The sequence below is a fragment of the Musca domestica genome, unplaced genomic scaffold (genome assembly GCF_030504385.1).
Source record: "Musca domestica strain aabys unplaced genomic scaffold, Musca_domestica.polishedcontigs.V.1.1 174, whole genome shotgun sequence".
Taxonomy (NCBI): domain Eukaryota; kingdom Metazoa; phylum Arthropoda; class Insecta; order Diptera; family Muscidae; genus Musca; species Musca domestica.
The window spans coordinates 1,031,246-1,103,334 of NW_026712233.1; the positions used below are offsets into that span (position 1 = coordinate 1,031,246).

General features: G+C 35.4%; 1 protein-coding gene across 1 annotated transcript; it reads left to right on the forward strand.

Annotated features, from left to right (window-relative positions):
• Window positions 1–27,009: 27,009 nt before the first annotated feature.
• LOC105262002 (protein wingless-like) lies at window positions 27,010–43,366 on the forward strand. Its single transcript, XM_059120772.1, has 5 exons — window positions 27,010–28,069; window positions 30,952–31,214; window positions 37,509–37,810; window positions 40,807–41,219; window positions 42,688–43,366. The coding sequence occupies exons 1-5, from the start codon at window positions 27,951–27,953 to the stop codon at window positions 42,992–42,994; spliced, it is 1,404 nt and encodes a 467-aa protein (XP_058976755.1). The 5' UTR covers window positions 27,010–27,950; the 3' UTR covers window positions 42,995–43,366.
• The last annotated feature ends 28,723 nt before the right edge of the window (window positions 43,367–72,089 follow it).

The following is a 72,089-nucleotide window of genomic DNA, read 5'->3' on the forward strand; positions in this document are numbered from 1 at the left end:
TTGTATCTTCTGAGGATATCCAAAAGATGTTGACAAACTTATTTTTTGTATTTCTGCTGTTCGGCATATTTTTCGTCTCATGAATGCCAAATTCTACAGGATTGCCCATATTCGACGGACCCATCTGGCAACGCCATAACTTTTGACAGAGATGTCACATCGCTTAATGACATACCGCGTTTGAAGCGTCAGTCCAAGCAGATTTTTACCATGATCCAATACACTCCACGCAAGCGCTCTGAAATAGTTGAAATTTACATTCAAAAGAAGAAGGAGTCAATTGTGAAAAAAAAATTTGAGAAGTGCGCCTTCTAAGAACACCATTAAGCGTTTATACGAAAAATTTTCGACTGGTAAGGCTCTTTCTAATCCGAAGAGGCCATATAAAAGTCGACCAAGGCGATCGGCCGAGAATATCGCTGCCGTACGAGCCAGTGTTGAGAGGTCCCCAAGAACATCCCAAAAACGCCGTTCTCAGCAGTTGGGCATGGCTCGGTCCACTGTACAACGGATTATTCGCATTGATTTCCATTTGTTCTCGTACAAAATTCAATTGACGCAAAGAATGTTGGCTGCGGACAAGCCTCGTCGATTGGAAGGTCCGTCGAATATGGGCAACCCTGTATATCAGGATATGCTCTAAGCATCTCCTAAATTTCCTGTTGATAAAAGCTAACTCTTGCCAATATTTTTTTTTCGATTCGTTAGGTATTAGTAGCAATCGGTAACTCCATTAAGAGCCTCTCCATTTACATGAAAATAATACTTCCGGTTGGTTAGTAAAATATGCCACTAAAACATCCCTACGTGCCCAATATTCTGATTAGTAACGACCAATCCAATGATAACTTTATGGTTGCCGAATTAGGGGATTTAATAAGTCAACATTAAATATCCCATAGAAAAGTAAACTAACATTAACCACAACCACTCCGAACATCGTCGTCATCATCAGCACCATATAAGCACTGATTAAAATATGTGTAATTTTAAGAGCGTATGTGTGTGTGTGTGTGTGGGAGATTATGTTAACACTTTCATAATTTCTTGTTCAAATTTCCCAACACTTACATAAAAATTGGAAAATTATGATCACGATCTGTTTGTTGTCAACAATGGCTGTTGTTGTTGTCCGCATTGCTTGTTTGTTTTTGTCCAAGTCAAAAATTGACTTGACTTTTTCCAAATTACCCAATTCCCGCAATGAAAACAAATGAAAAACCATTTAAATTTTTATTCCTCTAAAGAAAACATTCGATCGGCTGGAGAAAAAGTCAGGCTCAACACAAACACACTTGAGTGGGAAAACACCTCATTTACATCTGTGATGAGTGGAAATCCTTTGGTACAAACACACACGGAGATATTTGGAAAAACACACAACCATACTTGCAGGCTTATGAAAATGTTCTTCGCAAGGAGACCATGGCACTGGCCTGGATATGCAAACACACATGTCACCACAGATTGATATTTTTATATAAATCCCATTGGCATGGTGCCGCTGCCTGATTCCCATTCAGTATTTTACGTGCGAGTGCCGGACCGTTTAGGCGGTATCCGAAGTCAATGATGATGACGACTTTATTTATTCAACACTTTCGGATTAATAAATTGTCTAAACAAACAACCTGTACAACAACCATCCAGCCAACCAACCGCCGACCAGCCAATAAGCTAGCTAATGCCTGTGTTTTAGCTGTAGTTGTTGTTAATGGTAATGCTGCTGCTGTTGTTGTTGACGGTGATGATGATGATGATGACGACAAAATAAAAAATCATTTAAAAATAAATAAAGGAGAAACCACACCAAAGTCAGCCACGCAAAAGATTATTGGAAAACAAAAATAATAAAAATAATGAAAATGAAAATATTGACAGCGACTGACTGACATTCTCTTCTCGTGCGTGTGTGTGTGTGTTTCCTTTGCGTGTGAGTTGTTTGATTTTCCTTCAGTACACTGCTGCTCCTCTGCAACGGACGCTACAACGACATGTCAATGAAGGCAATTCACAAGGCGGCTGTTGTAAAAGAAACGATGACGTCGTCGTCGTCGTCGTCGGCTCCTTTGCCCCGACTAGCGCTTGAATGAAAATCGTTTTCTCAAGATTGCATTTTTCCCAACCGAAGAATTCTGTCGGAGGAAAGTGTTTTGTTATTATACGATTTTCCCTAAAGTGTTTGTGACATGTGCAGTAAAATGTTGCGACATGAACAAAGTGGGAAAGCACAGTGTTTTGGAAGGGAATTTGGGGGTGTTTCGTTAATTCTAGCAAGACTGTGGGGTTTTATGGTAACGTTTAACATTCTTTATTGAACGTCAGAGTACGATAATGGATCACTTAAAAATTATCAGAATTTATTAAAAAACAAGTAAAAAGAAAGGCTATAGTCGTGCGGGGCCGACCATGTGATACCCTACAACACTACAATATATTAGAAACCCCCTTATGTCCAAATACATTTTGGAAGATTTCACTTTTGAAATTATGTCACGGAGCACTGCCCACATATTACCCTTAGCATTTTGACCAGGAATATTTGCCCAATATTTACGCACTTCATCGTGCTGTTAGTTGTTGTGGTCAATTTTACAGCTAAATATAATCCAATGGTCATCCAAAATGCTAGACTTCTTCGCTATCCTTAACTCTCTTCTCAGGCGTGTCGATTGTCTTCAATTGTGTGACCAGGATTTTTTTTTCGGTTTTTGGTTCATTTGAACCCCTTAATATTTTACGATCATCTCCAAGAGGCCCCTCTGTATCTCCACATTTAGACTCATGTATATGATTTGCTTGTCTACGATATTTGGCTATATTCCTCAACGAAATCAGCATAAAAAAGCCTGAAGTTCGCCTTTTGAGTATTTCGGATATCGCCTGTAAGTAATGCTGGTATGTTTCCACACAAAATTAGTGGTCCATTGTACCCGCTGTTCTAAACTCTAACTTTATCCTCTGGTTTCTATTTGTGACCTTTATAACGGCTGCAAAATCAGGAAAATTTTTAGTTGTTGGTCCATTTCAACACCTAATATCTTTGAAAACAATAGCCTAAGCCTAAAACTAGCCTTGCGAAAATTTCCGTGAGGATCGGATAATAATTGCTATCTGTATATAATAACCCCAACCTGTGTTGTAAAGTGAATAAATATTACAAAATATACACTTCAAAATTATAAGTCAAATATGTCAAAAAAAAAAAAAAATTATAAGTCAAAAAAAAATCGCATGCGATAAAAAATATGAAAAAATAAAAAAATGTCACAAAATACTACAAAATCTATATTAACATCATTATTGGCATATTTTTCTGCGATTTTTTTAGATTTTATTCTTTTATGCCAGGAGGGCATTCAGAATTGACAAAATTTTCAAAATCGGTCCAGCCATTCTTGAGATATAAGCATTTTAGCTAACATCTCCTTCCTTTGTTTATACACATTTTATATATTTCGCTATATGTATCCGATATATTTACTATCGGCATCTACGTAACGGTCAGAATTGACCTGTTCGTCTATTTTTGATTTCGCCGGGATTAAAAATATTCGCGGTTCAATAGCAAATTTGACTTTTATTTAACACAAATGTTGTAGCCTATTTCGCCCAGTAAATATTACCCGATGACCACCAAAATTGGATGGCTTCTGCCCAGCCCTAAGATCAAGAGTCATACTAACTTTCGGGTCGATTGATCTATAATTGCGACGTGTAGAGCAACTGCAAATTAGTTTTTGGTCCATTTCAACCCCAAAATATTATGCGATCATCTCCAAAAGAAATAGGGTTCTATTCTGACCCTAGCCCCACCTCCATTCTAAATTTCGTGAAGATCGGACCATAATTACGACCTGTAGAGTGATTACAAATTAACATGGACAGACGGATGGACGGACATACATAGCTAGATCGAGTCAGCTCGGCGAGATAGGAAGATCCATATATACTTTCCTATGTGGGAAACCAATATTTCGAGGTGTTACATAATTTTTGGCCCAATCAAACTTATAATACCCCCAACACATAGTGTTGTAGGGTATAAATAGGATCTTTGAAAAACGGATACAATCGTGTATTTCTAAGAGATCATTATAGCAAAAATTCAGTATCTTTTTAGGGCCTCCAGAGTATACCATCGGAGTTTTCAAAAACCCCTCACCAGAACCATAATCGTGCAAATCTTAAAGAACCATCGATTTTTTCAAGGTCCACCAGACGAATGACGAAGGAGTTTTTATCGGACCGCCATAGCAAAATCCGTGATTTGTTTAAGGACCAACATCAGAATTGAAAATGTTTTCATCATAAATTGTTAGCACTACTTTCTGACGATCGACCAAACATGAAGACGTCCAAGAATTTGTAGAGACTTCGTGACCGTAATATACCTCGACTGATGCAAACTCCCCTTTAACGTCTCCTTTAATAGACCTAGCACCCCCAATTTCGGACATCACCAATCCAAAAACTGTTTATGAGACTTGCTAGTCAATATGATACATAAAGTTAGTCAAATTATTAGGTCGCAATATCTACAGGCGTGCTGCAGAGGCTACAGAGGATATATATCATGTGATACGTCCATCGTCCATCCATTGCCTCATCGAAATAACGGTTTTAGACCCTAGTTCTTTTTGGACCAAATCCATTTCAGGGCATTTGTAGGCGATTTAGGGGTGTCCTTAACTCTCGAAGGAAGTATTCGTTTTTGTTTGTACATCGTATTATCATTATTATATATTAAGGCAGGATCGTGTGTACAGATGGGATATATCGGACCACTCCTTCTGATTTTCAATTTGAACATTTTTTTAATTTGGATCATCCCAATATTTCTATCCATATCTCATATATAAAGAATGATATAGCCGAAATCTGACACCTTGTAATAGATATATCAGACTTAGGACAGATACGAAGTGGACAATATTAGCCCACACCTTCGGAGTGGCCTACTTTGTGGAGGTTTAACATATTCAACAACCAAGTCAAAATATATACGAAAATTGGATGAGGGTGAAATGAAGAAACTACAACAAATTTCAGACTGCTGTCATTTATAAGCCACTCGTCCGACAGCTGTTAAAATTATTCTAGTGAAAGATTGGATTTATTGTTTACAAGCGTAAAAAAGCATTTTGGTGAGAATTCAAGCGTCATAATGTGATTTCTTTATATTTGGCTGGAAAACCACAAGTGGCTATCGTAAGAGCACTCCAGAATTTAAATGTAAATAAATATTCTGTGTCTCGTAGCATCGATCGTTACCGTGATACAAGTAGCAGAGTCCGACGTCAAGGAAGTGGTCGGAAGAAAACAGCAACATCAGCAGACCCGCGTCGCAGTGGCCGCAAAATGACTCGTGAGTCGAACATATCGCAATATTCCATTCGGCAAATATTGAAAAATAAGCTCGACAGAAAGCCATTTAAATTCCAAAATGTTCAAGAACTTACACCACAACAGAAAGAAAATAGATGCAAAAGAGCTAAAGAGTTATTTCGCTTGGCCGAAAGTGGTGAACTGCCGAATTTGCTTTTCTTCGATGAGAAAACATTCGTTGTCCAGCAGTTTGTAAACAAATAAAATGATCGTGTGTACTTGCCAAAGAGGTCAGCTGAAAATGTGTTCCTTCGGTTGGCCACCAGAACTCAAGCGTCGGCCATGGTGATGGTGTGGGCCAGAATAACAGCCGACGGTCGCTCTCCGCTCGTATTAATCGACCGTGGCATTAGAATAAATGCCGAATATTATTGCGAAAATATTCTGGAGGGTGTATTAAAGCCTTGGACACGCAAACATTTTGTCCGCAGACCTTGGAGGTTCCTCGCTTCATTTACAGCACACAATGACCACCAAAATATCAGGATACCAATCCGTTGAAGTATTGTGTCTGAAGTATTTTGCAAAACAAGGTTGGCACTAAAAAATACCAAAGTGTGGATCACCTCAAGCAAGCGCTTCGCCAGGAATGGGCCAAAATACCGTAGGGCAACATTCGGGCAGAGTGTAACGGTTTCACTGGCCGTTTAAAGGCCATAATTCTTGCCAAAGGTGACCAATTCGAAAAAATCTAAACTTATTCTAAAATTTTTTGCTATTTCCGACATTTTTGGCTTTCATTCAATAAAATTTAAAAAAAAATGTAAAATTTATGGCGTTTGACTTTGTTCTATTTCTTTATCTCACCTGTTTTTTGAATTCCTGGCGTTTAGGTAAAATTTAGACTTTGAAGTCTTCTAGGACCTACAGTAGAATTTTATGCAAATAATTTTTTGGAATATTTTGACTAGTTAAAAGGGAGTTGTTAACCTATTTTGAAAACGGACCAAAAAAGGTTAAATGTTTTGACCAAAATATACCTCGTATGCCAAAAACAATATAAACCTAAAATGCATGGATTCCGAGGAATCTTAATCTTAATAAAAATAATACAAATCGTGACTAGACCGTTATAAAATATGGCCTTAAACCCTAACAATACCAGCACCGACAACCACATCAAATCCACTTCCCTTTTCACATCAAAACTAGACACCACCCTTCCCCACGTCATGTCACTGTGCAACGAACTGCAGTACCGTGATGTGTGTGTGTGTGCACTACACTGCACTGGATTTAGTCAATATTTAGGTAATGGTGGCGGTGTTAATCAGCTTGTGTTATTTTCGATGATTGTTAAATGCAATAAAAAATATTACTTAATTATTGTGCCAGACTATGGGCAAGTTGGGAGGTGAATAAATGATTCCCAATATCTGACGCCCAAGTCGGGATTTTCAACTTAACTCTGTGATCTTTTCACTTTCGATAGCACATTTTTGGGGGGTCTGTTTAGCAGCAAATCTGTTTTTTGGGTAAAATGCATAATTGAAACATATCCGGAATTTGTAAATTTCACAATTTTATGGAGTGCCAAAATCGGGGGCATTGCAACATAACCACACACGAGTGGCCGATCGTGGTGTGTGGGTGGTGCATTGCATTACATAATTTAATCATGTTCATTATGCAGAGGATATTGTAATTCACATTTTCCCCCCAGGCATAGCATCTCAGACGTTGCATCTGAGTTATGGTCATCATAAACTAACTGGCGCCTGAAATTATAGTTAATTCCAAATGCTTTCTAAATTTTAGGGGATTTTTCTAATTTACACATCTGCCTAATTGTTGTGACGCTCGGACGGGGTAAGGGGAAGGGAGGGAGAAACAAATTTGTTTAAAGCCTTTCAGGCATGCATATGTTAACACTGCTGTATCTAGGCCATGGTCTGTCATTGTTGCCCAACACCTTTGCATGACGGCTGATGTCCAGGGCGCAGGCGTATGGAAGCGCGTACCAGAATGGCTTACAAGGCATATTACATGAGGCCATCTGTCCTTTATTTTTCGAATGTGACATGGTTATTTTCTCTGTGCGTACCGGTTTCACTTCGTCATGCAGTATGGCATTTTTTTTTTTTGTCATTTAATCAATGAGTTCATCATCAGCCAATCGATGCTGTTGATGCAGTTGTTAATAGCCGCAATTATGTTACAAATTGTTGCTGTTGTAACACATTGTCGCACATTGACTAATGTGTTTTTTGTTATTGCTGATGCTGTTTGTCCTGTGTAAGCCTCTTAAAATTCTCAGAAATCAAAACACACATTTTCTCTCTCTCTCCCTCTCTCAGGCTTATGCTCAGAGAGCGCAACGCCGTGAGTATTGAAATATTATGCCAATCTCACGTTTGTGAGAAGAGTGTGAAAAGGTTTTCACCATTGTCCTGCCGAACAATAGCGTGCAGGACAATAGCTCAAGGACTTTTTTCGGCCAGCTCTAGATTGTGGCTAAAAAATCGAGAGATTAATTAACCATGAAAATTGCCATTAATATGTAGTTTATACAAATTCTGGGAAATATTTTGTAAGCCACACAACAGACCGACACAACAAACGCCGCATCCGACAAAAAGGAACGAACGTTCACGGACCGGACCACACACACAAAAACCCATTCATGGATCGATCCGTGGGATATGGCGTGGAATTAATTACACCTTTCAGCGGCATCTGATTGCGGTTTCTTGAAGACAAATGAATTTGGAATCGAAGGTGTTCTCAATTTGTCAGAAGTGGTGGCCACTTGACAAGGTGGTGGTGGTGGCGATGATGTCCTGCTGCGAGGATGTTTGATTTCGTTGTGAAGCTCTTAATTTATACTCTCAGATTTTGGTGGGAATATATTTGTTAGGTTTCAATTAAGTTGGAGAAGGATATTTTATAATTAGCCCCGTAAGGGGTTTCCAGTTTATTAAGACATTTTTTCTCCAGGAGACATTCAAAAAGTCTACCATTAGAAGCACTTCTTTCTACAGAAGGATTTCTACAAATTGGAGACACATATATGGTCATCCGATTATGGAATACATATAACATAGAAGGCCTATCCAAAAAGGCCAGCGAAAATTCCACTATTCATAGAAGGTCTGTGAAGAGATTTCTCGCCATAAAAGGCTGGGCAAGATCTCTTATACTCTGTAGCAATGTGACAGGACAGCAGTCCCGAGAAAAGTTTGAAAGCTCCTCTCTCTAATAGTCTTCAATCTCCAAGAGGTCTCCTACCCAAAACAGATCTCTAGAAGGTATCCTATCTATACAAGATCGGTGAATAGAATTTTATATCCTGAAAAAAAAAACAAAATCAGGTATACAAGCCGAAGGTCTTTGATGGTTTTTCTATCCACAGAAGACATTTTAAAGGTCTTCTATATTCTAGAGAGGTCTTTGGAAGTCATTCTAACTGCAGATGACTTGTGCAAACGCGGTGTTTAACACCCAAATCCCGATTAGATATTCGGATCGATGTGCAGTTGTATTCTCAACAGGGTGGTGTGACTCATAGACCAGCCAAGAGGGAAGTGAGGCCCATATAGCTGATCTTCCAACACGTACCTTCGGCATAGATCTAGAACTCTATGGAGAGCTATCACTCTCTAAGAAAACTCTAGGTAATTCTAAGGAGCTCTGGCCAACATATCGTATCGCGAACCCTGTCATCGTTACAGTGGTCAAATCATGTGAAACCCTCTTGACATCTGTAGAAGATCTCTGAAAGGTCTGTGGAAAGGTCTTCTATATTTAAGATCTCTAAAATGCGTTTTCTCCCTGATGACCTGTGGAAGATCTGTGAGACTCCTATCCATAAAATGCGTCTGAATTGGAAGTTCTTTCATCCAGGAAGACATTTGAAGGACTTCCATCCAGAGAATATCAGTGAAGAGTTCGATATCCATTGAAGACCTGTGAAGGCCTTCTATTCAGAAAATAAAAATGTCTTCTATCTATAAATTACCTCTGAGAGGTTTTTTTCCAGGAAGAACTTTTAGAAGGACTTCTTTATACAGAACGCCAGTGAAAGAACTTTCGCCCACAGAGGACCTGTGGAAAATATGTTCTCCATTGGAGATCTAGTTTTCTGCTCAAAGAAGTTTTGCTAAAGGTTTCCCATCTACAGAAGAAATGTGACGTTGTCGAAGAAGACCTCAAAAAAGAGGTCTTGGGCCTGATTGACTGACAACGATTCATAAAAAATCGGCTGAAGCTTAAATATTGAAATTTATGATGAAGGTATGTATGGTTCCGAAGGTGTCAGATAAGACTGGGTGTTTTGAAATTCGTACTAGAATGGTACGAAAAGTAGTTAAAAGTACTTAATATAGTATATACTACTACTGCCCTCAAAGGACCTGTGAAAAATCAGCTTTCCATTGGAGGTAATCTACAGAAGAAATTTGATGTGATCGAAGAGGACCTCAAAAAAGAGGTCCTGGGCCCGATTGACTGACAACGGCTGAAGCTTAAATCTTGAAAATTATGGTGAAGGTCTCTATGGTTCCGAAGGTGTCAGATAAGGCTGGGTGTTTTGAAATTCGTACTAGAATGGTACGGAAAGTAGTAGAAGGTACTAAATATAGTAGCCTTTGTAATTGACAAATGTCGTCTATCTACAGAATGCCGGTGAAAAGACTACTACCCTCAAAAGGCCTGTGAAAAATCAGCTTTCCATTGGAGGTCTGTACCGCGTCTTCTGCTAATAGAAGTTCAGCTAAAGTTTTTCCATCTAAAGAAGAAATGTGAAAAGGCTTCTAACTATGGAAGACATGTAAAAAAATCTTTTATGCAGAAGACCTGCAAAAAAGGGCCTAAAAGTTGGTAAAGAAATTAATTGACTGACTAAAGGACTTATCAACGCTCAGCTGAAACGGCTGAAGCTAGAATCTTGAAATTTTGTGTGAAGGTCACTCTTGGTTCAAAGTTGTCAGATAAGACTGGGTTTTTGGAAATTCGTATTTATAGAAGATTCTAGAAGCTACATCTAAGACGTCCCGAAGGTATTTATTCTCTGAGAGGTATTTTATGTATCGCAGACCTTTGAAAGGTATTCTATACTAGGACACATCCAGAAAATAATTTATTTGCGTAAGTTCCTCATACATGGGAGGCCCTGAAATAGGACCTGTTTTATGTCTGGGTTTTCCGTCTTATAATAGAGCATAAATTTCTCAACTATCCCTAATAAAGCTCATTATTTCCTCATAATCACCATAAATTCCACAGATTTACCTGTTCTAAAGTCAAAATTTCCAAACCAAAAAATAAGGTGTTTAAAATCCCATGTTTAGTTGGGAAAATACCCAAATTAAACGCAGGTTTTCAAAAACCGCATCTCTATGTATGCAAAATTCCTATTATCGATTTACCAAAAAAAAGGTGGGAGCATAAAAGTTACCTCCCCTCCTTCTCCAAGTCCAGCACAACCAGAACACAATGCAGAAAGGAAAACAAACAAGCAAAACTAATTCGGTTCACATGGTTAATGATTTTGTTGCATGGAAAAGTCAAACTCATTATGACAAATAATCTGGTGATAACGTCAACTGAAAGCGTAACTAACACTGCTCACCCGTCCCTATCAGAGGCGTATCATCATTGAACCTTTTACGGCCGCTGTTGCCGATTTTCGCCCGAAAAACAACAAAAGGCCAAATCAATGGCTCAATCGAAATTTATATGGTCAGCAATTATGTGAAATCATTGGCAACGTGTGCTACTTTATGTCCCTACTGCAAGCGGCCAGGCAGGGCGCACACACAGTTGAATGCTGAACACAGAATACCCAAACACACTGTGGCACAGACAATTCATGTCTCTTTCAAATCACCCACCTATCTCTCTTGGCGGTAGAGAGATAGGACATCTCATCTCCTTTTCTTCCATATTCTATTCAAATATTTTGCCAAAAAACTGACCAGCCAACAAAACAAGCAGCAGACGAGCTAGGCCCAGCCAACAAACATTTTGGGCATAGATAGCGTGAAGAAACGGGTTTACCGGGCAAATGTGCAACATTTGCATCAAAATGTCAACGTTCATTACTGCTGACGTTGTTGTTGCTCCTCGTTCGTTACGCTGACCCACGATTGCTACGCTCAGGGGTCAACGAGAAAGGTGTCCTGTGTAGAGGTCATAAATGTCACAGGGTGTTAAAATTGCTTCCAAATAACTCGCCAGACGAGAGTGAATATTCTATGGCAATTTGTTGGCTCTGCCATTCCACAAAAACAACAAACAACGCTCATAGATAGAGATGAGCTGCAGTGCGAAGTTAGTGAACGAGTAAAGGATGGAATATCCCTTGTCGTTGTCAAATGCTAATATGCCGTGCAAAAACTCATCCAGTTCCGCTGTTGGGGTGTCTAATATGCATTCCATTGTTGCTGGTTGACTTGCTTGCAGCCTAACTTCGCTTGCTCTGTCTGTTTAGAATTTGATTCGAACGTATTCTACAACAATGTGTAGATCCTTACACAGTGGTTTACAGGAAATAATGCTCGAGTAATTTATGACAAATTTGACCATCCCGAAAAAATCTATACTCTTTCGTGGAGATATGACAATTAACACGTATGTGAGGCATGAGCTACTCAACGAAAAAGCTACATTTACAGGAATAGCTACATTCAGTATTTCTTAGTAATTACAAACTTTTTAGGTAGAATGAGTTTTATATGGATCTAAGGTTTCCTGTAGGCCCCCTAAAAAGGTGCGTCCCGTTATTCAGTATTTTGACGATTAACGTCACACTTTTTTAACGTATTGTTGTTGCCGTGATACTGGTAGCTTATCCCGACGTCATGAAATTGAACGGAAGAAACAGCAACATCAGCAGAAATGGTTCGAAAAGTAAAGAAGCGACTTGAACGAAAATGGCTCGTGAGCTGAACATATCGCAATATTTCATTCGGCAATTATTGAAGAATGGACTCGGGATAAAGCCATTGAAATTCCAAAAAGTGCAGGAACTTACACCGCCACAGAAAGAAAATAGACTCGAAAGAGCTAAAGAGTTGCTTCGCTTGGCCGAAAGTGGTGAACTGCCGAATTTGGTTTTGTCCAATGAGAAAACCTTCGTTGTCCAGCATATGGTAAATAAACAAAATGATCGTGTTTACTTGCCAAAGAGGTCAGCTGAAAATGTGCACCTTCGGTTGGCCAACAGAACTCAAGCGCCGGTCATGGTGATAATGTGGACCGCCATAACAGCCGATGGTCGCTCTCCGCTCGTATTAATCGACCGCGGCATCAGAATAAAAGCCGAAAATATTCTGGAAGGTGTATTAAAGCCTTGGGCATGCAAACAATTTGGCCGCAGACCGTGGACATTCCAACAGGAGTCAGCACCATCTCACTTAGCACGCGCCTCCCAAGAATGGTTACAAAATAAGGTTCCTCGCTTCATTTTCAGCGCACAGTGGCCACCGAAATCTTCGTATACCAATCCGTTGGACCATTGTGTCTGGAGTATTTTGCAAACAAGGTTGGCACTAAAAAATACCAAAGTATGGATACCGCAGAGCAACATTCGGGCAGCGTGTGACGGTTTCATTGGCCGTTTTAAGGCCATAATTCGTGCCAAAGGTGACCAATTCTAACAAATCTAAACTAATTCTAGAATTTAATGCTATTTCCGACATTTTTTCTTTCATTCAATAAAATTTTAAAAAAAATTGTAAAAATGATGGCTTTTGACTTAGATGTAGTTTTTGTATCTCACCCTGTATATATCGTCTTAGAAAGAGGTAAAGGATCATCAGATTTTGCCCCTACTTTGAAAATCCTAATATTTTTTATTAGTTCTAGATCAGGTGTAAAAATAGACAATATCGGTCCACACCATGAAGTACCTCATCGAATGTGAGGTGTGCTATAAATGTGAAATAAGTGTCCGATTGTCTTCAATTAATACACATTCTATTATTTTTACCACCAAAAAATCCTTTCTACCTCCTTAGCCATCTCCATTCTCCAAATTCTTTACTTGCTGGGAACACGAATATCAAAATTCAGTTCAATTCCTACACTCTATACCACGTTCAGTACCATTTAGTTATTTTCGTCCACTCATTGTACGCGTTGCCAGAAAGACCTAATTATCTCATTCGTAAACACTTATATTTGACCCAATACAGAATTTCTATCTTCCACCTGTATCCGTTCACCTGTTTTACCATTTCTTACTATAGGTTCACTTTAGTACGCATTTCGAATATTTGGCATACTTCCCAACCTGGCAACCTTTTCAGGTCTATTCGTTAAAAATATCGTTTTGCCGAATTATTACCTTTCAGAACTTACATTTACACTTAAAGTTGGAATTTCTAAAAACCCCTTTGGTGCTACACTACACCAGTGAGTCTTCATTCCAAATTTCTGAATTCGAACTCTAACCGTCCGCGGGCTACATATGGTACCATATTCAGTGTCTTTCGTACCCTTCCAATACGAATTTTTGAAATGTTACTAAATGTTCTTCTTCCGGTAGAGGATTTCTCTCGAAAGTGTTTTTTTCTTTTGAAAGCCTCTCGAAGCTTCTATTTCTTTAGAGGGTATCTTGACTTCTAAAAGATACACTGTCTTGAGGGAATTTTTTCCAAGGTATTTATTTTGCTGAAAGGTCTTCATTGAACACCTCTCGAACTACTTATCTATAGAAAGTATTATTCTTATAAATATAATATAGAAGCATATAGAAGCTTGCAATTAGTTTTTTTTAGTAAAATCTAAAATAGGTAGTTATGCTTATAGAAAATTATTTTTGGAAATAATCAAATTTCCAAAAATTAACAGTCTTTGAATGATTGTTGTAGGGTGTGTTAAACTCCACTGAGAGCGATTACGTAAACCTATTCAAAGAAATTTAAACGTTACAATAGAAAAAAATATTGCTGAAAACTGGTCCATCCAATAAATTTCCACAATCTCCGTAGGTTTTAATATTATTTTCATTTTCTCAACTTGTCTTTCTTTCTGAAACTTTTTCTTATATAATGGATATCTTCTGGATATCAGTGTCATGTATCTTTCCTAATAAAATCATTCTTATCTTTCCTTCTTAAAACCACTGTGCACCCACGTAGCCAATGGAAACCCCTAACAACATTTTCCAACTTGTGCTGCTCATTATTTGAGCAATCATTGCACATTTTCCAGAATATTAGCCCAACAAGGTGTCCATGCTTAGTTTGCGCACACGATACCTACTTTCAACTTTTCAATAGAGGAGTCCTACGAATCTTCTAATTTGCTGCTCGCTCTCTTGCACGGTATCTGTCTGCTTCTCCAAAGACAATAGAGCAAATTCGAATGATCATCTTGAAAGTGTGCAAAAGATGATCGGTCGCTCGCTCGTTCGTTCGAACGTCGTTCGCTCAACTCAACTAAAGAAAAATCGCAGTTGTCATGTATAGTTGGTGTTGTTGTAAAAAGACGATAGTCATTACGAGCTCTAGCTAGCTACGACGTTCGTTCATCATCATCTTCAATTTGTATGCATGGGCAGTGGAGAGAGCAAGAGCTTAGGTATACGATCCGATACGATCTTTAGTAGATATTTTCACGGTTTATTTTCACAATTTGTATTTGTTTGGTTTCTTTCGTTTTTGGCAGCATTGTAGCGAAAATTTTAAATTTCGCGCTGTGCGTTACAAATCTTAAAGTGTAGCTGCTGCCCTTTATTTCGGTTTGTTGTTGGGATTTGTAGTAGATTTTATTTTTAAGTAATATCTGTAGTATATGAATATGGGAACGTATTCGATTTGTTAAAATGTCAGAGAGAAATTTGAATTTTAAAATCTAAATGGGAAAATTACTGTTATAAGATTGGGAAAGATGTCGTTGAGAAAATACGATTTTTATACCATCCACCATAACATGGAGGATATATTAACTTTGTCATTCCGTTTGGAACACCTCGAAATACTCATGCCAGACCCAACAAAGTATATATATTCTTGATCAGCGTAAAATTCTAAGACGATTTTGCCATGTCTGTCTGTCTGTCTATTGTAATCATGTCATTTCATCATCCTTCGAACAAATTGAGATAGAGCTAAAATTTTGCACACTTGTATATTTTGCCAGTAGACAGGTTAAGTTCGTAAATGGGCCATGTAGGTCCAAGTTATCATATAGCCCCCATATAACGGTACCTCCGGATATTCGGTATTTTGATGATTTTAGCGACATTATTCACCGGAATTGTTTCAAATTTGATATTTGAAGTTCGAAAGGGATACTACAACCTAAGACAGAAAATTGTCTGTGCAGGTCCACGTCTTCATATAGCCCCCATATAACGGTACCCCCCGATATTCGGCATTTTGATGATTTTAGCGACATTATTTAACGGAATCATTCCAAATTTGGTATTTGAAGTTCGTAATAGATACTGCAGCATAAAACAGAAAATGGGCCATGTAGGTCCACGTCTTCGTATAGCCCCCATATACCGTACCTATTGGGGGTACGGTATTTTGATGATTTTATATATACCGGGATTATTTCAAATTTCGCATGTGAAGTTCTTAATGGAAAATTGTCTTTGCAGGTTCACGTCTTCGTATAGCCCCCATATAACGCTACCCCCCATTATTCGGTATTTTGATGATTTTTTCAAGTTTCGCATTTAAATATTGTAATAACTTATGACAAAAGTTGCCTATGCAGGTCCACGTCGTCGTATAGGCATTCGGTATTTTTAAGATTTTAACAGAATTTTTAACGGATTTTATTTATTTATTTTTTTTTTTTTTTTGAAATTGCCAAATTTGTACCAAATGGTGTAGGGTATTAAAAATTCGGCCCGGCCGAACTTACAGCTGTTTTACTACATAATCTACATAATTTCAATGCATAATTTTAAGAAAAAAAAATAGGAGAAGAATTCAAATTTTAAGGATTTTAATGACCCTTAAGACAAAATATTTTTGTAAAGTATCTATAATATTTTCTGATGCCGCTTGGTAAGAATTTTCCCAATGTCGCTTAAAAATTATGAAAATTTAAAAATTAAATCTCTTCATCATTTAAAGTGTCGACCTTTAGTCGACGGAGTCGGTTAGGCAATTTAAAATATGCGACGTATTTATTTAATAAATTTCTCTATGTCATATGGACAAAACATAAAACACAACAACGTTGAAGAAGTTTAATTAAATAAAAAATAAACAATTTAATTAAATATATTGTTACTTCCTTACAAAAAATATTTAAAATAAAAAAATATCGAATCAGAATAACACAACTTCGTTGTAATTGAAATATTTAACTCAGTATGGTGAAAATTTGAAGAAGCGAAGCCCCAGTGAATCCTACCTATAGACCTGTGGGTACTTTAAAACCGATTCATATTTTACTGCAATATCAAGTTCCAAATTAAGAAACAAATTCCAATATAAGTCCATTATTTTGCAACGATACCTCCCGATTTTAAGAATTTTTAAAGTTTCGGTAAATTTTTGACATTATTTGATAAGAAAATGTTAAAAAAAAAATCACAACTTGGTAGAACTCTTATATAGCGGCACATTCTGATAATCGGTATTTTAAAGTTTTAACCAGGGCTTCGGAGTTGGACATTTTTGTTGAGTCAGAGCGGGATTCGGTCCGACTCTAAGTAAAAAAATAAAAGGTACTCCAATGTTTTTAGGTTTTTACAAATGTATATTTAAAGGACTTTTTAGACTAAGATAGTAAACGTTAAAAAATTAACAGGGTGTACCCATGGATTGTTCAAAGGACTATTTCAGTTATAGGTGATGTACTGCTTTCTTTCAGAGAGCTATCCAGGCTAAAACTTGGCTACGATTGTAGATCTTAAAAGGGCCGTGGGCGTTTAAAGACTATCAGGACTAAAATGGTGTACATTTGAAGATTGTTATTGCTATGAATCTGAATTCTTTAAGGACTATCAGGGTTCAATATTTCTTAAAGTTCTATTAGAGAAATTTTAGGAAAAAGTCTTCCTGTCTATGATTGTAGATCTTTTAAGAAATTTTCAAAGACTACCACTGATATATTTTTATAAGGACTGTCCGAGAAATAAATTTATACATATTAAGGAGATGATGCTAATCTTTGATTTTTGAAAGATTGTTATTCTCAAGAGTTCTTCCAGGGTCAACTTTTGTAACTTTTGGGGTAACGGGTGCTATACCAGACATGAGCTCAAAAAGATAATAGCGAAAATAGAATAGAGATAGAGAAAGATCAAAAGTCGGGCGAGGCCGACTATATGATACCCTACACCACTATGCGTATTTAGTAGAGCTCCCGTAAGTAGTAGTTGGAACTATATCCAACTCTGAATCGATTTTCAATAAATTTGACGAAGGCTTTTGTACCTATAGTACCAAATAAAAAAGCTGTATAATGTATGATATAACTTCGATAAGAATTATATTAAAAAATATTTATTGGAACAATAGTCCGCTATATCTATTGTTCCAATAAACATCTTTTCACCAAATGGTAAAATTCGGTTGAATAGTAACAAATCTAGTCAATTTGGGCTGATATTACATATATGGTGAGCAATAACCGTAAAATTGGATGATGTATGTCGAAGCTATATAAAAAAAAAAAATCTGAACCGATCTCGAGATGATTTGGCAAAGGTATTTTCGAGCAGTTATCACATAGAATTCTTGTGGAGTGTATATTACGAATATGAAAGACTTAAACACCAAATATCTGAACCGATTTTCACCAAGTTTGATGTACTTGCTTCTAAACTGAATTCGGTCAGTTCATTTGGACTGATATTGACCATTTGGTGCACAATTAACCCGAAAACGGTTGAAAATATATATGGGAGATATATATTTAAATTTGGACCGATTGTTACCAATTTCAAAAGGTTTTCCTTTGGCCAAACAAATATTGTTTTTATAATTTCATATCAGTCGGATAATAAATGCGACCTGCATTTTGTTCACAAATGTACATGGACTGACGGACTGACATGCATAGATCGACTCAGAAACGGACTCCCAAAAGTATCTATTTCGCTTCCGTTTCTATGTTACAAACAAATGCAAAATTCTGTGTAAAATCGTGGACAAAATCCTCAAAATATTGAATGTATGGGCCATAGGAAATCGTAAATTTCGAATTTGAAACAAATACGGAATCAAATGTGGAGAAGGTGCATACATTACAAACTCGTTAAGAAATGTGGCTAGTATCACCAGAATAACGAATATTGACAGAAACAGTTGTATGGAAACTATAGCAAAACGTGGTCTAATGAAATTGTTGAAGACGAAGACACTCTAGAATGTAGAAACAATTACATTCTCTGATAAAGGAATCTTCAACAATTTCGTTAGGTCCGAAATAGACAGTCAGGCTTTATTAAATTGAGTTAGAATTTCATGCAAATCACAAATATTTATGGGGTCTCCGACAAATGTTTGGTCCTCCACTTTGGTGGATGATATACAAAAAAAGGAAACATTAAAAAAATTTCAAAAAATTGTCTAGGTCTTTTCTTCAAATATTCAGGATATTTATAATTCTTTTATATTATGCTGCAGTCTTGGCAAAATTCCTCGACTCCGTAGCGTTAGTACCAATTCCCAGAAAATTGGCTATAATTTGACATTTTTAAAAGAAGACTATAATTTGTTTATTTGACAAATATGTAAACACATTTGTCCTAGTCAATAAAATGACACCTGATACCCCTTTTCCGAATTACTAATCTCCCATAAATCTCTCAAATTCTCAATAGGAATACCCTATCGAATTAAGAGCCATTGCAAATGAATGACTTACAAATTGTGGTCAAATTTAAAGCATATCGTCCACTTCAAGGTCATTTTGGATGGGCAGCATATAACCATAATCGAAACAACCATGCATCCACAAAATTGGGAGAGGAAAAATCGGGCAAAACGTACAAGGACATTTTTTTGTCTGTTCTTGAACAGAAATTGCAATATTCGGTTGACCACGTTTTATGTCTCCACGAAATGAACTTGAACCGAACCGAAACAAGTCCACACACAACAATACTGCCGTGACCTTCAAAATGAAAGACCAAAACGAAAATTTTCGGATATGAAGAAGTAAAAGAAGCTGTGGCAGAAAATAGAGTTGTAGCAATTGTCACTCTCTCACAAACAACAAGCAACTACTACTGCATCCCGCCAGAGGCCATTTGGTGGTTCGAGCAGAAGCAAAATGTTTGGCCAAACCGAGGTATACACGAAAAAACACGAAACACATAAACGCTGAAAACAAACACAGTAAGCGGGCCAGAGATTGCGATGGCCGTGCTGGCTGAATAGAATTGTTTGATTGGGATGGATGAACGGCGGACAGACAAGCGGGAAATACACAAAATTCATTGTCGCCTCTATTTAGGTTCGTCAAATGTATGAATGTTGTGCCACGACGACGACGCCGTTGTCGTCTTATGAATAGGAGAGGCCAAATGAATTGTGCGAGGAATTATCCTTGCCCAAGGACATCAGAGCAATTTAACAGTATGAATGCAATAAATTAAGACATTAACGCGTCTTCAAGGACATTGTATCAATAAATAAATTGAGTTGCAACTGCCGATCCTGCTACAAAGAGATTAGGCCGAGAAAGGTACAAGGTCATTGACTGTGGAGCCTCCCCTGGACAAAATGGGAGGGAAGCGAAGAGGTCCTGTGGTGCCACAAAACATATTGAACGGTTGTAAGTTTTGGCATCACAGTGGTCAAAGTGGTGACACCATGGAACAAGGTGACAATTGCCTGTCCATAGCCAACATAGATCGAAGGTCACCGATCCTATAGAGGGTTTAGATTCCTCTCAGGGATAAGTAGATATGAACTTGTTCAACCAGCAAATTGTCATAAAAAATACAAAGTGACAATTGTCTTGGGCTTTCAAGGTCGTGGCAATGTCAATGTTGACATTGAATTTTGGTTAGACAGAAGTTTGTTGGCGGTGTCCAATGCAAAACCCAAAAATGACATTGAAATTTGGTCAGACAGAAGTTTGTTTGTACCAAACGCGGTGGTTGGTTCCCGCTTTCTCTCTCTCCCTGCCTCTCTCCTCTGACAAACTGTGGTTTCGCTTAGGCTGACTTGTTGGGTTTCGGTTTCTTGTTTTTTTTTCTGGTACTACGTGGATTTGCTTTGTTGCTCAAATAGAACCACTGAGGTTTCCAGTGATCAAACAAATACATGGATGGTTGGGATGCAGCATACATTCTTCCCCTCTAGCCAATGCTTGCTCTCTTTGCTTTACATTTGGTTAGAGGGGAAAATATTTGATCTGTGGAAACCTCAGAGTGTCTACATATTTGGTAATGTAACGTTAAAATTTACATAGGCCTGGAAGGCTTCATGCTTCAGTTTTTTCCAAGAAAAGGTAGGAAAAACAAACTTTGTTTTTGGGTAAACTTTGAGGGTTCTTAGGCAACCAGAGGTAAGTAAGTAAACCCAAAAGGAAGCACAAAAAGGTCTAGACTCAATGTTTAACCCATTCACAGGCCTCTAAAAGGAAAAGCAAACAAACAATAAAAACCAAGGAAAAGAAAACGAATCTCTAGCTCCCTTATTTCGGAGTTCCACACCAAATTGTGTTACTGTTTCAGGTTTTCACTGGTATCATCGCTACATGGCTGGGCTGGGCTGGCTGTTCTTTCACCCGTTCGTTCGAATGGTTGTAAAAGTATCGATCAATCGGTGGTTTTATGGTTTATTTGTACAATTTTCTACTACTAATGAATGTGAAATAAAAACTCCTCCATAGTTCCTCAAGGCGGATGCAACAACACTCTGCTGCTGCTCGCTCGCTCATCACTTAACGCTGCCAACTCGCACGGCAATAAAATTAATAACAACCCGCTAATTTCATTTTTACTTGCGCACATACATGCACACATCCGAACGTGTCTTCTGTCTGTCCACTGCTAACTGTCATTGATGTTGTTGTTACTTTCCATCGCCGAAACCCCGAGTGTTGTTATTGTATTTAGGAAGGACAATGCAAAGGTTTCGTCATCGATGATTGCATTGAAAGATTGTAATTTTTCAGTAGTTGTATTACATTAGTGAGCGGACAGACGGACGGACAGACGGACAGATATGAGGCTACCATAATTGTTACAATTGTTAACAACAACAAAAACAGTAATTCAAAGATAAAGAGTAAAAGAGAAAGCTATATGCTACAACAACACTAAAAAATTCACACTTACATTTCCATATGCATATCCTTCAGCTATGCGCGTGCGTACATGTTGCATCCTTGGTCAGTTAACCTTTGCACGAGTCTGCCGCTTTTTTTGCTTTTGTTGCATTTCGGAATTTTCATGCAATTTCCAGGAATCGAGATCTACGTTAATTAAGTCTATAATCACAACATTTTGTATTTTATTGCTACCGCTCAAGGAAGAAAGAGTTTTGGTTTTTTTTCGATCTTCAACTTGTCCGTCTGATGTATTTTGAGGCTTAACCCTCAATGGATGCACTGGAGTTGGAAGACGTAATCCGTTGAAAAGGAGCAAGCTGAAAGAAAAAAATATATATAAGAATTTGTTATGTCTATATCCAGTAAACATTTGGCCTTTGAAGGGCACGTACTGATAGGTGTAAGGATAGAAACTTTTAAAATATAAAAAGAATATAGAAGCTTCCGAGCCAGTCAAATAAACATATTACAAAATAAAATTATCGGAATTGTCGCAGATTTTTATTTAAATAGAAGAAAGGCATTTATTTCCCTGCTTCTGTGAAAAAGGCAGTGTATGTATGACTCATCGGGAAAAAAATTGAATTTTTTAGACATAATACAAACTAAAAAATTAGAGTTTTGAAAATTAATAATTTAAAATTTTTAGACACATTTTTATCAAAAAATTTGAAATTATTTTAACAACAGAACTAAAATAAAAATTAAAAAAAATGTTTTTTGGTGTAAATTAGAATTTGGAAATTGGGATTTAAATATTCCCATAAACGAGTCAATAGTTTAAATGGGAATATTTAAATCTCAAAACTGTATTGTATTTATTCAACAAAATTAAATAATCGAAAACCAGACCTCCCTTTACGAGTTAGAAAAATTTCTTTCTTCTCCCTGAAAATATAACAGTCACAACTGAAAATATGAAAATATACTGGTTTAACCAGTGGCGAATACAGAATTGCATTTCAAAATGCTTTCGGGGGTCCCAAAAAAAAAAAAAACAATTAACTTTTTCATTTGAAGTGTTGGAAAAGTAATTCTCATTATACGGATTTTCTAAATTCTTTTATTTCCAAAAAAATATCTATACATATACGCATATTACTTCAATATATTACTTCAAAGTTAAAAACTTCAAAGTTAAAAACGAAAATCGAAATAATTCGAAAAATTACATTGGACGTCAAGGCTCAAAACGTTTGATTGAAAAATAAATATACCGAATTGGAATTTGTTAAAGCCTTGTGAGGCAAGTTTTCATTTAATTTGCCAAAATATCAATATATAAATACTCGAATTTAGGTTGCTTTGGCGGAACTAAGTCAATCCCAATAGAAATATTTCTTAAACAGAATCCAATCATCGTAAAAGAGAAAACGTTTTGTCTCCCATGAATTTGTGTTAAAAATGAAAAGTAAAACTAAATAGTGGAATAATTAAACAGAGTGTGAAATTTCTTTGCGTCTTTGGGAAAAAAATCCATTCAGGACATTTGACAGGTATACATAGAAAATATTCATCCAAATTTTCATGGAATTTTCATTGTCCATTTAAAATTCCATGTCAAAATGGAATATATTGGTTCATCTCTTTCATCCACTCGAATTTATCATTCGAAAAAAATACACGAAAAAAAAAACTGGTAGGTGAACTTGACCCCTGAATTAGATCACGGTTTCTTCTTCTGGTACCTTCCTTTCTAACTGACATTTTGATAAAACAAGTAAGCAAGGGGGTCGTTGTAGTCGTTCTTTGCCGAACATGTGATACCCTACAACACTTGATTAGGATTGGCTTTATTGTGGGTGGAAGACATTCGCTCTAAAATTGTACATGAAGATCACGCTTTTTCTTTAAGAAAGCAAAGGCTATAGTCGTACAAGGTCGCCATTTGAAACTTTATACCACTAAAACATATTGGAAAACCCCAGAAGGTCCAAATTCATTTGGTCGATTTCATTTTTGAAATAATGTCATACAGTCCTGCAAAATGTTACATTTGGCTTTTGGGTGCTGATAAATATTAAAAAGTTTCACCCAAAAGTTATGGTTAATTTTATCAGCTAAATATTATCCGAAGTCCATCCAAAGTCCTGCCCTGTTTTAAACTCCAGCTTCATAGTCCGTGTCAATTGGTCTTTAACTGTAACCTGTACGACTGCAAATCAGAAAAATTTTGAGTTTTTCAAAAATTTGCAACATTTAATAATAATCATAAAAATTTTCGTGAGGATCGGACGATAATTGCGGCCAGTATATAATACTCCCAACACTTAGTGTTCTTGGCCGTAAAAAAAGTATTTCAAAATATTCAACTAATATTGTAAGTCATATTGAAAAAAAAACTTCATGCTATAAAAAATATGATAAAAATAAAAAAATGTAACAAAACTTTTAATGGCTTACGTTTACACGATTTTGTTAGATTTTATATATTCTGCCATCAGGCCATTCTTAATTGTTGAAAATTTTCAAAAAAAAATATTCTCGGTTCAATGGAAATTTTGATATTTTTCACTTAAAAATTGTGGTTTTTTTAACGCTAAATCCGAAGTCTATTCAAAATGCTAGGCTTTTGTCCTCTTTTAAACTCTTTCCTTATGCGAAATTGTGACGGGTAGAACAACTGTGAGATAAGGACATTTTTCTGTTTTTGGTCCATTTAAATCCATAAATAATTTGCGATTATCTCCAAATACAATAGACTTTTATTCTGACTGTATGCCTATGCCAAGCTCAATTTTATGAGGCGACAATACTATGTTGAGTAAAATAACTTTTCGAATCTACCCAAAGTTCGAATATCATAGAATTTATTACATCCTACTTCAAGATTTGATACAAATACATTGTTTATTATCTTCTGCAACACAAAAGGTCAACCTTTTGAAAAGAAAAAACTGAATGTCGTCTAGTATGAACGACTTCGACAATATTTTAGCATCTTTATATCTTTGATTTGATTAGTTTCTGGACAATAATTGTATATTTCAAATATATTTTTTGAAGGTCTTATCGGCTATATTTTGATCATGGATTTCTCAACAAAGTTTTTTGTTGGGAAAAACTTTCTGGCAGATATTTTTTTTTAATATTTTTTACAAGGACTCCGAATACAAACATCAGGGGTTTTTTTAATAATAATTCAAAGTAAATGCTAAAAAATATATTTTCTTTAAAATATTTTTAGAATCAACAATTTAAAACGTATACTAAAGGGTATAGTAAATTGGGCCAGTATAACTATTTATTAAGGACTTCCCTGTAAGAGCAATGTATTTTTAAGAGCATTTTAACGATAACTAATTGTTGACTTGTACGTCTGATATTATTCCAAAAAAAAAACTCCTGGAACAAATTGATCTAATCAAAAATTAAATATTATAAATATTGCAAAGACTTTCTGTCGAAAAAAGTCAATTTTGTCTGATTGTCTTCGTTAAATTGTATTTTACACTATAATAAAATGTAAAAAAATTATTTTCTCATTTTTTAAGAAAATTTTAAGTAAGATGATGATCCTTATTGTATTTAAAACTCGATATTGTGAAAAATCTGTCATTGTATTAATTTTTTTTCGTTATTTGTTCTAAGTTTTTTAGGCTATGAAAAATTATTCAATAATCAAAACAACTTTTTTAATGTGTTATTGGTCATTTTAAGAATCAAGCGTTTATCCTCAATTTTTTAATGATTTTTTTAACTATTAAGCATGATTATTTTAAAACAACAATATAACTATGACATCCCCAAAAATAATGTCAAAACTGTTCTAATAAAAAACTTTTTAAATAAAAAATTCACATAAATGTAACTTCAGATGGTTTTTATATTTTCTTAACATCAACTCAATACTCACAAAATACTTGTATTGATATTAGCAAAAATTAATTGTCTGTCTATCTGAATTTATCCAAAAACCCTTTTCAGATTAATATTGGGGTAAATAAATCACAGTTTCCAATTGATATAACTTCATTACTTATTTCAAATAAAATCTGGATCTGTGATTCATATTTCATCAAGTACGACTATGATCTCATATCAGAAATACAAATCTCCATCAGACATTTATTTAGTGTAAGAAAAAATAATTATCTATGACAATAAAATTATCCAACTTCGTTAATAATTGATATTTAGAAAATTCTACATTTTAACATGGAATTCTGAAGTTGATTACAACTAATTTTAAAACCACAACTCTTGGTTGGAAACTCGTAGCAACATTCACATGTTCATTCATATGAAAATACCCATAGGTAAATGCATGAAAAAAGCTCAATATTATAAGAAAAAGAAGAGCCTAATTAAAATTACCTTTCATTGTTAATTGCCCCCAATGAAGACATGTTTAGGAGTCAATTTAAAGTGTTTTTTTTCTTTATTTTTTGTAGAACAAAAGGTATTTGGGTATTTATTAATGAATTGTAGTACATAAGAAAGGTTAGTCGAATGAATGGCTATGAAATCTTTTGCTAAACGACAATGTGCTAACCTAGTGTGAAAGAGTGAAAGAGAGCGAGCTTTTTTCCGAAAAGACAAGGAAAGGAGAAGTTAAAAAATCCAATTAGTTTTATGTAGCAGTGTAGTTTTGTTTCAGCAATGAAGAGTAAGAGAGAAAACGAAAACGTTCAAGAAGTTCCAACACACACACAAATGTATTTTTTAAGTTTTTTATATAAAATGTTTGTGAGGTTGTATGGGTAAGTGGGATGGTTGTGTCCACAACAAAGGTGAGAACTCCGAAAAAAAAATTGTGTGAAAAAAAAAATTAACTCCGAAAAAATGCGATAGAGCAAAGAGAGTTGGTTTGCATTTAAAGTTTAAAATAATGAAAATAATTAAAACACTTAATTTTTTTTATTAAAAATAGTTATGTATTAAATTTATATTCATTCAATTATTAAATCAATAATAAATAATTTCTATTTTATTTATTAATTAAAATAAAGCGATCATTTTATTACCTTTATGATCAAAATAGTTAATCTTTTCTTATTGGCCATTGGCTGTCGTTGAGAGAGAGAGCAAAAAGTCTTTATATACTTGAGCAAAGTATATAACTGAGTAAACGGAGAGAGTAGTGCTAATATCATTACTCTTTGTTTGCTTCTCTTTCATATGAAACTATATTTATCTCTTTCCCTCCTTAGGCCAACAATAGAGTAGGCGTTAATACTCTCTGTGGCCCATAACAACATACTCTCGCCTCTCTGATAGGTAATATCAATGTTGTTGGTATACGCCCGCTATCTTATGTTGTTGGCCAGAGACACTCTGTGTGGATGTGCGTGTGTGTGTTTGTTTTATTTAAGTTAAAGGGGACGACTATGACTACGACTTCGACGACGACAACGACGATCATGATCATCGGTGTAACACACAGTCACACAAACGAAACAATATGCATACAACAATATAGCAACAATAACAACAACATGTGTGAGATGAGTTGTGCGACTACGACTACAACTACGCCGCCAACAACGACTACGACGATGGTGGTGCTGTGCTCTGCTCTGTGTGATGATCATCATGATGAACATAACAAAACATGAAACGACAGATATTGAAGTGTAGCAAAAGAACTTGAACACAATCAGTTTACTGTTAGCACTGAACCGGGTAACACAACAGCAAAATATTATTGCACATGAACTGAAACAAATCTAAGAAACAAACAGAAAAAAATATAGCTACAAATTTGCGTCGTGTGTTTCTCGTGTGACTAATAAAACAAATTATTAACAATACTATTGCCAATAATAATAATTATTATTCTATCGGTTCTAAGTTTGTAAAATGCATAACTAGAACATGTTTGAGAAAAAAATAATAATGAAATGAAATTAGAACAAGTGAAAATACCGGCAGAATACAGCAAAACTAAAATAGAATTGTGAAATACCTAACTAGTTTGGAAAATAAAATATCATAACCGACGGCCTGACCAAACACCAAACAAAATAGTCATAATACCATGCAAAAAATAATCGAAAAAAGTGTTGTTTACTTAGAGCCTATCCATGGTGAATGAATGTGTGCATGCGTGGTGTTGTATTTCCGCCTCTGGAAATTATTAACATAAATTCTGTGTTTTTTGGTGCAAATTGAACGTGAAATTACTCTGAATTTATTCAAGAAATTAAATCATATTAAAACTGTTGTTTGCCATACAAATTTACAAGTTTCGAACAAAGCCCTTCTTATTGCTTGTTTAAATAAAAACAAATAAAAAAGAAAAAAATCAAAAATAAAAATAAACCGAATTGTGGCCAAAGGCTGCAAGTGTCCAAGTTATTGAAGAGGAAGACTTGTCTTATTAAAAAAAAGACACCCAGACACACAAACACACAATAAAAATGGATTTATCAGCATTATTAAGTTGTATTTTACACTGGGTGGTTATGTATCTAACCATTACCCAAGTTAGCTGTGAAAAGACCCACAAACCTGGTCGGGGGAGAGGTTCCATGTGGTGGTAAGTTGGAATTTTTTAAATTATTTTTTTGACCAAATTTGAAATTTTATAGAATTTTAATATAAGTAATGATTTTAAGGGCTCTCATGAGTAAAGAGTGTATTACAGTGCCTCTTTGGCAAAAACAATGCCATGAAGGGCTTTCGTTTGGTGGGGTACTCTTGTGTCTTAAGTCTTTTGTTTTGTTTGGTCAGAAATGCCAGGGTTTGTTGCTTAAGTCTTTTTTTTTTTGGAATAAAAATAAAATAAAGAAAATTAATGAAAAGGAGAGTTATGAATTATGTAGGCTAAGTTAAGGGCTAAATAAAAATAGAATTTGGATTAAAAAAAATGAAAAAAAATTGAAAATTTTTTTGTGTCAAAGAATAAAGCTACAAAAATTTTAGCGAGAATTTCTTTTCGAATATTCAAAAATTTCCAATAGCCGATTTTTACAAATCGAAAAGAAATATATTTTTATTTGCAATTTTTCCTCACAACATTTTTTATGAGGGTTGAGTTAGGGTCAGAATATAAGGCCATTGCTTTTGAAAAAGAGGTTGAGAAATAGACCAAATTTTAAAAATCTCCAATCGACGCGGAATTTCGCATGAGGTTAGAGTTTAGGATAGGGCTGAAAACTAATGTTTTGGAGGGTCATCGGATAGTATTTAGGGTTTTTTTAAATACATAATAGCACGAAGGATGGAAAAAACCAAAGGTAATTTTTTTGCAGAACTGTATGGCATTATTTCAAAAACGAAATCGATTTGGATTTGCACCTGATGGGGCTTTTCGATATACTACATGTGTTGTTGTGTTCTTTGTTTTCTTGTCAATATGAACAATATCATCAAAATTTTCAAATAAATAAAAATGTTTTTCTGAGTCTCCCAAACAATAATAAACAAATATTTTGTAATCTTCAAAAATTTTCATCCCAAGTTCATCCCCCCTTCCAAAAAACCCGCACACACATTATTTAATAACTTCATTGGCCATCAAAAGCTGCTGCCTTTATTTGTGGTGTGTGGGAAAAAATTGATTTATTTTTCCTTTAAAAATTAGCACTTCCGTCTAAATGAACAAATAAACAAAATGCTAGAGAGTAACACGCTGGAAATTAAGCCAAACAGCAAATTTAAATCTAAAAATAAAACCCAAAAAAGAAGTAACAAAAAACAAACATTTGTAAGCGCACGCCATGAAACATGATCATTAAAAGCGAGCGGTTGAAACAATGGAGATCATGAAGATGACAACAAAAACCCCAAAAGAAAAGAAGAGGCCAAGAAACGTGTGACTTTTACAGCTTTTTTGGTTTGTTTTTCTTGTTGTTGTTGTTGCTGTTGGGTTTTTGGTAGGAAGCTGTCATTGTTTTGTGGCTCTTTATGAAGATGTTATGAAATGTTGTGTTGAGTTGAGTTTTTTTTTTAGTTTAATTAAAAATTCTATTAACGTTTTGGGTTTTAATGTAAAACAAAAGGCAAAACAAAACCCAAGAAAATTAAAAGCTTTCTTTTTATATGTGGCACATGATATTCAACTAAAATGAAATGAACAAAAAAAAAAAAACAAGTTTGGTTTTATTTCTTTGCCCTAGAGTTCAGGGAAAATGTGAACTAATTTTTTTTTTGACGATCTAGAGATTAAAACAGTTCATTTAAGCCAGAGGTAACAAAACCTTTTGACCCCCAGGAAACTCAAAGCAAAAAAAACTTCTCTTTTTCTCTGAGCCTCCTCAATAACCTCCATTGCTAATATATTCCTTTGGCCAGTGTTCCTCTCTCTCTCTTAGACTATCATGAATTGTATACCATTTCCCTGGAGTATTAATTTTTGCCTCATTGTTGTTTTGTAGACCAGACGAGTAATGTTCGTTATGTTTCGTAAGCGTGTCAATCCGTATGCCGTAACATACATTTCATTGTGGCAATAAACGTAAAATAATCAAGAATTGTAAAAATGCTTATTGACAGCCTGCTGTCTTCGGCTGGCTGGCTGGCAGGCTTTGGGGGTTTTGTGAATAGTTAAACGTTCACCACAATGGACAGAAGTTTGGCGGCGGGCATAAATTACAGTGGCGTTTTTTTTTTCTTATTTTATTTTCAATAAATAATTAATTGCAAGACATAAACACAAATCAATGTGTGTGGCCAACTAGAAATAAATTTTCCACTAGTTTGGAAATTAAGAAAAAAATATATAAAATTAAATAACAAATGAGAGAGATATGGAAAGAGGAAATTTGAAGACAATATTTTTAAATTTCATTGAAAATCAAATTTTGTAAAATTAAAAAAAAAATAAAAATAATTGCAATACATTTTGCCAACTATAAACAAAATCTCCACTAGTTTGGAAATTAAAAAAAAAATTAATTAAGGAGATATGGAAACAGCAGTATTGAATCTAATATTTTTAAATTTAATTTAAAATTAGGTTTTATAAAAATAAAAAAAAAAAAATGTAATCATTTATTTAAAAATAAATTCGAAAAGAGCCTCTGTCAATTTTGTAAAAAAAAAAATATCTGAAATAAATTTTGAGGAAAAAAAGGGGATTAAAAAGACTCTTAGACAAAGGGATTAATAAGAAGCCAAATAAGTTTTATTCCCTCAAAGTTGGAGGCTCCAAAGCCCTCCCCTTACATTTATGATCTCCCTCTCTCCCTCCAATTATTTTCTTTTTCTCACATTATTATTGTAATTATTAAAATATTCTAATTCGTTTCTTTTTTATTGTTAATAATTTCCTATAATTTTCCCCTATTTCTGCATGACTTGTAATGTTATTTTCCCTTTCCCTCTCCCCTCCCCCTTTTTCTTATTGAAGCATAAACACATTTTCTAAAAATTTTTCATTTTTCTTAAAACTTTTTCGTTTTTGTTTTTCTCTTCCAGGGGCATTGCCAAGGTGGGCGAACCCAACAATATTTCACCCATTAGTTCGGGTATCATGTATGTCGATCCGGCCATACACACCACATTGCGACGCAAACAACGTCGTCTGGTGCGTGACAATCCTGGGGTCTTGGGTGCCTTGGTGAAGGGAGCCAATTTGGCTATTAGCGAATGCCAGCATCAATTTAGAAATCGTCGTTGGAATTGTTCAACGCGTAATTTTCTAAGAGGCAAAAATCTATTTGGAAAAATTGTGGATAGAGGTAAGTCCTAAAATATAAACATATAGTTTTCCCACACTTGGTAATTGGAGACACATTGTTGTTGTTGTTTTTGTAGCTGTTTATAAAACAAGTGGCGCTTGAAAATGTTGTTGTTCATATTCCATTTCCAAAAAAAAAAAAAAATGGGTTGTTCCCCCCATTCAAAAAGGATAGTGTGTCCAAGTGTTGCCTTGTTGTTGTTTTTATTTTCTTCTTTTATTTGTAAGAGATAACTGATGTCTGTGGTTGTTGTTTTCGTTGTTGTTATATTTCCTCCATGAGTCAAGTGCCCTGGCTTGTTTTGTAATATGATCTAAAAAAGAAGTAACCAAATTAATACATGCATATCTACATGTTTATTATACAATGGGGTATCTGTTTCTATGACTGTCTGTCCGTCCGTCCGTCCGTTTTATGTGTCTGCCCTGGCCATTTAAAAGGATAACATGTTAAGTTGTTTTCCCATTTTTTTTTTTGAATGCCCTCAACCATAAACCAAATAATGACAAGTGTTTAAACATCTTTTTCGTCTCAGGGTTTCTGAGGGGGAGAGAAGGAAAGAAAGGAAAAAAACGCAGGGTGTGGTGGTTTGAGATATTTTTGGTCTTCTGTGAATGGAAGGATATACAGGACTCTTTTCTTAAAAACATTGAAAATTTTAAAACTTTGAAAATGTGAATATTACGAAAAAAAATTTATGAAAAAATAAAGGTTTTGAAAATTGGAAAAAATAACATTTTTAAAAAATTGAAAGATTTGAAATTTTTAAATATTTTAAAAAATTAAAATTCTAGAATTTCGAAAAAAATTGAAAATTTTGAGAAAAATAAATGTTTGAAAAAATTGGAAAAAATAGCCTTATTTAAAAATTTGAAATATTTTAAAAAAATTGAAAAAAATGAAGTTTTAAAAATTAGATTTATTTTCATGAATCCAATATTCCCAATATTTTTTATTGGCTCCAATTGGCGCTTTTCTTCAATTATTTTTTTTTGTAAAAGAAAGGACATAAAGGAATATTTTTTAAAACAAAATAAAAAAAATTGAAAATCTTAAAAATTTGATTACAATTCTAGAATTGTTCCAAATGTTAATTTTTTTTATTTGTCTTGGATCCTCTCAAAACCACCGTGAATACTATTAAGCCTTATTTCAAATCCAAAAATCTTTCAAATCATATTCAAATGATTCCAAAAAATTCCCTGAATCCCATTTTCCCTTGAAAATCCCTTTACCCCGTAAGCCAATTGGTCATGCCACCGGTAGAATAATTTTCTTTGGCTTTCATCAAATTTACCACAAAACTCAACGCCTACAGAGGCAACACACATAACATGATTTGTAATCTCTGCAGCGAGAGAGAAAAAAATAAATCATTACAAAAAGGAAAAAAAAAGAAAATTAATGGTTTTGGCAAATTTTCGAAAAAAGAGAAATTGAGCCATCAAAAGAGCCTCTTGTAATCATGTCACCTGAAACGTTTTGCACAACGGTCCGAGGCATAGCAAATTGTAAAGCCGAAAAAGGATCACACCCCAAAGACAAAAGTGGCCAGCAAAAATGTCCTGCTGGCTTCGACATGAAAACGAATGAAAGCAAGGACCTCTGCTCTCCAGAATTACCAAGCAAAAAAACGTAACAAATAAAGACATTTAATGGTGATTTCTCTTTTTCTAGAGGTTTGTTGGCTGGCTGGCTGGTTATGGCATTTAATGTCTCCTTTTTGGTGTTAATTGTTTTTTAAAAGGTGTTAATTATCGTAACAAAATCACATAAACTCCCCCTCTCTCTCTCTCACCGGAATTTTTTCATTAACACAAAACAGATATTTATTCAACACCGGCCATAAAAATTTCAAAATCAGAACTCATAAATTTTGCTTTCCCTTAACGATTTTCTTTCGTTATTTTTAAATACGAAAAAAATTAATAAAAAAAATCAATCACCTGAATTCATGGTTTTTGTGGGCCTGATAACAAACAGCACTACTTGACAAGTTATAAAAATTGGAGTTTATGGACTTTTTATGTTATTGTCTCTTTTTGTTGGGTTTTGGCTGTTATCGCCTTCATATGATGTGATGATCGTTTGATTTCATTCACATTTGAAGGCTTCATTCAGCCAAGCCAGCCAGGGGAAACTAAATAAAAAACCCCAAATTGTTATTGATAATAATAACAATAAAAATCAAGAAGAAGAACAAGAACTATGCCTTACACAGGTAGTTGTAATAATTTTTGTTAGGCAGGCGTGAGTTTAGCTCGCGCACACACATTCCCTCTTTCATTTAAGAGACAAAAAAGTATGGCCTGATCATAAAAACCCTCAAGTGTTCTGGGCATGCGCATAACCTTTTGGAAACAGATTGTCAGAGAAATATGTTTTTCATGACAACTCTATTATTATTTGAAAATTGTTGAGAAACAATGGCTCTTCAAGGGGCCCTTTTGACATAAGGTAGCACTTCCCCTTTCCCTGGGTAATATTTTTTGCATATTTTCTTTCCAATTCAAAAAAATGATTGATAACTCCTTGTTGTTATTATTGTTGTTTATTTTTGACTTGTTACAAACCCTTTTACGGGGTTTCAGTTTCCTTCATCTCCTTTGTTTTTGTTTTGAAAATATCTCTTCGTTTCATATAAAAATGTCTTATTTAATTAACACAACACTTGACAGGCTGTCATTGTGTCAATACAACAACAAGTAATCGGTGGGCCCACCACAAATAAGCCTAAATTTGCAACAATACGAAAACAACAAAAACAAATACGAAAAAATACTATATGCCACACATTTCAAGTTTATGAGCGTTCTCTGGAAAATTGCAAAACCAAAGACCAAAAAAAAAAAAAAAAAAAACAAAACACACAAAGACACTCATTCATAAAAATCCATCAAAAGATCGATGTGTGGCATAAATCGAAAGACAGATGTGCATTATGTTATTTTATATCATAAGAGAACAGAGTGCGATAAGAAGGAGACCAGAATGAAGAACAGCAGCAAGGGGCCAGGGTCAGGGCAGAAAAGGGTCAGTTTGAATAAAACATATGGGGGGAAAATGAGAGCAAGTCCAGGGCCAATGAAAAAAGTGATTTAAGTTTTGAAAATACCCCAAAAAATGTTTTCCCGGAAATCAAAAATAATTATGAAATTTGAGTATTTTGGTTTATTTTCCTACCCTCAGCCATATGTCTAAGGTCAAAATGTGCCTCATCGAAATAATGGTTTAAGACCCCCACAAAGGGGTAAAAATTTTGCATAATTGAAATAAGCATCCGATTCACTTCAAATTTCACACATGACAATATTTCGCTTAACACAAGACCTGGTGTAAAGATGGAATGCATCGGCCCCCTCTTTTTAGTACCTGCCCCACAACGAGTCAAAATTTTTGAATAATTGTAACTCTCATAAAATCGTGAAATAAACATCCTATCCTCTTCAAATTTCACACATCCCAATATTTCCATTAGCACAAGATCTGGTATGAATATGAAATATATCGGCTCACCCCTTCTGGTACCTCCCCCACAAGGGGTCAAAAATTTCTAATAATTTTAACTCTCATAAAAGGCGAAATAAACACCTGGTTCTCTTCAAATTTCACTCATCCCAATATTTCCATTAGCACAAGATCTCGTGTGAATATGGAATATATCGACCCACTCCTTCTAGCACCTCCCCACAGCGGTTTAAAAAATTCGAATAATTGTAACTATCATAAAATGCGTAAGAAAAATCCAATGTCTTTAATACTCGCTTTTTCTTAATATTTCTATCAACACAAGATCTGGTGTGAAGATGGAATATATCGATTTACCCCTTCTGGTGCCTCCCCCACAAAGGGGTCGAAATTTTTTAATAACCGAAATGCTCATAAAATACGAAATAGGCATGTGATTCTTTTTAAACTTCATACATTTCAAAATTTTATATCATTCGGCAAAACCGACTTTTACTTATTTTTTAAAAGATTTTTTTGTTGACATTATTTTTTAATTCTAAATTTTCAAGCGATATTTTTGGTGGAAAATTCTTAATTTTTTTCTTCATTTCTTCGACATTTTACTCATGATTAATGACTCAAAATTTGTGATTATTTTGTTTGGTGGTGTCAATTGATGAAATGTCATTCCCATATGAGAGTGGGATTTCTGTCATCTCACACTTGCCCATAAACAGGAAATGTAATACTCCAGATTTGAGAAAACCAGGAAATTAGGGTACTTATTTTTTGGCGTGGGTTTTCTTTTCACTTTCCTCACAAAATTCCAGTTAAATGTTTACTCTAAGGTTAAGGTAAACCTGGAAGAAATTCCTATCATTTCACACACAAATATTAGAAAACCACAAATTTCGCCCGAAATCAAACCTCACAACAAAAATGTAAATATTTAAAATAGCCGCGCGAGCGGGAGAACACCCAGGAGGTGTAGAGGAAATCTATAGATATAAGGCATAAGAATTTCATGTAATTTTTATTTACTTAATGTCTTCTAAATTGAATGGAAATTGGGTCTGTAACACCTATTCACTTGAAGTGCGGTATGAAAATACCTGCACGCCTTGGCCGGAGACTTGGAGAACAAATTATGAGTTGTTTTACATTTTGGACACAATTTCATAATGATTTTTTTTATTTCAACGTTTGTTGTTCGTTATCAGTTAACAACATTAAATCAACACCAAAAAAAAAAAAAAAAAAGAAGGGCGTTGGTATTGCCAAAACAGTTGAAATACTCCAACCAGACAAATATGGGTGCGTTAAAAAGAAGTGTTTAACAAAAAAAGTATATTTTTATATGAAAAATATATATAGATGTGTGTAAGACTCGCTTGATTTTGTGTTAAGATAAGAAACGATCACAAGTATGTTAAGTGAATCATCATTGCCTAAAACACCAAAAAAAAAAAAAACGCAAGAAGAAAAAAAAGAAGAAAACATCTTCAGTTGTTGAAAATATCGCCTTCTTCCGTTGCTGAGTTTTTTTTTTTTGAATTTTTGGAAATTTGATCTCTTTAATATTTTTTCAATTGCCACCAAACGGATTTCCGTTCCCGAAGAGGCGTGGTCAGTTTGATTTTGAATTGAATTGGGTCTTAATAATGATCCCTTTTTTTTCAAGATCCTTACAAATCCTTGTATTGTGCAATATGAAATTGATCTTTTTTGTTGTTCAGTCTTTCTTTCTTTGGGCAGATCGTTGAGTTGAATTATTTGAAGGGTTTTGTTTGAGCACCCTTGAGTGTTGTTTGTGTAAAGACAATTGCTTTTTCAATCGAGAGCATCTACTTTTGCGTTTCCATTGACCCTTTTGTTTGAGACAAGGACTCCGTATTTTTTTTGGATTTTGAATTTTGCCTGGGCTGACTGATTAACATTCTCAGGGATTTAAATTTAAATAAATCTCCCACACTCAACTCGGACACACACGCTCTCATAATTATTGGCCATGGAATTTATTGCACATGTTGGGATTTATTTCCAAAAATGAAAAGAAGGATAAGGATTTACATAAAGCCTTCTCCAGGATTTTTGTTCGATTTTTTTCCTTTGATTTTTTAAGAAGATAATTTTTTTGTTCAAAATTTACCTAACATTTGCCATAAAATATGGCCTGACATGTCTCATAGAATGTCAACTAAATCACTGCTGGCTTCTGTTCTTGCTTCTCTTGAGAACATCTGATAACTCCCAGATCTTGGCCACTTGAAGAGCTACAATGCAACACGATATGCACAACAATACACAGACAATAACAAAAGAACAATCACAAGAAACATAAAAAGTCAATTTTCATTGTTTAATCCTTTTGCCCATAGAGAGATAAATAGTTTGAATGGATCTTGGCTGGTTTGGTAGCTCTTGTGGATGGCGGACCACTTGATAATCAAGATCATCTTCATTGTCATAAAATATGAGTGAACAACATTTGGTGGCAGTGATTACTTGAAGTGTCATAATTGACCAGCCATGTAGAAACATGGGAAACCAACTCCCTTCCATAGCTCCCCATTCTCTTTCTCTCTCTCTCTCTCTTCGACATTTTCAAAAGGCATCTAGTCTTGACTTGACAAATAGTCCAGCTCATGACAAGTGTTATTACTCATAAAGATGATGATAAAGATTATTTTTATTTATAAAATTTTGAAAAATCTGGCTTAATGGGTGGCAAATAATTCAAGACAAATTTCAATCATTGCTGTAAACTTTTTTTCCATTTTTTAATGTTTTTTTTTTAACAATATTAATTTGTTTTTTTTCTCCCTTTTTTTCTATTTTTTCCAGGATGCCGTGAAACTGGTTTCATTTATGCCATAACCAGTGCCGCCGTCACCCATTCCATTGCCCGCGCCTGCAGCGAGGGTTCCATTGAGTCTTGCACCTGTGACTATAGCCATCAGACGCGCTCACCCCAGGCCAATGCCCAGGCTGGCAGTGTGGCCGGTGTACGCGACTGGGAATGGGGTGGCTGTTCCGATAACATTGGTTTCGGTTTCAAATTCTCACGTGAATTTGTGGATACCGGTGAACGTGGCCGCAATTTGCGAGAGAAAATGAATTTGCACAACAATGAGGCAGGAAGAGCGGTAAGTGGCAGTAGCTGTAGTGGTAGTGGTAACAAATTTACAAGTAGTTAATAATTTATGTGGCTGTAAGACGTTTTTTTATGACTTTTGGCAATCAAGCCGAGTCGCCGTCGTCATTATTAGATCATAAAATATTGTGAATCTAATGTCAAGACAAATGACTCGGCTGTTCTCTAAGGCAAGGCCTGAAGAAAGATCGTTTCGCGATTTGTTGTTAGCCCACAACGTTGTGTGTGGTTTTATGTTATTTTTTTCTTCTGCTTCTGCTCCTGCTGTCGCTGATGAGCTTCCTTAGATTGCAATTTTGTGGTCGATTTATGGGCATTTGATCATTTAGCTTAAATAGAAAAATCTACAGCAAAGTATTGAAACTCCCGCAGTGTTTTGAGAGAGGGGGACTACCTAATGTGGGTTGTTATTTTTTTCGCCATTCACAATGTTATAGGGAAATAAAATGCAAAGTGGGCTAAGTAATTGAATATAAAAAAAATATTTAAAATAAAAATATTGGGATGTCAGAGATATAAATATAGGAAATGGAGGTCCCTTTGTGGGGGAGGTAGTAGAAGGATTAGGCCGATATATATCACCTTCACATCAGATCTTTTGCTAATAAAAATATTGAGATGTGCAAAATTTTAAGCTTATTTCCCGTTTTATGAGCGTTTTGGTTATTTAAAATTTTAACCACTTTGTGGGGGAGGTACCGGAAGGACTAGACCGATATATCCCATCTTCACATCAGATCTTGTGTTAGTAAAAATATTGAGATGTGTAAAATTTGAAGAGAGTTGAATGCTTATTTCGAATTTTATGAGAATTTTAATTTTTCAAAAATTTTGACCCAGTACGTGGGAGGTACGAGAAGGACTAGACCGATATACTCCATTTTCATTGCAGATCTGTAACTAACAAAAATATTGTCATTTCCAGAGAATCGGATGCTTATATCGCAATTTATGAGATTTTTAATTTTACAAAAATTTTCACCCATTGTATGGGGAGCTACCAGAAGGAGTGGACCAATATTTTCGATTTTTTACATCAGAGATTGTTTTGATAGAAATATTGTATTACGCCGAGTTTAAAAATAATCGGATGCTTATTTCCCATTTTATGAGAGTTTAAATTTTTCAAAAATGTTGACCCATTGTGGGGGAGTTACCAGAAGGGGTGGAGCGATATCTATCATCTTCACACCAGATCTTGTCTTGATAGAAATATTGTATTATGCCGAGTTGGAAAAGACTTGGATTGTTATTTCGCACTTTATGAGAGTTTTAATTTTTCAAAATGTTGACCCGTTGTGGGGGAGGTACCAGAAGGGGTAGAGCGATATCTACCATTTTCACACCAGATCTTGTCTTGATAGAAATATTGTATTATGTCAAGTTTTAAAATAATTATATGCTAATTTCGCGTTTTATGAGCTCAATGGATATTCAAAATTCTCACCCCTTTGTGGGGTTAAATATTTTTTTTTCTGATAATTTTTAATTTTTTTTCTTAGGTTTATCACCACAGTTGTTACAAAACGTTTTAAATTTATAATTAAAGTTTATTTTATCAAAACAGAAAAAAAAATATTTTCCATAATTGAAAATTTTTGACTTAGTCCATTTTGCATTTCACCCCAGACCACCTTAAGAACATCAATATTTCCTCCAAGTTGTTAACTTTACATGCAATCATATATTAAAAACTATTGACAGCTAAATTCAAACAACACAGATCAACAACTAATCTGATCCACCCTCCTTCCCCCCAATAGCCCCTTTTCACGCGATGGCACACCATTAATGTTAGTGGGCACAATTAATGCTAGTAAAAGAAAATTGTCTATAAATTTGCTACTAATCCTCAATGCTTGCTTGCTGGCCTGTTTGCTCCACAAAACAACACAAATTTCAATTTTTATTACAACAACAAGAACAAGAACAACAACAAACTGCAACATGCAAAGACAGCCAACTGAGCCGCGCAAATTCCCACAAAATATATGCTGCTGCCCCTCTTAAGCTTATGTCTTTATTCAGCAGCAATTAATACAAAGATCGTTTTGCTTTACATTAAAAATGGTTGGAGCAAAAACAACAACAACATCTCAACTCCTTGTTGGGGCCCAGAAATTGAGTCGTCGTCATTATCATCATCATCGTCAATATCACCATGATGATGATGGTGATTATCATTAACGTTGTTGGTGGTTCTGTAGCTGGCATTTGTTACGCTTATATCATAACATCATGTGGTGGGGGCTACGCAATGTCAGGCGACCACCTCGTAAGCTCTGCTTTCCCAAAAGCACACACAGGGAAAAATCCAATAAAGCCAATAACAACAGCAACAACAACAACAAAAAAGCAGATTTCTTGCCGTTGTATGTTGCACCATTGTGTGGTGCGTTGTAATAATATCAACAGCAAAACATCAATATATAGATTTATATAGGAATTGTGACCTCATGCTGGGTCCTTTTTCGACACGATTGGCAATCGTTGGCCGTTGTGGTGGGTTATTATTGATGGTGGCTACATGGAGATGGCGGGTGTTTAAGCCAGGCTTTGGCTTTTTGCTGGTATTACAAAACATTTATTGCTTTTTAATAATGTTGCAAATGTTGGGCAAGATGTTGATCATCATCATCATGTTTGGTTACAAAAAACAAAAAAAAAAAAAAAAATAAAAAAATCCCCCAGAGACCATGATGGCCAACAGGAATCATATATCCTCTCAATTTAAAAACTCTTGGTGGCCATGGACCAGAGAAGCAAACAAAAAAAACCTTTGCGTTTTAAAGCTAAAAATAATTAAGTGGAAAACATATTAATGCACAGAAGGGTGGCTTTTAATACGCCATAAAATGTCAAAAATGCCCAGCACATAAATTATGAATTGCAGCACACACACACAGACAGACGGACAAACAACTGAATAAACTTATTTTCCATTTTTTACTAATTTTTCCCTTCTCTCTTCCCTCTCTCTCTTTATAGCATGTGCAAGCTGAAATGCGTCAAGAGTGCAAATGTCACGGCATGTCTGGCTCATGTACCGTTAAAACCTGCTGGATGCGTTTGGCCAATTTCCGGGTGATTGGTGATAATCTCAAGGATCGTTTCGATGGTGCCTCCCGGGTAATGATGAGCAATAGTGTAAGGGCCAGCGGCAGTGCAAATGCTGTGGGAGGTTCAAATATCAGTCCCAATGCTGTGGGTGTCTCACCCAATGCCTTATCTCCGAATGCCGCCAGTCCCAATGCCTATGATGAGGAACGCAGGCTCAACGATGAACATGTCGTCAAACATCATCCAAATATGCCATCACCAAATAGTCTACCCAATCAGAGCGGTGTGTCGCGGAACAGTGTGCGTGGTCGTCAAGGTCGGCAAGGGCGTAAAAACAATAGGTAGGTGTTGTTTAATTTTCGTTTATTTATAAAAAATAGAAAATTTATAAAAATATAAAAAGAAATTACAAAAAATTGAAATGACTTATATTTCGTTAAATTGGAAAAAAATTGAAAATTTTAATTAAAAATGTTTGGAGTAGGTGTTATTAAATTTTCGTTAATTTTAAAATAATATAAAATTAAAAAAAAATTGAATTGAAATAATTTGCATTAAAAACAAATAGAAAATTTAAAAAAATGAAAAAGAAATTAAAGAAAAATGCAATGACTCAAATTAAATTAAATTAAAAAGTTTGGATTTATATAAAAAAATAGAAAAGAGTGGGAAATTTCAAAAGAAAAAAATTATAGAAAAAAGTCTTTTAAGAGATTAAACATTCCGTTTAAAATAATTTGGATTTTTTTAAAAAAAGAAAAAGTGAAAATTAAAAAAAAAATAGATTTTTGTAACAAAAAAAAAAAATGAAAATTTCAACTGTAATAATTTGTATTTTTTATAAAAAAATTAAAAAAGTGGAAAATTAAAAAAAAATAATATTTTTTATAAAAAAAATTAAAATTTTTGATTTTTTATTAAAAAAATAATAAAAACTAATAGTTTTTTAAATAATTTAAAATTGTAATTTGTAATTTTCAAATAGTCTTGTTTTTTTTTTAAATCTATCAATTTTCAAATCATGTTCGCAATTCATTCACTAATTTCCTCCCCGCAAAAATTAAAAAAAAAATGGAAATTTTAATTGAAATAATTTGGATTTTTTAAAATTATTTAATTTTAATTAAAATTAAAATTTTCAATATTTTCATATTTTTATAAAAAAAAATTAACATTTTCTTTTAAAATTTTAAATTTTTTAATTTGTTTTATTAAAAAAAAATTAAAGTTTTCAATATTTTCATTTTTTATATAAAAACCTAAAATTTTCTTTTAACATTTTCAATTTTTTTTAAAATTTTCAATTTTTTTTAAATTATTTTTTTTTAATTTGGAAATTTTAATTGAAATAATTTGGATATTTTAAATTTATTTAATTTTAATTAAAATTAAATTTTTCAATATTTTCATATTTTTATAAAAAAATAGTAAAATTTTCTTTTAAAATTTTCAATTTTTTAATTTGTTTTATTTCAAAAAAAATTTAAATCTTCTATATTTTCATTTTTTTATAAAAAAATTAAAATTTTCTTTTTAAATTAATTAAAATTTTCTTTTTAAATTTTCATTTTTTCAATTTTTTCAATGAAAATATTGAAAATTTTAATTGAAATAAATTTGATTTTTTATAACAAGAATTAAAAGTTGTGAAAAATTAAAAATAATGTAAAAAATTTTAAATTTTCAGTTTTTTTTTTTAAATTTATAATATTCAAATATTATTGTTTTTTTTTTAAATTTCTAAATTTTAAAATCTTTTTCAAAATACCTTTACTAATTTCCCTTCTTTTATTTTCTTTGTCTTTTTAGATATTCCTTTGTTTTGAAACCCCACAATCCGGATCACAAGCCACCAGGCACCAAGGACATTGTCTACTTGGAGCCCTCACCATCGTTCTGTGAAAAGAATCTGCGTTTGGGCATTCAGGGCACCCATGGACGCCAGTGCAACGACACATCGATTGGTGTTGATGGCTGCGATCTGATGTGCTGCGGCCGTGGCTATCGTACCCAAGAGGTGGTCGTGGTGGAGCGTTGTGCCTGTACATTCCACTGGTGCTGTGAAGTCAAGTGTAAATTGTGTCGAACGAAAAAGACGATACACACGTGTCTGTAAGGCCATGTCAAAGCCGAACGATGTCGAGAAGAGACCTTGTGTCCAAGAGCGCAAGGCTTGTTATTTGTTGTAGTGTTTATTATTATATTTTTTTATAAAATATTCTCCTCCTCCTCCTCCTTGCCCCGTATCAATAATTCCCCCAGCTTGCCATCCCCACTCCCTCCCGCCTGTTTAGATCGTCGACATACTTTGTAGTATTCAAAATACAGGATTTGCTGCGAATAAACTTTTGCGAAACAAAATGGAAATTGAAACCCACAAGAGTTGTTCGTTGGCTTGTCTTGTATTTGACAACAAATTAATTTGCCATACTTTGTAAATGTCACTGTAAATTAATAATAAGCCACATACATACATACATTCACGTGTGTGTGTGTGGTCTACATACATACATCTTTATTTAAGAGAAACGCTTCATTAACTAAGCGCTGGTTCAAAATTATTTATTTTTTTGCATTTAATTTTAAGTTTCATTGTTTAATTTTTAAATTTTGTTTCTTTGTTTGCTTAAAACTCGAAAAAGCTAACCGTCCGCAAATGAAAAAAAAATAATTGCTCAAATTTTCAAAACGTCGAATTATAAATTAAAAAAAAATATATATAAATAATAGTTGTAAAAAAAGCATTGCTGATCTTTTTAAGAACATTCTTAGCAGTATTAAATAGAAACATAAATCATTCACACATACATACATATATATAGAAATACATACACCCATACATATAGAAGAAGCAGTGGGGTTTGAGGCCATTCAAACCCCATGAAAGGCACATGAGAAACCTAAAGCCCAGTTTATTAGATAAATAAGATAAATGTTAGGTTAACTACAAAAAAATCAATTACAGTAAAACATGGCTACAACGAATTTATTGGAAATACTACGTTTTTTATAACAACACATGTAACCATGTTCCACTGTATTGATTTTTTTTTCTTCACATAATTATAAATATTATAATAAATACAAAGACTGAATTTTGTTGAGAAAAAATAGAAGCGAAATTGAATCCATTAACAAAACAAATAATTTAATTAAGGAAAACCCCTCTCTCTTCACCCCCTCTTTTTTGCTGTAAATATTTCCCCCCTTAAATGTAATTTAAACAAAAAAAAAAGTAATTGATTTGACAGCATTTGTCACACATCAAGCCCGAAGCATTTTGTGTATTTGTATTATTTGCATTCTGATTTATATTTATATATATGAAAGTGTTTAAGTTATAAGTCTAATTCTTATTTATATCGTAACTACTTTAATTGCTTATTATTAATAATTTATTGATTAAATTACTCCCGACTTATATTTGTAGTACTTTAGTTTTTCTGGTTGTATAGTATTTTTTTTTGTACCATCATCGTGTTTAAGATTATTATTTTTGATAAGTTTTGAAATGACGAAGAAGACGAAGAAAAATGAAAAAAGTAAGAAAACAAATGAGAAAAGAAAATCGAAAAAAAAACAAATATAAAAAAATAAAAATTTTCTATAAAATTAAAAAAATAATGTCTTTGAATTTAATTTGTATGGGATGGACCAATTTTATGGACTTAAGAAAAATTGTATGGGTGGGTGCTATAAAAATGGGGGAATCTGAGCCCCAATTCTTGCATTCAATATCGTAAAAATGTCCATGGAAATACATTTCTGTATGCTGATTTTAGTTTACAAAAATGCACTAAGTTTTAACTCCAACATTTGATATTGAGTCATTTTTGACGGAAATTTGAATCAAATCAATATAAAATGGACATATCAAAAATCAAATGAGAGAATCGGATTTCTAATTTGTTGAAAAAATATTCTGTTTAACGATATTATATCAAAATTGTACAATAAGTTATTATTTCGTGGATACAAAAGCTAGAAAATGGGTCATATCTGCCTAAGCGGGACCTATGGTGCAAAGTGGATTTCTTTTTGATTGTGAACAGTCGTCAGGGCCACGCTGTTCTCTTTGCTATCGTCGCAAGTTGCTGTTGTGGAATCATTCATATTAGGAATCATTCTGGCCATATCCGTCCATTTTTCTGCATATACAAATGGAATATGCGATTTGGTCCAAAATTGGCACATTTTAATATTTTTGGCAAATTTAGATTGAGTTCAGAGATAGGTAGTATCTATCCCCACTTTCTGGTCATAATAATTCATAATTTTGGAAAAAGTAGGAGTCTCATTTTACACAAAATTAGTACCCGATATTGTTTAAACTTGGCACTTAATGGGCAACATTGTTCCATTTCTTCTTGTACCTTTCCCCTAAACAAGCAAACATCTGGTAAAATCGATTGCTTAGTTCTGAAATATTCCCCCAATGATTTAACTACGCCGGGATGAAATAATGAACAAATATTGCAAATCCGTCAGTTTCGTTTTGAAAAATGTTGCTGTCAGTAATAGAGTCTAGCAAATGAGGGAATACTCCAGACTTCAACAATAAACTGACGTAATCTTCAACAGTAACAAAACAAACATTTTGAAGAATCTTAAAAAAACCTTGCCTTGTCTATTTTTCAAAAATTTTCAAAAAGCCAATAAACATATCTTCTATTGGTAGCTTTATTTTAATAATCCACAGGGTTTTCTTCAGTTATTATTTTTTAAACGGTGTAATCATAACCTTAGAACATTGAAATATTAGTACTAACTATAGATATATTGTAAAGATAGGAAATGTAGGTACAATCGTTGGGTATACATAAATATTAGGTAGAATGCTTAGGGTACTCATTTGACGGGAGAACGACTGAAACTTTTTACTTTACTTTTGCAAGACTTCTATGGGGGAGGTAACAAGAGAATTTGAATGTATGTACATATATCCATTTTGACACCAAATGTAATATACCAAAATATGATCAGCATAAAATTCTGCAGGACTTTTGGTATTGAATATGGACAATATAGATATATCCCATATGATTGTATTGCCAGGTTTAAGGTTTTTTGTGTGTTTTAACCACAATTGTAATCCAACACGACATTATTCACCGTAATTGTTTTAAGTTTCATATTTGAATATCGCATTATGAGCGACCCCTGGAGGCAAATAGCGGCATTGATGCAATCTTTCAATAGGTGTGTTTGGCAACTCAATAACATGTAACAAATGTTGTGGGTGTAAAATACACACTTCTATAAAACAGAAGGAGTTTCCAGAGCAATTGTGATATAGGGTAAGTACGCCTAAGTTCGGCATGTCCCAGTAGTCGGCAGTTTTGAAATTTAAACTTAAATAACTAAGACTAGAATTGACCAAATAATAAAATAATTGCAAAAAACGTTAACAGTGTTCTCTGCTCTCTTTCTGTAAAAAAAAAAAAAAAAAACAATGAACTCCGATCATTTATTATGAGAGAATACAGTGAGTGTCTTCCAATGCGTGCGATAGTACTCTTTTGTAAAGAAAAAATTAGTAGTGACGTCAACTTAATAATCGATTTAAGTATATTAAATATAATATTTTTGAAATCAGAAATATTTTATAATAGCAAATAACAGTCTAGAGATCATTTTATAAGTTAAAAACATACAAATCAAGCATTTTTCTGTTATATTATTTAATGCCGACATTAGGAACAGAAAAAAAGAGATTTGCCAGTAGTCGGCAGGGGCTGCCGATTACTAGAAAAATATAATTTTTGACCAATTTCATCAAAACTTGAGAAAAGTATTTAAAAATAATCCAAAAACTACTCAAATAAAAAATAGTTTTTAGTCGGCAGTTGCTTTTATTTGTACTTTTTGACCAGCCTTTTTTAAAATCAGCTATTTGACGTTTTAGATAGCGGTGGCATTTTTGAAAAAAAAAATCTTGGCTATATAAAGGAAAAAGAACAGTTCACAAATTCCAAATATAAGAAAGGTACTTCTTATTTTTTATTTAATCTCATTTTTATTTTAATTGAAAATCCATACGTTACTGAAGGTAAATATACTATTCTTGATTTTCTACCTATATTTGGTTAGAATGTTAATTGAATAAAACACTATTTCAAAACGAAATTAATTCTGGATTAAACTGTTAATTAGTAATATAACATTGTTTTATCCTATTTGAAATACAAAAAATATACAAATAATAATATTTTTTTTACTGAAATACCATATGCCGACTTCTGGCAAATAGACATGCCGAGCATTGGAAAATGATGCCGATTACTGGTAAAAAGCTACTAGTTTAGTAAAATTGCAATTTTTTCCAATTTAATAAAAACAATTTCAATTTTTGTTTATTATTTCGAAAAGTAAACAAAAGCTGGTATCTGAACAACTTTATTTTTCTGCAATTTAAAGATTTCACTCAGAATGTTAAAGGATTGAAAAATCGAAAATCCTAAAAGTGCCGACTACTGGTACTCTTACCCTATTAGTAATTGAGGGCTCAAATACCTTGTATACCCCATAAAAATATTTATTCATGATCAGCATAAAATACCAAGTTGATTTGACGATGTCCGTCTGTCTGTTGAACTCAAAATGGAGGTTACAGTGTCTTAGATAAATAAATGAATTAATTTGGCCTAGGCGTTTGTAGTCCTAAGATGTTTTGAATTGAAATTTAGCTATGTCGGACCACGTTAAGCTATAACCTCCATATAGCGGTAACTTCCGATATTCCGCATTTTAAAGGGTTTGATCTCCAAATTAACTGAAGATTGATATTTCGATTACTTAGTAGGTAGATTATATCTTCTCAAAACAATCTAGTTATAGGTCCACAATTTCCTGTAGCTGTACCCGATATTCGATATTCCACGGGATTATTTTAAAATTAAAATTCGCAAACTTGGTTACAACCCCTATATCAGAAAAATGTCCTTGTAAATCCATTTCGATTAGAAGGATTTATTAAAAAAGTTTAATTTTCCAAGACGAATATTTAAGAAAAAAGAAACTTAAGAGAAAGAAACTGTATTTAAAATTAATTCAAAATATGTGTATATAGGCCGAAAATTTTAATTTTAAATTTTAGGTCATATAAAAAAACATGTAAAAACACCGTAAGTTCGGCCGGGCCGATCTTTGAATACCCTCCACCATATGAAACGATTTTGGCAATTTTCAAAAAAATAAAATCCGTTAAAAATTCTGTTAAAATCTTAAAAATATTGAACGTAGCCGTTATATTAGGGTCTTTACGAAGACGTCGACCTACATATGCAATTTTTGTCATAAACCATTACAATATTCAAATGTGAAATTTTAATAAAAAATTCCGGTGAAAAATATTGCTAAGATCGGGAGGTACCGTTATATGGGGGCTTAATCAAGACGTGGACTTGCACAGACAATTTTCTGTCATAGTCTGTTGCATCCGTTACGAACTTCAAATACCAAATTTAAACCAAATCCGGTGAAAAATGTCGCTAAAATCAACAAAATATCGAATATAGGGAGATACCATTACATGGGGGTTATACCAAAACGTGGACCTACATCACCCATTTTCAATACCAAAAGTTCTGCAGACATAATACACATTTGAGTACAATTGTATCAACCTACTTCATTTCGTTCGGAAACTACAGTGATTTCCACAGACGAACAGTCCGATAGACGGACAGACGGACGAACTCATTATTATGCTCATCAAGAGTACTTTGTGAGGTCTAAAATGTATATTTCGAGGTGTTACAAATGGAATGACAAACTTAATATACCCTCCATACTATGGTGGAGGTTATTAAAATATATGTATACATGGATCTGCAAGACGATCGAAGAAATGCTATCACTTATTTAAATTGCAATAGCCGTTCGAAATACAGTGAGAATTTTCTCTATGAGTGAAATCGAGTGGGAAATGTAGTGGTAGTTGTAGAGTAGAATCTGCTCGTTTCGATCAAATTGTGCTCCACTCGAAGACTAGCCAATTATGATCGCCCTTATCCCACCGAAACCGAAAACTAGAGTTTGTTCGTTCTATTTTTTTTCTACTCCCAAGAGTGCTTAAGCTCTTTATTCACTCTTTACTCAAATTTAAGGTCTGGATACTACATCCTTAAATAAAATATTAAATCTTGAAAGGCTTTCGAATAATTCTGAGTTTTTTTCGTCATTGAGTCACTTTTATACTTTTTATTTATAGACCTCTTTGAAATGATTTAAATCTATTTTTTCCTTTAAACTATTTCCATGCGATGACAACGGAAATGAAACGTGTTCCTAGCCCTCCACTTTATCTCTATTTCTCTCTCATTAAATTGTCGTTTTAATCCTTAACTGGTATTTAAATCTAAATCTGTGCTAAACAATTTCCCACTTAAATTAGAGGATCGATGGCCGGCTACGTCGACGGCGATGAGGAGATAATCGATCATTTAAACTTTCATTAGCTGGATTGCGAGCAACAAACTACTCATGAAAGTTGGCAATGCCACAGAGCACCAAGTTCATTTTATTCTGTTGCATGCATCCATCCATCCATTGTCGTTGTCCGACTATCGGCTGTGGCAATTGTACGCATTCCACCATTAATTTAACATCACTTCAACATAAGTGACTGTCTTGTACGAATGTCATGTGAATGGTAACGCTTGACAGGACAACGACAAAATGATACTCATTGTCAACACAGACATTTACACAAAAGCTAAGGCATTCCGCGATCTCTCACTCTCTCTCAATGTATACATCCATCTTGCCTTACAGTTCGGCTGATGCTGTTGCTGCTCATGGTCAGTACAAAAGGACTGAGTACTTCTGCCTCCAGTCTCCATCAGCCGGAAAGAAGAAGCATTGAAACGCAAAAACAAACATGAATACAATACCTTGAAGAATGGGCGAAAAGACAAAAAAGCAGGAACTCATCACCAAGAATTGTAACAAAAGGAATTGCCATAAAGCCCTCACTAGAAAAAAAAAAACAACAACAACAACAACCAGCAAACAGAAGGAGCTCCACAATTCAATGTCCCCCCTCCATTGGAGAGGAGCTCATGATGGGACCCTTAAATCTTTTTGTTTTTTTTGCATCTTTTTGTACGGAGAGAAATTAATTTAGCTTTAAGATAGTTTAACAGCGAATTAAACGAGTCATACGTTATTATATTTGACAATTCCGAAGACAGGAAGATATTTATGTACGAACCATGCCTGCCTGCATGGCTCAATGGCGATCGGTGGTAGCTTTGCCCAGAGACAAAACAACATGAATATGAGTATGAAAAGGACTAATGCTGGGCTGTGAATTGCGTACAAGTTCTCGTTTAAGGTTCGATAACAAAATGTTAAGATGATTACCTTTTTGCCGGGAACATAAGCGCGATCATCTGTAATGTCAAACAGATTTCAGTTGACATTGTTGACATTTATAGCAGGGTATGAGGAGCTGAGTCAAGAGAGGAGAAACGAGGCAGTTGCTGGGAAATGAGCCTTTAACCACGCAACCATTACCATGGTGAACTGTTGCAGTTTGGAATGTCGAAAGCTTAATTTTTTTTCACTGGGAAGAGGAAGAAGCCAGTCCTCTTGAGAGGCGCGAGGGTTGCTGGTGACTTCTATATGCAGATTATGTTGACAATAAAGGCCAGTCAAGTTGCGAGCATTACAATGCTGCTGTGTTCACTTTTCGCAAATCCATACTCCTCCGGTGATCATTCTCAGCCAAGATTCATTGATCGCCACGAAAACAAAACTGTCATCATCTTAAGTTGATTGTTGTCAGAGCATCGTTCATATTGGTTCAAATTCTCCAAAAAGCAATGCGCCGGCACAGTGCTTTGATTCGTTTGGGAAAGTTTTGGTTTTTTTCTGTAAGGAAGTGAAAGGTGTGTGGAGAGATTTTTAGTGTAACACTTTCATTCTGAAGGACCCTTGGTTATATAAAATATTTTTAAAAATCCTTACCAAGTTGCTTCGATTTTTTTTTCATTGAAATGTGTGTAACTTAAAGACCTAGAGGCATCTTTAGAAAAAAGACTTCTAAAGAATTATTTCTTGTGGAAACACAGTGTCGTTGAAAGTGTCCTATTACGTCATAGAGAGGTCATTTAAGATAGACATAGGTTTTAAACTACGATCATTTTTGGATTATGGGGGTATATTAAGTTTGTCAAACCATTTGTAACGCCTCGAAAAATACATTTTAAACCCTACAAATATATATATTCTTGATCAGCATAAAATTTTATATCGATTTAGCGATGTCCGTCCGTCTGTCCGTCTGTGGAAATCACTCTAGCTTCCGAACGAAATGAAGTAGGTTGATAAAATTGTACTCAAATGTATATTTTGTTTGCAGAACTTTTGGCATTGAAAATGGTCTTGATGGATTTGATATAGTCTCCATATAATGGTACCTCCCTATTTACGGTATTTTAATGATTTTAGCGAAATTATTTGCCGGAATTGTTTCAAATTTGGTATTCGGTATGGTATAGTTCGTAATGGATACTACAGCCCAAGACAGAAAATTGTCTTTGGAGGTCCACGTCTTCGTATAGCCCTCATATAACGGTATCTCCCGATATTCGGTATTTTGATTATTTTAGCGACATTATACACCGGCAATGCTTCTAATTTGGTATTTGAAGTTCGTAATGGATACTACGGCCTAAGACAGGAAATTGTCTGTGCAGGTCCACGTCTTCGTATAGCCCTCATATAACGGTATCTCCCAATATTCGGTATTTTGATGATTTTAGCGACATTATTCACCGGAAATGTTTCTTATTTGGTAATTGAAGTTCATAATGGATACTGCAGACTATGACAGAAAATTGTCTGTGCAGGTCCATGTCTTCGTATAGCCCCCATATAACAGCACCTACCTATATTCGGTATTTTAATGATTTTAGCGACATTATTCACCGGAATTGTTTAAAACTTGGTATTTGAGTTCGTAATACTACAGCCTAATACAGAAAGTTGTCTGTGCACGTCCACGTTTTGGTATAGACCCCATATAATGGTACCACCCTATATTCGGTATTTTTATGATTTTAGTGAGAATTTTTTTTTCAAGTTTAGCATTTGAATTTGAATATATATATAATAATTGGCTTATGCCAAAAGTTGCCTATGCAGGTCCACTTCGTCATATAGACCCTAATATAACAGCTAAATTCTGTATATTTAAGATTTTAACAGAAATTTTAACGGACTGTATTTTTTTTTTTTTTTTGAAAATTGCCAAATTGGTTCCAAATGGTGGAGGTATTCAAAGTTCGGCCCTGTCGAACTTATAGCTTTTTTACTTGTTTTTACGCTAGCAGGAGCGAAAAGTCCACGTTGACATTTAGATTCAATCCAAGAGTTCGTTTTAGGCCTTTAAGTACTCAAGATGCATATTTTTTCTTGTTGACAACATTTTTTATGCAGAACTACATACATTGTAAAAAATCTTCAGGCTTTCAAAGAGACAGAGAGAGAGAGAGAGCTCAATACCAAATTCGGGAATTTAAGCTCTATCCCTTTCCATTTTGTACCACTTAGAAGTTTTCGAATAATTATAGTACACATTTCCAAAGCCAATTCCATATTTCAATGCCAGAAACCAAGAGAGACCTCTATATCAAATTTGAGGATTCCAAACCCATCCCTTCACCCAATACCAAATTATAGAACGCATTTTCAAAAAAAAAAAAAAAAAAAAAAATATATCTCAACCTCAGATACCCAAAGTGACCTTAATATAAAATTCCAGTATTCCAGCTACGTAATTTCCCTCGTTGCCAAATTTAGTAGCATTTAGTACAACTATAGTACATGTTTCCAAAACCTCCACCTCCATATCTCAACACCAGATACCAAGAGATACCTCAATATTAAATTTCGGGTTTCTAGCTCTATAGATTCACTCAATATCAAATAAAGCACCATTCATTACTTTTCGCACATTTATATTACACATTATCAAAATAATTTTCATATCTCAATTCCAGATACCAACAGAGACCTTAATATTAAATTTGAGAATTCCAGACCAATTCTTTCACCCAATACAAAATTTACTATTTGTACAAATATAGGACACCAACTAGGACATCCATTCAATATTTCAGGATTTCAGCTCTATTACTTCACCTAATATCTAATTAAGTACTTTATGTACAAATATAGTACACATTACATATCTCAATTCCTGATACCAAGAGAGAGACTTTGTATCAAATTTGAGAATTCCAGACCTATCCCTTCACCAAGTATCAAATTTAGTACTATTTAGTACTTTTCACACAAATATAGGATACATTTTCAAACTTCCACCAAATTTCAATACCAGATATCAACAGTGACCTTAATGTAAAATTTCCTGATTTTAGCTCTATCTCTTCTTCCAAATACCATATTTAGTAACATTTTGTATGCATATCCAAAACAAACTACAATTCTCCATTCAAAATTAGTACTATTTAGTACTTTCAAACAATTATAGTACGAAACCACCTGCAGATCTCAACACTAGATACCAACTGAGAACTTAATATCAAATTTGCGGATTCTAGCTCTATCCCTTCACTCAATACCAAAATTAGTACTATTTAGTACTTTGCTTAAAAATATACGACACATTACCAAACCACCACCACATCTGTAAAACAGATACCATCAGTAATCTAAATATCGAATTTCAGGTCTATCTCTTCTCCCAAATTACATTACTAAATTTCTAAATCCGAAATTAGTACTATTTTGACTTTCGAACCCATATAGCACACATTTGTAAAACCACCACCAGATCTCAACACCAGATACCAACTGAGACCTCAATATCAAGTTTGATGATTCCAGCCCTATCCCAATACCAAACAAAGCGCCATTTTGTACTATTCATACAGATATAGGACACATTTCCAAACCTCCGTCATATTTCCATCCCAGATACCAACAGTGACCTCAATGTCAAATTTCGGAATTTAGGCTCTATCTCTCCTTCCCAATAACAAATTTAGTAACTTTTAGTACGCACATCCAAAACAATTTACATCTCTGCATCCAAAATTAGTACTATTAAGTACTTTTCGCACAAATATAGTACACATTGGCAAAACCACCAAACCGAATACCAACAGAGACCCCAATATCAAATTTCGGGATTACAGCTCCATCCCTTCATCCAATATCCAATTTTTTACCACTCAGTACTTTTCGAACAATTATAGCACACATCTCCGAAACCACGTCCATATGTTCAGGATTCACATGAACATCGACCTTAATTCCAAACCCAAATTGTACTAAATATAGTACTTTTCGTGCACTTTTAATACAAATTTCCAAAAACCACCGCTTTATTACAAAGCTACCACCATCAGGGACCCTAATATAAAATTTGAAAATTCCCGCTTCATCCGTTCACCCTAAACCAACTGTTCCAAATTTTAGTACCATTTAGTAAAGTTCGCACACTTAGTACACATGTCCAAACTCACCTTCATATATCAAAACTAACTTTCCAACCTCGATTCCTATACCAAAACCAAGTTTCCAGCTCTATCCGTTCTGATAATACCAAATTGTACTATTTAGTAGAAGTTTAGTACCATTTTAGAACTTTTCGTAACCTTAAAGTTAGAATTTCCAATAACCCTTTGGTACATCTATTGTGGACTCCATCAGTTTAGGATTATATTTCATTCCATATATTCAATACAAGGTATTCAATTTTTAGTACATTTTAGTACTTTTCGTACCTTTTGAGGACGAATCTCGAAAAAAAACAGTTTCTACTAAAAGATGTTAAAGAAATTTGGAAATTCGTCATTAAAAGGTACAAAAAGTACTAAAATGTACTAATTATTGTATATCTTGTATTGAAAAAATGAAATGAACTAGCAATCTGAACTGATGGGGACAGGAGAGATGTACCAAAGGGTTCTATGAAATTCAAACTTTTATTAGAAAAATGCTTTTAGAAAAAGTCCTTCAAGAAAAAGTCCTTGTTTCAAAACTGATGTCAGGAAATATTAAACCTGTGAATCGACCATTTCTTTGTAGAAGGATTGTGAAATTTTGTAAAAATGTCTTTTCTTTAATGATAGGCCTCAAAAGGTCTCTAAGGATCTCTAACTTATCAAAAGGGTTTGAGTGTATACGCGATTTTTAGATACCGCTGCTTAAGGGAAACCTATTCTAAAAAAATTTTTTGAATGTAATCATTGAAAACCAACTTTTTCAGGACCCTTGGAACTGTATTTTCATTCATTGTCCTTGGATATAAAAATACATTCAATAAAAGTATCTCAAAAATACGCCGCCATGTACATTAGCCCAGAAATATCTCACCTCGATATATCTTCAATCTCCAATCAAAGTACTGTGCCCTCTTCACGCGTTCACATATTTTACCCGCCGGCTATATCATCAAAAATACGCCATGACATTGACTTTGATTTTAGCTATTGGAGAATAGCCTGTGGCTGTCAACTGATGTGGCTTGAATGGACCAGAATGGAATCTGTAGCAATTGTTGACAGTTTGAATTGTGAATTGTCTCTGTGAACAATGTAAGAGAAATACTTTGACATTAACAGCAGCAACAACAACAACAATAACATTAATGACAGTATCAGGGGCAGCATCGTCAGCAGCCAACTGCTAACAGCAATAAAGATGCCTTTCGCTGATGAGGCCGTCCGAATGACTGACTGACAGTCAATAATTCCAGTATTCACCTCTGGGTTAGCAAATCAACAGCTTGTCCCAATGACTGATGAACAAACCAAACAACCCAACAGTCAGACAAACCGACTGCTTGACTGTTTGTGAATTTGAACATTTGAACGAAGCAGATATCATTGCTCTCAATTATGGCCCGAAAACAATTTTGGTTATTTTTTGAAATTGAATAGCAAATCTTTTCGGTCATTTGGTTTGAATTAGAAAATGCAATTTATTCAAATGTTGGAAATTTTATTGGAGATGAATGGTAATCGATTGGCTTTGGGTGATAATTAGACGATGTGTACATTTGTTCAATTGGAAATATCACCAAGAATTTAATAACCGAATTTAGGAAAATCGTGATGATTTCGCCACAGTGTCCATGTTTCGCCACTAGATAGATTTTTTTTTCATTTAATAGAAATTGAAGGACGGTAAACAGCGCGTATGCAATAGAAGTCAAAATGGCAGATATGTATGTTGGCTTAATAGGGTAGAAATACACCCCTTTTGCAAATATTTCACTTAAGATTTATAGAACCGTTACATTGTTGAGATATATAGAGCATATTACAGGGTGAGATGAAAAAACTGCAACCAACTCCATACTGCTGTCATTTCTAAACCACCCGTCCGACAGCTGTCAAAATTATTCCAGTGACAGCTTATTATATTGTTACAAGCGTACACAAACATTTTCCAGAAAAAAAGTTATTCGTGATGGAATTCAAGCGTGATAGTGTGATTTCTTTATATTTGGCTGGAAAATCACCAGTAGCTATCGTTAGAGCACTCCAGCATTTAAATGTGAATAAATCTTTTGTGTCTCGTACCATCGCTCGTTACCGTGATACTGGTAGAGTAGCACGACGTCAAGGAAGTGGACGGAAGAAAACAGCAACATCAGCAGAAATGGTTCGAAAAATAAGGAAGCGACTTGATCGAAACCCGCGCCGCAGTGGCCAAAAAATGGCTTGTGAGCTGAACATATCCCAATATTCCATTTGACAAATGTTGAAAAATGAGCTCGGGGTAAAGCCATTGGAATTCCAAAAAGGAGCTAAAAAGTTGCTTCGCTTGGCCGAAAGTGGTGAACTGCCGAATTTGGGTTTCTCCGATGAGAAAACATTTGTGGTACAGAAGTTTGTAAACAAACAAAATGATCGTTTATACTTGCCAAAGAGGTCATTTGAAAATGTGCACCTTCGGTTGGCCACCAGAACTCAAGCGCCGGCCATGGTGATGTTGTGGGCCGCCATAATAGCCGATGGTCGCTCTCCGCTCGTATTAATCGACCTCAAGCAAGCGCTTCGCCGGAAATGGGCCAAAATACCGCAGAGCAACATTCGGGCTGAATGTGACGGTTTCATTGGCCGTTTGAAGGCCATAATTTGCGCCAAAGGTGACCAATTCAAATAAATCTAAACTTATTCTAAAACTTGATACTATTTCCGAATTTTTTTACTTTCATTCAATAGAATTAAAAAAAAAATGTAAAAATTATGTCGTGTGACTTTGTTGCAGTTTTTTTATCTCACCCTGTATATGGGATCTATAGCTAAATCTGAACCGATCTTGATTAAATTTGGCATATGTATTTCTGGGCTGTATCTGATATCTGGTACCAAATATCATACTACTGGAGATCATATTACGAATATAAGGAATTAAACACCAAATCGTATGAAACATATATATGGGAGCTACAGGTATATCTGAATCGATTTTCACTAAATTGAATGTATTTGATTCTAGGCTTAATTCGGTCGGATATGGAAAAATTAAGCTCATTATGACTGATATTGAGCATTTGGTGCACAATCAACCCGAAATCGGTTGAAGATATATATGGGAGCTATGTCTACATTTGAACCGATTCTCACCAATTTCAATTGCGATCGTTCTTGGATCAAACAAATATTATTGGAAAAATTTCATCTGAATCGGATTCTATAAAAAACTCAGAAAGTGATTCTATAAAGATCCTCAAAAGTAACAATGGGTCTATCTCGAACGCACAGAGACATAATACCCTTACCACTGAACTTCGAAATCTCATACATAAAATCGAGTTTGTGTTGATGGAAATATTGAGATGTACCAAGTCTGGAATGGAATCGGATGTTAATTTCGCTTTTTAAGAGGTTCATGGATTATCCAAATATTGAATCTTTGTGGCAGGGGTACAAGAAGAAGCGGACCCATCTTCACAACAGATCTTGTGTTAGTAGAAATAATGGGATGTGTGAATTATAAAGAGAACCTGATGCTTATTTCGAGTTTTATGACCTTCATGGATATTCAAAATTTTGTAGGGGAGGTACCAGAAGGATTGGTCCGATCTCTACCATTTTTATAACAGATCTTGTGTTAATGGAAATATTCAGATGTGCCACGTCTAAATGGAATTGGATGTTAATTTCGGGTTTTATGAGTTTAATGGGTATTCAAAATTTCGACCTTTTGTGGTTGATGTACTAGAAGGAGTGGACGGATACACTCCATCTTAACATCAGACCTTGGGTTAATATAAATAACAGACCTTGGGTTAATATAACCAAATCGGACTCTTACATCACATTTTATAAGAGTTGTAATTATTCAAAATTTTTACCGTATGTGGGGGAGGTACATGATGGTGTGGACCGATATTGTCAGTTTTTACACCTGACCTAGCAATGACGCAAATACTAGGATTTGCAAAGTTGGAGCAAAATCGGATTATCCTTTCTCTTTCTGTGCAAAAAAATATATTTTTTTCGAAAATTTCGACCTTTTGTGGGGGAGTTACCAGAAGAATTGGGCCGATATTGTTCGTCTCCGAACTTGATCTATGTTTGACAAAAATATTACGATGTACCAAGTTTGGACAAAATAAGATACTCCCTTCGAGAGTTATCGTGCTCACAAGCCACACAGGCAGACGGACGGACATTGCAAGATCGACTCCAAATGTTCTAAAATGGATTTGGTCCAAAGAGACCTAGGGTCTAAAACCGTTATTTCGACTAGGCACGTTTTGACCGTATCAAATGATATATACCCTCTATAGCCATGTGGCTGATGGTATAAAAAACAGTTTTCCGAAAATCGTAATTTCATGGTAAAGTATGCTAAACAGTTCTAAATGTTGGTATGGACGAACAAGGCGAGCAAAAATTTGTACCAGTGTACTCTTTGTCACTTATAGAAAAAGCTAAATTATTATATATATTATATATTAATATTTGCATTAACATTATATCAAGTATTAAGTTGTAATATGCACGTCCAATGCTATGGTACGTCCCACTTCAAAGGCATACATAAATATATGGTCAATTGCTATAAAGAAATCCCAGAGCAAAAATAAAAATATGTTTACTCTTTCCAAAAAAAAAATTGGATTATGATTGGGAATTTTTGAATATGGGCCACTGAGTATGGGCCATAGTCGTCATAAAAGTATCCTTGGTCAGGGTACATGTGTTATAAAGAAAATTTAAAATACTTCAACCTTATTGTACGCCAGACATTTGGCTTATTTCTATTTTACCATATAAACTTAAGTAATGGCATTTATTTTTGTGTTTTTTATCTAATTCCCCAGAACACTGTGTCGATATTCCCTCCTACATTGAGCAATGACAATTTTGCTGTAAAATCCAGCAATCAAATATCTCAAATTATCTCCAAAAATTTGTTTTCATTTCTTTTGCATTAAGAGACTTCAATTAAACCTCCTCACCCCACCAAATACCAAAGAGAATTCAAATACCTTCGGGTGCTACATTTAAAGTCATTCCAAATGCAAATGTAATGTTGCAACAAATACCACAATTTCGAATTGTGGTGATTATTTGGCGAATGAATGGCATTACGTAAATGGGCTTCCAGGTATCACTGGCGATACTTAAGACAATCTTAGAAGAAAAAAAAAACACAAAATATGAGCTCTAATGAGACTTTGTTGTTCATCCATTATTCAGGCATCTATCGGTCCATGTCTTCTATGTCTTAATGCGTCGTCTTCTTCTTCTGGACTGGGCATTTTCACCATCCCGGAAAGAGTGACCAGAGTGTACAAAACCGTTTTTAATTTCTCCCCAGACAGAAGGTAAAACAACGTTGCCAACATGTTGCGGTCATGTTAACCTTAAATTTAATTAACACACACTGGCGCACTTGCGCTCAATGGCAACAACAACAACAACAATAGAGACGACCACGACGACATCTGACAATGCTAAACAATTAATTGGAAAAATATGCTGCATATCAGGACAACAAACAACTTGCAATGACGATGACGACGATGAGGCTTAGAAAAGATGATCTGGGGAAAAGTCCCATAAAAGTGTCGAATGTTTTGAGTGGCCCGACAGGAAAATTCAATACTTTCTTGTTGGCTCGCTGACCATTTGGGATTTATAATCAAATCAACACCAAAGCGAATAATGCCACCAACAAACAACGGCGGCCAAAGTACCATGGTGGAAGCACCATTAAAATCCTGGACGAATGAGCCGAACGAGGCTAGTGGTGTAGCCAATGGTTGTGTCAATTTTCTCTCTGTATGTATGCCAGTCTGTCGTTGTGTTGGACAAGGAAACGGAGGTGATACGGAGACGAGCATTTGACACAAATGCCAATAGCAACAAATATGGAACAGCCAGGCGACAATTGTTGTTTTGTTTTTCCAAGTCGGGAGACGGCGTCAAAACCGTTGATGCGGACGATGACGACGACGACGACGATCGTGGTCTAGCTTTTGTTGCCTGTCGTCTTCTGTGGTTCTGTCTGAGTCGGAATATTGTCCATTAGCAGTGGCGTAGAAGTATGGGATACAACATAAATACCACATAAGTAGAAAATGTATCCATGGTTTCAAGATAACGTAGATTCTTTATCCACTTTATCCAGATAACGTAGACAATTTATCCACATTCTTCAGATAACTTAGATAATTTATCCACGTTATCCAGATACCAGTAGATATCTTACCCACGTTCTCCAAATACCAGTGGATACTTTATCAATGTTATCAATATAGTTCAGATACTTTACGCACGTTCTCCCGATAACGTAGATACTTTATCTAGGTTCCCCAGAAAACGTAGATGCTCCATCCACGTTTGTCTCTAAAGAAAGTATATGCTTTATCTACGTTTCCGGATATCGTAGTTAATTTATCTACATTCTCTAGATAAAGTATATACTCTATCCACGTTCCACGGAAGATAGTTTATTCATGTTCCTCAGATTACGTAGATACTTTACTCAGGTTCTCCGGATAAAGTAGTTACTCCATCCACGTTCTTTAGATAACATAGATACGTTTCCATCTTTCTGCAGAAAATGTATAAATTTAATCCACGTTCCCCAGATAACGTAGATACTTTATCAAGGCTATCCGCATAAAATATATACTATGTCCACGTCCTCCAGGTACTGTAGAGTCTTTATTCGCATTCTCCAGATAAAGTAGACACTGTACCAACGATATTTTATCTTCGTTTCCCAAATAACTTAGATAATTTATCCATGGTCTCCAGATAACGTATACATTTTATCTACGTACTCCAGATAACATAGATACCATATCCACGTTCTCCAGATAAAGTAGATACTTTATCTACCTTAGGTACTCCACCCGCGTTCTCAGATAAAGTAGATATTCTATCCACGTTCTTAAGATATCGAAGATACTTTATCTACCTTTTCCAGATAACGTAGATACTTTATCCGTGTTATGTAGATAATGTAGATTCTCTATCTATGTTCTCCTGATAACGTAGATACTGGATCCACGCTCTCCAGATAAAGTAGATACTCTATCCACGTTCTCCAGAAGACGAAGATATTTTATTCACGTTTTTCAGATAACATAGATACTATATCCACGTTTTCCAGATAACATAGATACTATATCCACGTTCTCCAGATAAAGTAGATACTTTATCTACCTTAGGTACTCCATCCACGTTCTCAGATAACGTAGATATTCTATCCACGTTCTTAAGATATCGAAGATACTTTATCTACCTTTTCCATATAACGTAGATACTTTATCCATGTTATCTAGATAACGTAGATACTCTATCTATGTTCTCCTGATAACGTAGTTACTGGATCCACGCTCTCCAGATGACATAGATACTCTATCCACGTTTTCCAGATGACATAGATACTTTATCCACGTTTTCCGGATGACATAGATCCTATATCCACGTTTTCCAGGTAACATAGATACTATATCCACGTTCTCCAGATAAAGTAGATACTTTATCTACCTTATGTACTCCATCCACGTTCTCAGATAAAGTAGATATTCTATCCACGTTCTCAGATTACGAAGATACTTTACCTACATTCCCAAAATAACGTAGATACTTTATCTACGTTCCCTAAATAACGTAGAATCTTTATCCACGTTCTGCAGATAATGTAGGAACTTGATCTGCGTTCCCTAAATAATATAGATACTTTATTTACGCTTTCTAGATAGCATAGATATTTTATCTATGTTTTCCAAACAACGCCGACACTTTATATACGTTTTCTAGATAAAGTAGATACTTTATCCACGTTCTCCAGATAATTTTTGTACGTTCCCTAAACACTTCACCTACGATCTCTAAATAACGTAGGAACTTTATCTCAATTTTTCACATAACGTAGATATTTTACGTTCTTCAGATATCGTATCCATGTTCTCCAGATATCGTATACACGTTATCTATATTCTCTGAATAATATAGGTACTTTATCTGCGATCTCTAAACAATCAGGCAGATCCTTCCCAGGTTAAATTCATCTCCCCTTTAACACTCACCCATTGGATGCTTCTGCCTCTGATCCACGGCCTTTCGTCTCTCTCTCTCTCTAGAAATGGTGAAACTGCCAATAAAATGTTTTGCAACTAATGTGGATTAAAGATTACCACCATCAGCGAAACAAACTTAGATTTTCATGGCCATATTCGGATGATATGATGATGCGCACGCGCATTGAGCTGCATTGATTACGTGCCACAGCCATCTCTATATGGTCAGGATGGACAAAACAACGCATACACACGTAGACTTAGAGATAGACAAGCGTGCGTAACATATTTTGCACAAAGGCCGTTCCACAACACCCATGTATTGGCACCCTGTTCACTCCTTGGTGAAAAATCGTTGGTATGGTACATTTTCTTTGTTTGTGTGAGTGTAACAATTCATCTGTGTGTTCGTTGCCATTACATCCCCCTTGGTTTGCCATTTCCATCTCTTTATGGATATCTTTTACTTCACACTTCCACCATAATGATGAGTATCAACGATTTGGAGTTGGAGACAAGGGTTCCTTTTGGGTCCTATTGGATTTGGCTGGATGGCTGGCAACAAGTGATGTGCTAAAAGACAATTGTTGTTATATGTCATGTTTTAACATGTTTCGTTACTGTTGTCGCATACGTTTCAGTTCAGTTCAGCAGCGTAACATGTTGTCCATCGTTTTTTGTTTTTGTTTTTTTTTTTTTTTTTGGTCAGCGTCATCATCATTCTCACCGGCAGTGGCATAAACCTTAGTTCCCGAGTGCTGTGATGAATAAATCCATGGCTGTACATCCCAATAAAGGTTAGAAACTTAATTGCAGACGCCACACGTTTTCTGCTGTATTTGTATGAAATGTTTGTTGGAGTTGCCAGCATTCTTGGTATGAAGGTATATACGAGTAGCTTGTTATTTGTATTGTTTTGTTTGTTCCACTTGTATTGTGTTGAGTATTCAATTCAATTGTTATTTAAGCTCGTGTTTGCTAAGCGAAACATGAGGGATATATGTGGTAAAGGGTAACTACCCTACACTATAAAATTAATCAGTCCCTAGGAAGATTTTTCTGCGATCGATAAATATGGAAAATAAGAGAGATCAAATTAAAATAAATCAAATATTTATTTTAATTTGATATTGAAGTTGGAATATTGAAATATCTAACTAGGAAAGAAGACGAGAAATATCGGATTCTTGATCTTCAGTGGATGGTACAGGACTCTTTAATATATAGGAAGGCTCATGCAGTCCCAGTGAAGGCCAAAGGAATTACTCATATGTTTGTTTTTAATATCTGGTAAGTCTCTGGTCGTTAAGTGAAAACTCATGATCAAAATCCGTGGATTTTTCCGTCTTTTGAGTGAGACTGGGCTTTTCGAAATCAACAGAAATATCCCAAAAAATATCCTAATTCGGGATTTGGTTCATATGACCAGATGAAACCTGAAATACTCGTCTAGACAATCTTAAGTATATATTCTAGATGAGCGTAAAATGTTTAGTGGATATAGGCACGTTCATTTATCTGACGTAATTCATATATCTTCCAAACTGGTTTTTGCGAACCGAATTATGTGCAACTAGACTGCAGTAACCGGTGGCAATTTTTCCGTTCGAAAGTAATAGAGTGTTCAAGTTTTCGGAACGAAATGAAGAAGGATTTTTGGTATTGAAAAAGGAGTCCACATTTTGAATAGCCTATACAACTGTTCCGCATGATTTAAGGCGTTTTGGCGGTTTTAGTTATATTTTGAACAGAATTTGCTGTAAATTTGCATTTAGTGTTACCTATGCATGGGAAACATCTTTCCAAAAATCTGTCCATATAGATCGAAGTTTAGGTATGGTCGTTATACACCTAAACTTCCTTTATTAGATATTTTAATTATTTGAGTCACACTTTTTACCAGAATAGCATAAAATTTGGTATTTCATGTTTGTGATGGATACCACCTTCAATCACGTTTTCGCATAACCTCTACAGTACCGTCCAATATTCGGTATTTTATGATGTTAGCTGCAATTTTCAACAGAATTCAGAGATCGCAGTAAACACCGCCCTCACTGGCTGATAATAGGCTATAGTGGTCCACGTTTTCCTATAGCCCCACGTAACTCATTTTTTCTTTAATTTTAGCGACATTTTTCAATGGGCAGTTAGGCCAAAATTAGCTCTTTTTTCACTTGTTTTCGATAAAAATAAATATTATTAAATAAAAGTCCAAAAAGCGTCAATAATGTGAAACCTCTCAAGAATAAGGTCAATTCTGTTATCATACTTGAACAATCAGGCTGATTTTGTTGTTTTTTTTTGCGATTAGAAACGAGCAAATATAAGCTTTATTTTAAAGTACGTTAATATCTGTGGTATTCACAGGGGAGTGTGGCCAGCCGACTCCATAAAAGAGAGAAATTTGCATGCGATCGTTAACCTCAAAATTGCATCCACTTTTCTTTATAATATACAGCCATCTTCTTGCCCTAAAAATCTACTCGAAATAACGGTGTTTTACCTCACGTCCCCTTAAGAGAAATCCCCACAAGGTCTTTGGAGTCTTGTAGTCCCCGATGATTTTCCCCTCTTCTAACTTTTAAAAGGAATATCCAATTCGGTCTAAATTTGCCACATCGCAAAATTATGCCCTCACACATATGACTACAGAGTGTATATATTATTTGACACGGCCAAAATGCCCCTCTTCAAAATAAGGGTTTTAGACCCTATGAATATTTGGATTCTTTCCAGGACATTTTGAATCGATAGAACGATGTCCGTTTACCTAGCTGACTGGTGCGAAGAGAGTATATAGAGGTTGAACTTGGTACATCGTCATATTATGATCAAACTTAGACCGAGTTCGGTACCTCCCACAGAAAAGGTCAAGATTTCTAAAGAAAATATTGGCGCAAAAATAAACTTCCGATGTTTTTTGGCTGTAATTTAAAAATAATGTTTTTCTATTTGGTCTTTTACTCTTTTACATCAAGTCGAAAATACGGCGTCGAGTAAATGGCCGCCGCCACAGTTTATTGTCATTTGAGCCCTTTTTAGGGCATTTTCCATCAATTTGGCCAATATTTTCCATAAATAATGTGAAAAAGAGTCCGATTGTCTTCGAATATCACACATCTCAATATTTCTATTAACACAAGTTCGGGTAGGAAGGTGGTATATTCCTTCTTGTTCTTCCCCCACGAATGGTCAACAATTTGAATAACCCTAACGCTCATAAAATGCAAAATACCCTTCTGATTCTCTTCAAATTTCACACATCCTAATATTTTTTAATAACGCAAGATCTCATGCAAAGATAATATATATAGGCATACCTCTTACAGTAGCTCCCCTACAAATGGTTAAACTTATATATCTCATAACTTGCAAAACAAATCAGCGTTCATTTTCAAACTTGGTATATCAAAATAGTTTTCTCAGCCAGAGATCTGATGTGAATATGGAATTTATTGGACTATTCCTTCTGGTACCTCCCCAACATTTTGATTAAAAATTATTGGAAAAAAGGTTAGATTTTCTTTAAATTTAGCAAATCTCAATATTTTTATCAGCATTAGATGAATTTGGTCCACTTTTCCAAAAACTATCACATACCTCATAAGGTAGAGGTAGTATTCGATATAGTCCAAAGAGGGCAGCTGAAAATGTGCACCTTCGGTCGGCCACCAGAACTCAAGCGCCGACCATAGTGTTGGTGTGGGCAGCCATAACAGCCGATGGTCGCTCTCCGCTCGTATCAATCGACCATGGCATCTGAATAAATGCCGAATATTGTCACCTAATTATTTTGGAGGGTGTATTAAAGCCTTGGGCATGCAAACATCTCACCCTATATTTTTGGCATCAATAGCAAACTTTAAGATAAATAAATTTTGTAGAACATTTTGACTGGCTATTGTATATTTTAAAGTCAACCATGCTTTTTTGGTTATGTGATTTTTTGCTGGGAGCAAAAAATGTAGGGATGTCGGAATTCTGTGGCAAGAATTTTGGCCTCTTTAGGTGTCGGTTGTGCGGTAAGAGTTTAAGTTCGGTCGATCTGAGTTAGCATGGACATTTCAGATGTTTAAAATTGATGATATTCAATCAAAACCTTAAACATTTCCCGGTCCATAAATCATATTTTTGAACCAGATGATATTTCTTCGGATAATCCAATAATGTATTACACCGAATAGTCATCGCATCTCTCCTGGAAGCTGGAGTGGTACTATTCACATAATAACTTAAAAGGGCTCTAAATGGTCGACCTTGACCATTTTGTAGTGCAGTTTAACCTTATCATTGCAATTGCCGCTTCATTCAGCTGGAAGCTGGATCTCGGCTGTTTGTTGCACAACCAAAAATTAATTATGCAGTACACGTCCGTTGCGAGAATCACAAAACTTTGTAAACTTTTGTCATCACACTATATCGGTGAGACAATTTCCCATGAAATCTTTTTTACGCATGACAAGCGTATTTGCGAGATGTCTGCATGGATGGGTCATGCATTATCACAAAGGCAGGGTTAAGAGGGGGAGGACTTATTAAAACACCACAAAGTGGAAATAGTCTGAAAAAATCCATTGTCACCTTAGATAACATTGCAGATCATTTGGTATATTTTTAACCGCCCACCCTACAAAGCAAACTCTAATACATGTAGCCCACACATAATCACATTCCTCTTCTGGATGTTGCTATTATTTCTCTCGTGACAAGAGAGCTGGCTGGTATTCTCAGATATTAAATATCCTTTGTTAACAACATAATTAATAAAACTACAAAAATAGTGCTGGCCACGCACGAAACTAGAACAGCAATATATTTATTGGCTCACACACACGCACACACTGACTGCTGTCTCCATTCGCCCGACTACATGGCCAGAACATTGGAATTGTGTAAACCAAAGCCCGGAACATGGAACATGACTTTTAGTTTTGAGTTAATAAACTCAACTTTAATAAAATCATTTGTCAACTTTCATAAAGTCCAACATGCCCATGCATGGCATGGCATGAATGAAGCTGTAGCTGAGTCTAGACTAACGGCTCGTTATGACCACCGAAAAGGGTAGGAAGGAGGAGGAAGGACGGTGGGTTGGCTACGGCGACATCTACAATACTAGAAAATCGCGTGACTAATCCGCCAATAATTCTAAAACAGTCTTTAAACGGTCGCATTAAGTCTTAACTGCGGCAGCTTCAGCAACTTTATTGGCGGCATGACTTACACCATCGGCTACAGCAGCAAGAATTCGATCGATCAGTCCGCACAAATGCTCTGGACATGTTTGCTGTAGTATTTTTAGTCCAATAAAAATACTAATCGACAACGATGATTAAAACAACAAACAGAGGTCAACAAATTGTAACCAAATACTTGCATCTAAGCTATGCTACAACATCCTGATGATAACCACCATCACATTCTCCGCTTTAGGTTTTCCAGTGGCCAGACATCAATTGGTGGTCGGAGAACACAGTGGAGAACAAGCTCTGGAAGAATTTTTTTCAGGAAGATTTGAATTTAATTGTTAGGGTGGAGGTCTTAAAGGCAGCAAAGATATATTGGAGAAAAGTTGAAAAATGTATCTTTGGAGGAGCTGAAAGAAGAGTCTGCCCAAAGGTAATCGCAAGTAGCTTATATAAGGAAACTGAAAGCAGGGGGCTAAGGGTTGCCTCTACAGTTGAATTTGTAAAATGATTGTGAAGGAGTTCTGATAAGAGGGCCAAAAAATAGGTGAGCCAAAGAAGAGCAGTCGAGGGTTTCTTTTCTTCGTTCAGTCGGGGGTTTCTCTATCTTCAGATTATTTAAAGTGAGTACCGTTCTTCTTCTCCACGATTTGGAGGCAGTTCCTCCCTACGGATAAGCTGGAGGGAATTTAACTCTCTTCAGATAATCTTAAGGAGGTCCAGCTCTCCAGGCGATCTCAAGGGAGTCCCTCTCTTATGCGACAAGCTAAAAGAAACCTTTCTTTCTAGACGAGCTGGAGGTAATTCTCCCTCCTAACGACCTGAAAGAAGTCTTTTGGTCCAGATGATCCCAATGAAGTCTCTTTCTCTGGAGTCTGGAGTGGAATGGAGTCTCTCTCTTTCCAGACGAGTTTTCTCCCTCTTTAGGTAATGTCAAGGGATCCCCGCTCTCCAGGCGATCCGAAGGGAGTCCCTCTCTTTTCCCATGAGCTAAAGAAAGTCTCTCTATCCAGACGAGCTGGAGGGAGCAATTCTCCGACTTGAAATATATCTCTTATCCAGATGATCCCAAGGAAGTCTCTTTCTCTCTATGAACTGAATGGAGTCTCTATTTTCAGACGAGCTTAAGGTAGTCTATCTCTCTTCAGACAATATGCAAAAGACCTTCAAAATGTCTCTTTAGGATAGTCGGGGAAGTTTCTATAGCTGAGCCTGGAGAATTTCTATAGGCAAACCGTGAGGGCGATATCTCTATCTATAAACGAGGTGAAGAAAAGCACCCAACTCTGTACATTGGATCTGAAGAAAATCTCTCTCAGACAGCTGATTGAGATCCCTATATTGAAAGGGCCCCCCATAGATGACCTGAATGGGGTCTCTACAGCTGATACTCCGTAGATAACCCCAAGAGGACTTCTGTAGATGACCTGAGTTGAAGAAGATCTCCATAGATGACTCTAAGGGGGTCTACATAGTTGAAGAGGATATACTTAGACGAGTTGAAGAGGGTCTCCATAGACAACCTGAAAGGGGTCACCATAGACGAGCTGAAGCTGGTCTCCATAGACGAGCTGAAGCTTGTCTCCATAGACGAGCTGAAGCTTGTCTCCATAGACGAGCTGGTCTCCATAGTCGCGCTGAATAGGCGGGAGGAGTTTTTATAGAAATCTAAAAATTATCTCTATAGGCTGCCTAAAGGAGGTCTCTAAGGACGACATGAAGGTGGTCTTTCGGGGGTCTTTGTAGACGACTTAAAGGGAGTGTCTTTGAATATTTTAAAGGGATTCATTAAGCCTTAATGCATCCTCTTTTATTATTTGTCTGACTTTCATTTAATTATTGAATTTTTCACTTTTTGTTTCCACTGTATTCGACCCTACAAATATAGACATACGGACATGCCTAGAGTGATACGGAAACTGAAAGAGGCTGGGGTTAACTTAATCTCCAAGAGACTTAAAGGAAGTCATTGTGTTTCAATTCTGGGTGAAGATCGTGTTTTATAGATTGGAACATGTAGGCATCGGTGTTATTGAAACAATTGGTGCGGCTCCCGTTGCTGATGATCTCTGGCCGTTGTTGAAGTTGCTGCTGCTGTTGCTTGGTGGAAGATGGTAGATTATATGCGGTGTGGAATTATTGCAATCACTGCCAACCAAATTGTGGCCATCATCAACAGCTAAAAGACGGAAAATAAGAGAAAAAGAAAAACACAAAAAAACATGCCACAGGAGAGCCAGGAAGGCTAAGTGAAACATTCAATGGCAAAGAAAAACAATTTGGACCTAAGCATGTAACGTGGTGGCTAAAGGATTTTTTAATTGCTTACCATGTTCTTCAATCTCCAGATCAGTATGATCAAAATTGCAATGCTGTGAGCGGGAACGAGTGTGTGTGTCCGTGTGAGTACTTACACTCCCATGCTCGTGTGCAGTGCAGTATTAAGGCTACGACGTTACGCTACATAGGCTTGTTTAATCATTCGTTCGGAATGGCATCCTAAAAATGCACCGCTTTTGTACACGCTGGAGGTTTTGTGTTCGCTTCAGCTGTGGCAGCCAAGTATTTGTATTATCAGTCAGTCAGAATTGCAATCACCACCACAACCACCACCACCACCAACACAAAAATTACAGCCGAAAGCGAGTGGAAAAACAAAACCACACTTTTCCAACAGATGTCCATTGAGCGAACGAGTCAAAGTGGTGGCCTGTTGTCCGGTTACAGTGGTGACACGTACTCACACAATGGGTCTTAAAGATCTGATAGTCAAGGACGTAACAGAACATTTTTCAAGGATGTTTCCCCTAACAAAAATGCCTGGGTCTTCATGGGCATCCGGAAGGTGATCTCTATAGGTGACATGAAGTAGGTCTCTGTAGATGACTTGAAATCGGTCTCTGTAGACGACTTGAAGGTGGACTCTGTGGACGACTTGAAGGTGGTCTCAATAGACGACTTGAAGTCGGTCTCTATAGAAGACTTGAAGTCAGTCTCCAGGGACGACGTGAAGTCGGTCTCTAGAGACGACGTGAAGTCGGTCAGACGAGCTGGAGGGAGCAATTCTCCGACCTGAAATCTTATCCAGATGATCCCAAGGAAGTCTCTTTCTCTCTATGAACTGAATGGAGTCTCTATTTACAGACGAGCTTAAGGTAGTCTATCTCTCTTCAGACAATATGCAAAAGACCTGCAAAATGTCTCTTTAGGATAGTCGGGGAAGTTTCTATAGGTGAGCCTGGAGAATCTCTATAGGCAAACCGAGAGGGCGATAATTCTATCTATAAACGAGGTGAAGAAACTCTGTACGTTGGATCTGAAGAAAATCTCTCTCAGACAGCTGACTGAGATCACAATATTGAAAGGGCCCCCATATATGACCGGAATGGTATCTCTACAGCTGATACTCCGTAGATAACCTCAAGAGGACTTCTGTAGACGACCTGAGTTGAAGAAGATCTCGATAGATGACTTTAAGGGGGTCTACATAGTTGAAGAGGATATACTTAGACGAGTTAAAGAGGGTCTCCATAGACAACCTGAAAGGGGTCACCATAGACGAGCTGAAGCTGGACTCCATAGTCGAGGTGAAGCTGGACTCCATAGTCGAGCTGAAGCTGGTCTCCATAGACGAGCTGAAGCTGGTCTCCATAGACGAGCTGAAGCTGGTCTCCATAGACGAGCTGAAGCTGGTCTCCATAGACGAGCTGAAGCTGGTCTCCATAGACGAGCTGAAGCTGGTCTCCATAGACGAGCTGAAGCTGGACTCCATAGACGAGCTGAAGCTGGTCTCCATAGACGAGCTGAAGCTGGTCTCCATAGACGAGCTGAAGCTGGTCTCCATAGACGAGCTGAAGCTGGTCTCCATAGAAGACGACTTGAAGTCAGCCTCCATAGAAGACGACTTGAAGTCGGCCTCCATAGAAGACGACTTAAAGTCGGCCTCCATAGAAGACGACTTGAAGTCGGCCTCCATAGAAGACGACTTGAAGTCGGCCTCCATAGAAGACGACTTGAAGTCGGCCTCCATAGAAGACGACTTGAAGTCGGCCTCCATAGAAGACGACTTGAAGTCGGCCTCCATAGAAGACGACTTGAAGTCGGTCTCTATAGACGACGACTTGTAGTCCGTCTCTATAGACGACGACTGGTAGTCGGTCTCTATAGACGACGACTTGAAGTCGGTCTCTATAGACGACGACTTGAAGTCGGTCTCTATAGACGACGGTTTGAAGTCGGTCTCTATAGACGACGACTTGAAGTCGGTCTCTATAGACGACGATATGAAGTCAGTCTCCATAGTCGGACGTTACTATAAGCGACCTCTAACGGTAATTCCTGAAGGGGGCTGTAACGATAGCCATCTATAGCCTTTTTATGTTGTGTACTTATTGTATGCTTTTGAAAGGACTTCAATGTCATAGAAGGCCTATAGGAGGTCGCCTATATTTTGGAGGCCTTCCAAAGGTCTTCTTCCTTCCTTTGGG

What these genes read in the sequence shown, in the direction of transcription:
- LOC105262002 (XM_059120772.1), top strand. Translation starts at nt 27,951, where the DNA reads ATGGATTTATCAGCATTATTAAGTTGTATTTTACACTGGGTGGTTATG. An exon ending in GGGAGAGGTTCCATGTGGTG is followed by an intron (nt 28,070 to 30,951) that starts GTAAGTTGGAAT and finishes TTTCTCTTCCAG; the next exon opens with GGGCATTGCCAAGGTGGGCG. An exon ending in CAAGGGCGTAAAAACAATAG is followed by an intron (nt 41,220 to 42,687) that starts GTAGGTGTTGTT and finishes TTGTCTTTTTAG; the next exon opens with ATATTCCTTTGTTTTGAAAC.